Below are 72,089 nucleotides of genomic sequence, written 5' to 3'. Positions count from 1 at the left end.
GTAAAGGTCCAAGTATAAACTGATCAGAAAACTAAAGATTTTTATACACAAGGAAGTTAGTCTGCAGAAAACTAGGTTTCACAGTGTATTAGCTCTTCTGCAGTGACAGCTCAATTTACACTAATTACCTTAGGAACGTATTATAGAAGCCTAATATGTTAGTTTACTCATTACAGTCTGTATTTGTGCCCATTGAAGACAGAAAACTCTGCAGTTACTTGTCAGACCACCTAAACCTTATCTTTCTTAACCGTACAGAGAGAGATACAGAAAATTACTTCACAGAACTATAGAATCATAGAGTGCTTTGGGTTGGAAGGGACTTCAAAGATCATCTAGTTCCACCTCCCCTGCCACGGGCAGGGACACCCTCCACTAGACCACATTGCCCAAAGCCCCATCCAACCTGGCCTTGAACACTTCCAAGGAGGGGGCATCCACAACTATTGAGGGAGGGAATTTAGGGCAAAAAGATCTCCAAACTCAGCCATCAGTTTTACAGTCCAAAGATGGATGCGATGTAGTCATAACCAAGTAGTTAAAAAAAAAAAAAAAAAAAAAAAAGAATTAAAGTTAAGATTACTAATATTGTTGTCAATACACCCGTATATTTTATTTATACCCTTACTCACCTTCTTTCCCCATATAAACATATGCATACATATTTTTCTATGGAGTGTATGGGAAGGTAGAAGATTTAATATCTTACAGATTCACAATTGTTCTCTAAATTACATGTTTCAGCAGAAATGAAATAAAATATCTAGGAACTGTTTGCACGTGGACAAATTCAGTTTTTCTTTTTTTCCATTGTCTTACCAGTTGCATAATACTACACATTTTCATTCTAATATCAGTAGGTTATGAACGAAACTAGAAATTCCCTACATCTAGTCTTTATTTTTAATGTTATCTATGAGACAGTAAATGTGAAAACCCAATGACTTCTGTGAACACCACAATGTTATGAAGAGTAGCACAGTTAACAGCATCATTTGAGAGAGGTGATCCTGCTCTTGTGAGACCCCACCTGGAGTACTGCGTCCAGCTCTGGGGGCCCCAGTACAGGAGAGACATGGAGCTGTTGGAGAGAGTCCAGAGGAGGGCCACGAAGCTGATCAGAGGGCTGGAGCACCTCTCCTATGAGGACAGGCTGAGAGAGTTGGGGTTGTTCAGCCTGGAGAAGAGAAGGCGGCTCCGGGGAGATCTAATTGCAGCTTTCCAGTACCTGAAGGGGCCTACAGGAAAGATGGTGAGGGACTGTTTATGAGGGAGTGTAGTGACAGGACAAGGGGTAATGGGTTTAAGCTGAAGGAGGGTCAATTTAGATTAGATGTTAGAAAGAAATTCTTTACTGTGAGGGTGGTGAGGCACTGGAACAGGTTGCCCAGAGAGGTTGTGGAGGCCCCATCCCTGGAAGTGTTCAAGGCCATGTTGGATGAGGCTTTGGGCAACGTGGTCTAGTGGAGGGTGTCCCTGCCCGCAGCAGGGGGGTTGGAACTAGATGATCTTTAAGGTCCCTTCCAACCCAAACCAGTCTATGATTCTAAGATTCTATGATTTACTGGCAGTTTCACTTGCCACGACACCTCAGCTAATGTATCTTGGTCAGAGATATTTGCAAGCATCTTGCCACAGTCATTTAAAGATTAATATAACGTGATTAAGACAGGGTTCTATAAAAAACTGCTGCCTTTGACATTTAGTATTGCTTCCATAAAATGGACAAACAGTCAAAATGCTTATAGGGTGTGTTCCTATTCAAAATTAAATCAGTGAGAGCAGAAATTAGGCTTCAGAAACTTGCCAAATTAAGTTCTTTTTCCATGTACAATATAACAAGATTACATTACATGCTTAATTACATGTTCATAAAGATGAGGGTTGGGGTTTTTTCCTCCATTTTTAATCGTTAACCCAATGAAAATATTTTGGTCCCTTTACACACACATAAAGAAAGCCAATCTTTTATGTTTGCTAGATTTAGGAAGTACATTTATTTTTATCATACATTATACAGGTAGAAAATCTTATTTAAGACCAAAAATGTTATATAATAGAATCCAGAGATAGGTATTGAATGAAACTTAAATTTAGTATTAGCTTTTTAAATTTGATCCTATTTATAAAAAATGCCAATTTTGAACATGGTACATATACTACAAAAGTCTAAAACAAGAATAAGAATATTTGCATACAGGTTTTCATTATAAACAAGAGTTTTAAGTCTTGCCCTAGAGTGGAATGCTAAACATCTTCACAAAAGGAAGGGCAAAATGTAGTAATTCTACAACTTTAAGCCAGGTAGAGAGAGGAGAAGTAAAAGTGGAGGGGGCACTTTTCAGTGCCAATACCCAATAATTTTTCCTGCACGCTGCAGACAAATACTTTTAGTAGTTTGGGATTTTCTAGGCTAACGATATAAAAGCATATTTTCTGCTCCATTACCCTCCATTAACTAGGTACCATTAACAGCATTACACAATATTTCTGTCATTCAATCAGGCTGATATGAACATAAACCAGTGTATTTTGTTGGTAATAGGAGACATAATAAGGGGGAAAACGGATCACTTTAACTCAACAGGAATCTGCCTGAGGTGAGGGGAGAATCTTAGGGCATTCTCTCAGGCCATATCTTCCTTATGTATTGTACAAAATTGTCAGCCTTTGTTGTTGAAACAAGATTTGAAAACTATTTATCTATTCAAGTGTTTTCCTTTCAATATCCTTGAAATGACGGGTCAGGAAAAAATCAGAAATAGAGCACTATATATACTTTATATACTTTTTTTCAGAGATTACGAAGTGCTTGCAAGTTATTTCACTTCATGAAACATTGACTACTTGGAAAGAATACTGAGGTATTAAAATGCTAATCAAAATCTGGTCATCATAAATTGAATATTGTATGGTATTTTCAGACTGTTTTCAGTTCTACTTTTTCTTCATAGTTGTGTCCAAAAAAGACCTAGCAAACAACTTGTGCCACACCATGAACAAAAAATAATAAATGATAAATAATTTTCAATACACTGAGAAGACCTCTAGTTTACCCAATGCTATTAACTAATCTCTAATTACAACGTAGTATAAAACCTGTATTTCAGAACAAGTATGGGATTGTCAGTAGCAAAATGTAAAAGGGAACACCAATGACTGGTGAAATCAGTTTGATTTAAGATGATGACTGGTACAGAGTTTTGAGATAATTTTACATGACATTTTCATAAGCATTAAGAAATAGGAAGCTAGGAAATTACTGCAGAGATATAAAACTAAACAAAAGGAACAGAAATACTCAGAGTAATTATAAAATTATTTCTTGTCAGTTTGGGAAGACAGAAATAGTCTGGCAACAGTACAGCAAGGCTTCCTTTTGCATTGAGTACTGTTCAATTGCTATATTAATTTTCTGTATAATAAAACAGAGACTATGTTTGTCATATAGGCAGATTACACCAGATTAGGTGAGTTGGAAATATTTTGGGATAGTAGAATCAAAATTGGTTTTATCCCTTTTCTGTCTTAATATTCTTAATCTATTTGTGTTACATAATGAATACCACTGGGGGACAGACTTAGACTTCAAAATAATCAAAATACAAAGAAAAACATCTGAGATCAATAAATTTCAGTATAAAGACAACTGTGCTCTAAGGGGACAAACTTAATGCCAGTATACAAAATAGTAGCTAGATAGAGATCATAATGTAGGATGTTATAGTAGACCGCATGTTAGATATGAATCAGGGATTGATCTATGTCACTGTCACAGAAATAGAAAGGATGTCATTTACCTGAATGTTTGTAACTACATTATAGACACCTACTTCTTCAATTCACCCTAAGTTTTCCTGATAGTGTGATCAGCTCAAATGCAGATAAGGATGGCTAAAATTAGGAAAGATAAACCTTATCATAAACATGACTGTTGTATATAAGCTATGATAGATAAATTATTAGAAAATTCAGAGATTAACTAATAACGATTTGGAATATGTGAAAGAAAGTATGTGAAGATCCATTGGTTTTGGAACATATTGTATCAAAAAATATAGATTAGCTAAATATTGGAAAAATAATCTGGAGTGTCTTTATGTTCATCATCAGAAAAAATTATGGTGTCAGCATATGTGATACAATCTGAGAGAATATGAATCAATCACAATCCAGACCTATGCAATCACAATCCAGACCTACACTGCCATCTTCCAGGAAGATTTACCCTCCTCTAAAATCCATATGATGGCTAAATAATAATGCTCTCAAGACTGAGAATACCAAGATTGTTGTATGAATTTATGTATATTCAGAATTGAGAGCGAACTGAAGATATGTTCCCTTATGATGTTACCTGAAACATTTTTGAAGACTAGTCTGTGTTAAGGGATGTTATAACTGGATGTTCTCAGCTTCCAAATACCCTTACAGTCTATCATTCTTCATGTTGGAGAAGGGAAGATGGTCAGGACTGGACCAAAGCATTTGACTGTTTCTGGACTGGATGGTCATTCCTGAGTCTTTGGGCTATGTATACACTGGTATAACAAACACTTCCAGTCACATGTCTAAGCACTTGACCCTCATCATCTGTACTCTTTCTTTGTCAGATTTGGTCTTCTGCATGCTTTTGCTTGAGCTATCTATCAATATCTCAGAACTGCACTTTGTGACAGCCTCTGATCAGGTTCAACACTATCATAGAAGACCTCACTTTTGTACAAATACACAACTTAGGGACATATGGAATGTAAGAACATCTGATTTATAAGGGTATTTCCTTAAGGATAAGAAAAACAATAAACCAAACACACAAACCCTCATGAACAGGAAAAAACAGAGACAATAAGGACCATAGCTCTCAGGTTGCTGACTGAAGGGCCATTGAAGAAATAACTCATGTGTGACCTTTATCCAGAACTTTGCAACTGATAAGATTATCATGGGTCTCATAGAAAGAAAAAAACCTCTTTATGAGACATTTGAGGGGGCTTGAGAGACTGCATAAAACTTCTTTTGAGATGCTTTAAGATGACTGTGGAGAGATACAAATACTATTATGGGATGTTTATAGGAAGAGTCAAAAGAGGGATCAAGGTAGATCACATAGGAATAAGCATGGCAAATTGGAGAGAATGGAGGATAAAATGGGCCAGTAGTACTTAAGCAAGGAGCTGGCAAGTAAATGTCTGGTTGAGCCCTGTACCTGATCACCACAGCCTGTTCTGTCTTCTCCTTAAACTATCTTCCTAACTAATTTACCACTTCTCTGTGTGAGGTGGTAGTGAATTTTACGCTGAACTTACCAGCAAATAGCATAAAGGGAGGTCAGCTACTGGGGAGACCATAAGACTGAATAAGCTACAAGAGAGACTTGTGTGCGTGTGTGTGTATACGTGTGTTTGATCTGCTAGCAAGCTTTGAGACTGAACAGGTTGTTAGAACAGGATCAGGCCATTTGTGTTGTTCATATGTATGTGAGCACTCTTTGTGTGCATATGGTGCTCATAAAGGCTCAGCTCTCCTGTCTGTCTTTCTTACCCTACTGGTGGTTGGCCAACTTTGTATAGAGAGCATGTAGTGGTTGTGGACTTATGGTCAGTTTCACTGCAGGCTGTACCTGGGGAAGAGGAATAGAAGCCACCTCATATCCAGCAGAATAAGAAGGAGGAACCAGTCCCACCTCTCCTACTTGAGCTCCAGCACTTCCCTCCCAGTACCACACCAGCACAACCTCATACAGGTCAGAGACTCTTTGGAGCTCAGAAATCAGTCCTTTGGTAAATGCTCTTTAAGTCCTTCAGTATTTCCCATGCCAATTATATATTAGATTAGCTAGTAATGTAATATTTTTAAAATGGCAAAATACAAAATGCAAATTAATATTCTAAAAATTAAGCCAAATAATTTCAGTGTAAAAGAAAAATATAAAGCATACTTTTCTTTACAGTCAATACCTAGATTCTCAAGTAGGTTAGTCTCTTTAAATATTCTCATTTATAGACAAGACAAGATAGAAAGAGTGTATATGACTAGAGAAATGCTAGAATACAACAGCAACACGTGTAGCAAGAGTAATTGTGTCCTCTCTGGAAAGTAAAAAGAATCCTTCTTTACAAATTCACAGTAACTGAAACACTTTATTGTTTTCTGAAACAGATGAAAGAACCTTTAAATTATTTACACCAAAATGATTTAGTGTAAATAAACACTATTTACAAATAATTTTTTTTGCAAGCATTGACTTTAAAGAAAATATCTGGTTGACACACTGTTCTTTAAAATTAAAGCAGTATTTTTATTTTTTCGACCATTTATACTAACCAATGAAATTGCAATGAAAGAAAAACATTTCTGAGCACCACTCAGCATTGTAAAACTACATAGTATTATAAGAGCACTCAAGTGAATGCTTAAAGACTGGTTTGTGGAAAGAGACATTACAATACTTGTTTTTATGTGCTTGGTTCTTTTAGAAAGCTAGATACATAACAGTGTATCCTTAACATACATAAGAGTGGCAAGTAAAGCTCTTTAAGATTCTAGTTACCAAAGAAAAAGGAAAGTCAAAACAGAGTCTATGTCCTATCACTGGGCTGAGGAGAAACCCTGGCAAAACTTTAAAAAGAAGTTTTATCAGCCATATTGCTCTTTTGAAAATTATACATTCTTGTCAGCGTAATGCACAAATGGGAAAATTCAGTCTTTTAAATGTTTGCCTTTAAACATCAGCATTCAATAAGTTTTCTGTGCAGAGTCTTCACATCCCTGTAACTTTTCAAGTATCCTTTACATTTTCATTTTCTAAATGAGTACAAAAGTCTACCTCTGGAAACAACCTTACTCAGCTCAGCCCTTAGAATGCACTTCTTGGAAAACAAGTCTATAGCATGTCCCCAGTACAACTGTGCATGGACTTCCGCTATTTTCTTGGAAAACAAGTCTATAGCATGTCCCCAGTACAACTGTGCATGGACTTCCCCTATTGTTTCTCAGTAGGATGCTGTGTATAATCTACCTGAGATTTCCTTCCATGTCTTGCTATCTCCTCCATAGACATGGCAGAACATGAAAATGGGGAAGATTCTATTTCTGATCAATATGAAGAATTAATTTTCCTTCCTTTTAGCCTTTCTTAGTACTCCATTATTTACAGAGAATTTTGTATTTTTGGGTGAGGTTTTTTGGTTGGTTGGTTTGGCTTTTTTTGTTGGGGGGGTTGTTTGTTTTGGTTTGTTTTGTTTTTACTCAAGCATGTACTTACCAATTAATATCTTCAGTAAAATGAAAGTAAAAAATTGAAAGTTTTCTGAATTTCACATGTACTTCTTTACCATACCTAAACTAGATAACTTTGCTTTTCAACTGATCTCCTTATTTTTTTTTCTTTTTTCTTTTTTTCTTTTTTTTTTTTTAATTTCACCATGTTTGGAAAAAAAGTATTTCCAAGGCATTAAGCCTCTCCAGAAAGTGTGAACAGTAGACATACGTGAGATCTTTGATAGCATCAGAATGTAATGATTAGGATCTCTAGGTAAGATTTCTTACTATATGGATCATCTTTTTATCAGCTCCTGGAAGCAGGTACTTTTTTTTTCTCTTTTTCTTTTTCTTTTCTTTTTCTTTTTCTTTTTCTTTTTCTTTTTCTTTTTCTTTTTCTTTTTCTTTTTCTTTTTCTTTTTCTTTTTCTTTTTCTTTTTCTTTTTCTTTTTCTTTTTTTCTTTTTCTTTTTCTTTTTCTTTTTTTTTTCTTTTTCTTTTTTTTTCTTTTTAAAAAAACTTTTTGGATCTTTGGGGGATGCATATCTCACCTTATTAACAGTGCTACTTTTTCAAATCAAATGTGGGACTGCCAAGCTTTGTTTATGTACCTTTGCATTCTTCCTCAGAGTGCTACTTGAGCACTAGCATATTGATTTATGGCTACATACTAGGACTACGTATCAGGCAAAGTAGGGAACATGGACTTTTACAAAGTTTTCAGGCAAAATACTGTGTTACACTTATAGCATACAACAGTCCTTAAGTAAATTAACAAAAATCTATACTATTCATTTATGTACAACTCTGTGAGTTTTAGGCATCTCTTATTTGTTCTTCAAGTGAGACTTTCCATTTGAACTGTGATTCTCTTTCTCTGTTGTGTGAACAACTGTGAGCAGCACAGCTCTGGTCCAAAGGTTAATTGGAAGATTGCATCTCACAGGAACCTGAAACAGAAAAATCAGATTCCTTCAGCCACACTACTTCTTATAGTGCAAATACTTAAAGAAGTAATTTTTTGCTTGTAAAAGAACCAGTACTGATTACTTCTTTGTTACTACTTCAGGAGGTGCCAGACATGATAATATGCTTTTCTCTTATCTGCTGTTCTGCAATACTCAAAGTGTAGCACACACCCTTTAGCTATATCTACAGTGTAAATGAAAGTCCACATGTTTTGGCAGACATATACAAATCTGTCACGATAGTTTCATTTCTTTTTAGATTATAAAAGATATTAGAATAAATATTTTCTCAGGCTAGCAGGTGAGCAGCCTCTATACAACATGTAGACTAAATCATTGTTCACAATCAACTTTTTCTTATTTTCCTCACTATTTGGACTTTTTTAGGATTTCCGTATTTCCCATCTATTTTGTATGTTGTTATATGTGTTGGAGCCACTTAAAGTCTATCTTTTAAACATTATATCCCATCATTAGAATTTAAATAATCACTTACAAGTTTTAGTCTTATAATAGAGTATAACATTTTTTACTGCATTAAAGTTTTTGACATGCAGAAAATAATTTTGACCTTTTAGAATACTCATTTGTAAGTATATCCTCTATAGGATATTCTGGTTTGAAATTCATGTCCTAAATCAGGCACCACAATGTAGCCTAAAATAAAGGTATCTTTAAAAAAGATGTCTTATTTCCTGTTCTAATCAATACGTACAGACATTTGAACTTGGACATCTTAATCTAAAATTAAGCCTACCTCTAAAGTCAGTGGCTTGATTCAGATGCCTAAATATCTGTATTCCATCTGAGATGTCCTTGGGCATTGGTGATAAGCATGTGTGTCAGATGATACAGTACCCGTAAGAGATACATTTCCTTCTCAGCTACCCACTGAATGTCAGAAGGGACATGCAAGATCATCTAAAATGATGCTAGATGTCTACCTAAAACCAAATGACCTAAGCCTGATGTATATGAATCCAGAGAGAAAGTCCACCCCAAAACACACTAAGCTTATCCCTGCAGAACTGCATTAACTGCATTGCTGGATGAGTTATGAGACATTTGTAGTAGGTCAGTATTAAGTCTTAAGAATCTCTTTTCTTTCAAGAGTCACATATAAACACCCAGAATTAACTCCTGATTGTATGTAAATCAGTTACAAGTAGCAATATTATAACAGACATTATCCACAGTCCACTTATTCCTTATGACCAGGAGTAGCGAGGGTGGGCTGCCTCACAAGGAAAGGGGAGCTGGTAGCCAAGAGTGACAGCAAGGCTGGCTAGGTAACAACTCACCAGCAAGTGTCCAGTCTAGTGGCATCTAAACAAGAAGAGCAGTGTAGGATTGTCAAGGGTAACAAGGGCCAGGCACAGACCTGTGATCACCAGGCAGGTCAACAGTGATGTAGCAGGACCACGTTCAGGCCAGGATGTCAGCCTGTGGGTTAGGGTCTGGATCACACAGGATCCAGAGCCAGGTACAGACATGGCTGTGATGCAGCTGCAATGTAGCTCAGGCCTGGGCAAAGGGAAAGAGCCTCAGCTTAAAAATGGCTGCAGAGGGAAAGTGGGGGATGAGAGGGGAACACTACAGAGGTTTCTCAAAGAGCTTTTCTCAAGGCTGGATACCTGCACTATTGCCTAAGTTGTCCCTGAGCACAGCCAAACCATGGCTCTGACAAGTTTACATATAATTAACATAATTAACAGTTATACCACCTATTAGGGAAACATAGCTTGAGAATCTTTTATGCATATATAATACATAAGACAGCTGAACCAGTTATCTATCAAGAAATAACAGTGCAGTCTTGTATTGGGTTTATGTGTCAAGGTTTTGGTAGTGGGGGTCTGCAGGCGTGACTTCTGTGAGAAGACGCAAGAAGCTTCCCTCATGTCCAATACAGCCAATGCCAGCTGGCTCCAAGATGGACCTGCCGTTGGCCAAGGCCAAGCCCATCAGCGACGGTGGTAGCGTCCCTGGGGTAACATGGTTAAGAAGGGAGGAAAAAACTGCTGCTGCGCAACAGCTGGGAGAGATGAATGAGAAAATGTGAGAGAAACAACTCTGCAGACATCAAGGTCAGTGAAGAAGGAGGGGCAGGAGGTGCTCCAGGTGCCGGAGCAGAGAATCCCCTGCAAGCCCCCGGAGAAGACCATGGTGAGGCAGGCTGTCCCCCTGCAGCCCATGGCCTTCCACAGTGAAGGAGATATCTACCTGCAGCTTCCTGGCAGGACCTGTGGACCCGTGGAGAGAGGAGCCCATGTCAGAGCAGGTTTGCTGGCAGGACTTGTGACCCCATGGCGGACCCATGTTGCAGCAGTCTGCTCCTGAAGGACTGCATGCCATGGAAGAGACCCATGCTGGAGCAGTTTGTGAAGAACTGCAGCCTGTGGGAAGGACTCACATTGAAGTTCATGGAGGACTGTCTCCATGGGAGGGACCCCATGCTGGAGCAGGGGAAGAGTGTGAGGATGAAGGAATGGCAGAGAAAAAGTGTTATGAATTAACTGTAACCCGCGTTCCTCATCCCCCTGTGTTGCTTGGAGGGAAGGAGGTAGAGAATTTGGGAGTGAAGTTGAGCCTGGGAAGAAAGGAAGGGCAGGGGGAAAGTGTTTTAAGATTTTTTTTTCTCATTACCCTACTCTGATTTTATGGGTAATATAGTAAATTAACTTCCTCAAGTCGAGTCTGTTTTGCCCATGATGGTAATTGCTGAGTGATCTCCCTGTCCTTACCTTTCATTTAATTTCTCTCCCTGACGTGGTTTAGCCCCAGCCGGCTGCTGAGCGCCACGAGGCCGCTCACTCACCCCTTCCCCAGTGGGACGGGGAGGAGAACAGAAGAACAATGGCAAAGCCTTGAGGGTTGGGATAAGGGCAGTTTACTGGGACAGCAAGGGAGAGGGAAACAATCAACAACAGTACTGATAACAGATATTCACAATGGGTGTGTGTTGGGTTTGCGTGGCAAGGTTTTGGTAGCGGGGGGGGCTACAGGGGTGGCTTCTGTGAGAAGCTGCTAGAAGCTTCCCCTGTGTCTGACAGAGCCAATGCCAGCCGGCTCCAAGATGGACCTGCCCCTGGCCAAGGCCAAGCCAATCAGCGCCTCTGTGATAACATATTTAAGAAGGGGAAAAAAACAGTTAGAGAGAGCTTTTGCAGCCAGAGAGAGGAGTGAGAAGATGTAAGAAACTCTGCAGACACCAAGGTCAGTGAAGAAGGAGGGGCAGGAGGTGCTCCAGGCACCAGAGCAGAGATCCCCCTGCAGCCCGTGGTGAAGGCCATGGTGAAGCAGGCTGTCCCCCTGCAGCCCATGGAGGAAGGATGAGGGGGTGTAGAGATTCCACCTGCAGCCCGTGGAGGACCCCACGCCAGAGCAGGTGGAGGCACCTGAAGGAGGCTGCGGCCCGTGGGAAGCCCACGCTGGAGCAAGTTCCAGGCCGGACCGGTGGACCCATGAAGAGGGGAGCCCATGCCAGGGCAGGTTTGCTGGCAGGACTTGTGACCCCGTGGGGGACCCCACGCTGGAGCAGTTTGCTCCTGAAGGTCTGCACCGTGTGAGAGGGACTCCATGCTGGAGCAGGGGAACGATGAGAGGAGTCCTCCCCCTGAGGATGAAGAAGCGGCAGAAACACCGTGAGATGAACTGACCGTAACCCCCATTCCCCATCCCCCTGTGCCACTGAGGGGGGGAAGGTTGAAGCCGGGAGTGAAGTTGAGCCCGGGAAGATGGGAGGGGTGGGGGGAGGTGTTTTAAGAGTTGATTTTATTTTCTCATTCCTCTACTCTGTTTTGCCTAGTAATAAATTAGATGAATTCCCTCTCTAAGTTTGGTCTGTTTTGCTCGTGATGATAATTAGTGAGTGATCTCTCCCTGTCCTTATCTGGACCTGCAAGCATTTCGTTATGCCTTTTCTCCCCTGTCTAGTGAATAAGGGGAGTGAGAGAGTGGCTCTGGTGGGCACCTGGCCTCCAGCCAGGGTCAACCCACCACAGGGTGATAACAGAGAACAATTTACCCATCCAAGACACACAGCCCCTCCTGGAACCGCGCCCCCACTGCCCGACTAGCCCCCTTTTATGGTGAGCATGATGTCACATGGTATGGAATAGACCCCGGCCAGCTTGGCTCACCTGTCCTGGCTCCTTGTGAAATTAACTCTATCCTCGCCAGAACCAGGACATTATCCACCCCTTATTCCATACCATCTACGTCATGCCCAGATTATTTCACAGACACCATTCTCTTACTCCATGGGCCATCGCTCTAAAGTGTCCATCGAGTTCATTTAGTCCATGGCTTTGGGTTCCATCTGCCATTACAGTCTCTCAGAGCAGGAGCAATGGGGCGTGCTGCTGGATTGTTGCACGCTGCATCCAGAGGGTTTTTTTCAGAGCTGGTATATCTGGTATGGTCCATGCTCACAGTCTGGATGTCAAAGATGTGATTTTCGATGAAGTTCCTGGGCACCAGTTGAAGTCAGTTCTAGTTCCAAAGTCCATCCTTCATTAGTTTTGGGTGATTCTTATGGTCATACCATTGATACAGTATATAGCTATTAACATCATACCATTTAATTTATTGGCTATTTTCACCCAAAATCAAATCCCCTTGGGGTACACACCGGACTTCCCCATCTTTTCTCATCACCCACCAAGTGCACCCTGGTCCCTGAGCAAAAGCAATCCCACAGATGGGCTTGCCTTTGCCTGAAGCGGAGATAACCCAAACTGTTTTACCCAACATATTTTTCATGCGCACTACAGGAACTTTATCCCCTTCTACTGGGCGTGGAAATTTTGATTGGGCAGGGCCAGCTCGATTGGCAGATCCTCTAGTGTTAACTAACCAGGTGGCCTTTGCTAAATGGGTGTCCCAGTGTTTGAGGGTCCCACCACCCATTGCTCTCAGGGTAGTTTTTAGCAGTCCATTGTACCTTTCAATTTTCCCAGAGGCTGGTGCATGATAGGGGATGTGATACACCCACTCAATACCATGCTCTTTGGCGCAGGTGTCTATGAGGTTGTTCCGAAAATGAGTCCCGTTGTCTGACTCAATTCTCTCTGGGGTGCCATGTCACCACAGGACTTGCTTTTCAAGACCCAGGATGGTGTTCCGGGCAGTGGCATGGGGCACAGGATATGTTTCCAGCCATCCAGTGGTTGCTTCCACCATTGTAAGAACATAACGCTTGCCTTGGCGGGTTTGTGGCAGCGTGATGTAGTCGATTTGCCATGCTTCCCCATATTTATATTTCAACCATCAGCCTCCATACCACAGAGGCTTTACCCGCTTGGCTTGCTTGATTACAGTGCATGTTTCACACTGATGGATGACCTGTGAGATGGCATCCATGCTCAAGTCCACCCCTCGATCACGGGCCCATCTATATGTCGCATCTCTTCCTTGATGGCCTGAGGTGTCATGGGCCCACCGAGCTATAAATAATTCACCCTTACGTTGCCAGTCCAAATCCACCTGAGCCACTTCAACCTTTGAAGCCTGATCCACCTGCTGGTTGTTCTGATGTTCCTCAGTGGCCTGACTCTTGGGTACGTGGGCATCTACATGACGTACCTTTACAACTAGCTTCTCTAGCCGGGCAGCAATATCTTGCCACAATGGGGCAGCCCAGATGGCCTCTGCGTTGCCAGTTGCTCCGCTTCCACTGCTGTAACCACCCCCACAGGGCATTGGCCACCATCCATGAGTCAGTATAGAGGTACAGTGTCGGCTACTTCTCTCTTTCAGCAATATCTAAAGCCAGCTGGATGGCTTTCACCTCTGCAAACTGGCTCGATTCACCTTGTCCTTCAGCAGCTTCTGCAACTCGCCGTGTAGGACTCCATACAGCGGCCTTCCACCTTCGATGCTTTCCCACAATGCGACAGGACCCATCAGTGAACAGGGAGTATGGTTTCTCATCTTCTGTTAGTTTATTATATGGTGGGGCTTCTTCAGCACGTGTCACCTCCTCCTCTGGTGACATTCTGAAATCTTTGCCTTCTGGCCAGTCCACGATCACTTCCAGAATTCCTGGATGATTGGGGCTTCCTATTCGAGCCCGCTATGTGATCAGCACAACCCACTTGCTCCACGTAGCATCAGTTGCATGATGTGTAGAAGGGGCCCTCTCTTTGAACATCCACCCCAACAGTGGCAGTCGGGGTGCCAGGAGGAGCTGTGCTTCAGTGCCAATCACCTCTGAAGCAGCTTGAACCCCTTCATAGGCTGCCAATATCTCCTTTTCCGTTGGAGCATAGCGGGCCTCGGATCCTCTGTATCCCCGACTCCAAAACCCCAGGGGTCAACCTCGAGTCTCCCTTGGTGCTTTCTGCCAGAGACTCCAGGTAGGGCCATTCTCCCCGGCTGCAGTGTACAGCACATTTTTTACATCTGGTCCTGCCCAGACTGGCCCAAGAGCTACGGCATGAACTATTTCTTGTTTAATTTGTTCAAAAGCTTGTCGTTGCTCAGGGCCCCATTTGAAATCATTCTTCTTCCGGGTTACATGGTAGAGAGGGCTTACTATCAGACCGTAATTCGGAATGTGCATTCTCCAGAAACCCACAACACCTAAGAAGGCCTGTGTCTCCTTTTTGTTGGTTGGTGGAGACATGGCTGCTATTTTGTTGATAATATCCATTGGGATCTGATGCCGCCCATCATGCCACCTTATTCCTAAAAACTGGATTTCCTGTGCAGGCCCCTTCACCTTACTTCGTTTTATGGCAAAGCCAGCCTGCAGCAGGATTTGGATTATTTTCTTCCCTTTCTCAGAAACTTCCTCTGCTGAGTTGCCCCATACAATGATGTCATCAATGTATTGCAGGTGCTCTGGGGCTTCACCCTTTTCCAGTGCAGTCTGGATCAGTCCGTGGCAAATGGTGGGGCTGTGTTTCCACCCCTGGGGCAGTCGATTCCAGGTGTACTGGACGCCCCTCCAAGTGAAGGCAAACTGTGGCCTGCACTCTGCTGCCAAAGGGATCGAGAAAAAAGCATTAGCTATATCAATTGTGGCATACCATTTGGCTGCCTTTGACTCCAGTTCATATTGAAGCTCCAGCATGTCTGGCACGGCAGCACTCATCGGCGGTGTGACTTCATTCAGGCCACGATAGTCTACCGTCAGCCTCCACTCTCCATTGGACTTCCGCACTGGCCACATGGGACTGTTAAAGGGTGAGCGGGTTCTGCTGATCACTCCCTGACCCTCCAGTTGACGAATTAGCTCGTGGATGGGAACCAGGGAGTCTCTGTTGGTGCGGCATTGCCGCCGGTGCAAAGTTGTGGTAGCAATCAGCACCTGTTGCTCTTCAACCCTCAGCAACCCTACAACAGAAGGTTCCTCCGAGAGACCGGGCAAACTAGACAATGGTTCAATTTCCTCCGCTTCCAAGGCGGCTATTCCAAAAGCCCACCGGTAGCCTTCTGGATCTTTGAAATACCCTTTCCGGAGGTAGTCTATGCCCAGGATGCACAGAGCCTCTGGCCCAGTCACAATGGAGTGCTTTTGCCACTCATTCCCAGTTAGACTTACTTCAGCCTCCAACAGAGTCAACTGTTGGGATCCCCCCGTCACACCAGAAATAGATATCGGTTCCACCCCTTCATAGCTCGATGGCATTAGGGTACACTGTGCACCGGTGTCCACTAGGGCTTTGTACTCCTGTGGGTCCGATGTGCCAGGCCATCGGATCCACACAGTCCAATAAACCCTATTGTCCCTTTCCTCCACCTGGCTGGAGGCAGGGCCCCTCTAATCCTGCTCATCATAGTCACTACTCACCTCTTGCAAAAAGGACTTAGAAGTCCCTTCAAGAGGATCATAAGTACGATCAGGCCTTTCACTTGGTCTGGGGGGCTGCCCGGTGGAAACTGGAGCGGCATTCTTTCTGGAAGAGTCCCTTTTTACAGCTGTCTTGCCTTGTAGCTCATGTACTCGTGCCCGCAGGGTTGAGGTAGGCTTCCCATCCCATTTCCTCATGTCTTCTCCGTGGTCACGCAGATAAAGCCACAGAATACCTCGTGGTGTGTATGCTCTATATCCCCTCTCTGGAGCAAAAAAACGCTTACTCCTAACAGCTGAAATACGGGTCTGTACAGGTGGGGAGTATGATATATCCTCTTTGAGTTGCTGGACATCCTGGGACAGTTTCTCCACAGCCGAGATGAGGGAGGAAGAAAGGCTCTCTTTATATTGCCAGAGTCGGCCAGCCACTTCGTCCACTGTGGGTGCCTCTTCACTTTTCCAGTCGATGACTGCCAGTGAGTTGGCATACGATGATGGTGCACTTCGTACAAATTTTCGCCACATGGGTCGGGTACACTGGACTTCATCAGGGTCTGTGGGCAACTGTGCGTTGTCCAGATCATAATAAACCATCTCCTGCACAGCTAATTCCCTCAGATATTGGATACCTCTCTCCATGGTGGTCCACTAGCCTGGCCGACATACGACATCTTCGCTGAAAGGATACCTTTCCCTCACACTTGACAGGAGTCGCTTCCAGAGGCTGAGGGCCTGTGCCTTCTTCCCAATTGCCTTGTCAATGCCCCCTTCCCTAGACAAGGATCCCAGCTGCTTGGCCTCCCTGCCCTCCAGTTCCAGGCTACTGGCCCTGTTATCCCAGCAGCGGAGCAGCCAGGTAATAATGTGCTCCCCTGGAAGGCAGCTGAAGTCTTTCCGCATATCTCGCAGCTCACTCAGGGACAGGGATCGGGTGATCACTTCTGGTTCTGGCTCTTCTTCTTGTTCTCGTGATGGCCCCGGTTCATCATCATCTCTCACTTAGCGAACTGATTTCCTTGTGTATTTCTTTTTGTGTAGAGGGGCGACTGATACTGGTATGGGTTGATCTTTTGGCTCGGCTACAGTGCCTGTTGCGGGGGTTTGGGCAGCTGCAGGGCCTGTTGCAGGGGCTTGGGCAGCTGCAGAGCCTGTTGTGGGGGCTTGGGCAGCTGCAGGGCCTGTGGGTCCGCTCTCTCCCTCTGGATGGTGCTGTCTACTCTCAAGCAGTGTTTGATAGATTGTGGCCAGGGCCCAGCACAGTGCAGTAAGTTGTGTCTCCTTAGAATCCCCACAGCATTTTCCTTTCAAATATTCTACCATTTTATCAGGGTCTTGCAGTTGTTTGGGAGTGAAGCTCCAAACCATTGGGGACGAGGAGGTCTCTAGATACCTGCCCATACTCTCCCACATGCCGTGCCAGCCCTGACCATTCAGGCTTGGGGAAGATCCCTGGGTGGTATTCTTGAGACAATTTTTCCTAACCCTGAACAGGACTTGGAAAACATTCAGGAGACCTAGCAACAGGAATATACTGGCCTGAACATTCCAAGGGTATTCAAAATTCTCAAAAATTGTTGTAACTAACCAAAAGGGAAAAGGGGAGTTGAAAGAGTGGGAGAAGGTATCCCCCTCTGTCTTTCCCATAGATTGGGTGCAAGTATTAATCAATTTTGAAAGATATTGACCGAGGTACAGGCCTGACCGAAATGCTACATACAAGTACCAGCTCAGACTCATGACCGTCGATGATATCTTATCATAAGTCGATATCACACAATACAACAACATGAGAACAGGAACCCCTCTCCCAGAGGTGATAAACAGCGCCGCAGGGATTACATAGAGTAAACACGGGTTTACAAACCAGAGCCATGTGACCAAACAGAACATCATTATGACCAGCGACTGTTTCAATAACATTATATATGCTTATAATAACTTTGCTTTAACACACTTGGGTCAGACTTCTCCTTATCACAACCCCTCGGGCCCCACGTTGGGTGCCAAAAAGGACTGACTGTGGTCTATCCCCAGCCGGCAGCTGAGCACCATGCAGCCGCTCACTCACCCCTCCCCCGGCGGGATGGGGAGGAGAACGGAAAAACAATGGCAAAGCCTCGAGGGTTGGGATAAGGGCAGTTTACTGGGACAGCAAGGGAGAGGGAAACAATCAACAACAGTACTGATAACAGATATTCACAATGGGTGATAACAGAGAACAATTTACCGATCCCATGACCGGACACTCAACCCGTCCCTGGAAACCGCACCACCCCCCACTGCCCGACTACCCCCTTTTATGGTGAGCATGATGTCACATGGTATGGAATAGCCCCCGGCCAGCTTGGGTCACCTGTCCTGGCTCCTTGTGAAATTAACTCTATCCTTGCCAGAACCAGGACACTCCCCTGCCCAGTTGAGGAGGGGGAGTGATAGAGCAGGTTGGTGGGCACTTGGCATACAGCCAAAGCCAACCCACCACAAGTCTCAAGCATTTGAGTTTGAATTGCCAGTCTTCCTGTAAATACATGACATTCAAATCTAATTCTAGGAATTAGAAATGAAATAACAATATGTTTGGAGAGGACTCTTTTCATGTAATCCCCTTTCACAAGGTGCAAGAACTTAATGTATTGGAATGAAATAAGGCAATAGCCTGTATTCTGTATTTGCATGGGGCAGAGAAGAGTGCGAACCAATAATATAGAGACATTCCTAGGAAGGGTTATCACAAAGGGAATTCAATTCAGCATCCTAGTTTTATACTGAAAAATGTTCAGTAGCTTCTTTTCTATTTTTTCATGTAGTATTCCCAGCATGGTTTCTTCATACTTCAAATACAGAACATACAGTGTCCCAACAGGAAAAATTTGCAGAGAGAATAATAATGGTAGGGAAAATTAGAAATGTGCAGATCTTAGGGCAAAATATAGGAACAGAAAGGTACTCATACTTTTGTGAAGACAGGATGAGAAGGCAGCTTGAGAACTACTTGCAAACACAAAGATGATGATGATGTAGGACTTGATATACAGATATACAAGATTAAAAAGTAGAAGTCATAGGAAAACTTCAAAATAAGATTAAGGGAGAAAAAAATGAAAATATATTTTTAAATTAACAGAGTGACCTCGTAGTTTTAAATTGAAAATTTATTAAAATTACCACTGCAGTTGGGATAGCAAAAAAGTTGGAAAGCAATACAGGTAAGGGAATAGGACTAGAAAAGCTCTTTTTTTTTTTTTTTTAAAAAAAGACATATAGGAGTAAGTAATGTGTTTTTGTCTTTTTGCTGTTAGTTATCATAGATAGCCCAATAGTTTTCCCTGTTTTCCAATATGTTCTTTGCTGAAGATGGTAACAGACGGTAAAGCCAGCTATGCTGAAACAGAATGGGGAGCTGTGTGTGCTGCAAGTTGTGTGGCCAGTGGAAGAACTTATGGCATTGGCATTAGGGGCTGCTCCAGTTTCACTTGTCTTAATGTTAGTCTCTGTGTAGATCTCTGGTCAATTCTTCATGCAGAGGCACAGCTGGGAGAGATTAGGGGAGAATGAACTGAAGAAAGTAACAGGAAACACTGTGGACAACTTTATGCAACTGACATGACACTTTAAATCTCAGTTTCCAAAGAAATAAAATGGGATAACAGTACTTATCTTTGTATAAACATGTTTCACGGTGCACCCTTTTGCTATCAATATAATTCAGTCTTTAAAATATGATTAATTAAATACTTCCATTAAAAAATTTGTGCTTTACCTAGAGTAGCCAAAAATTTGGAATTTCAGTCAGTGAGCATACTTGTCTACTGAATTTTTTGAGGAACTGAAAACAAAAAATTCCTCTTTTAGAAAATGTTTAATTTAACTTTCACTAATGACAATAAAATTAAACAATTCTAGTTTTATGTGACAACAATTTTTTCACACAAATAAAGTATCCTGCCTTTACATTTTAATTTGTCTGAAAAAATGTGTATTTGGCTTGTAAAAGTTTCATCAGCAAAAAAGGAAAAAACCCTTTTCTGACTACAATTATTAACTGTTGTATTGTCTTGTAGAACTGTGAGGTTCATTTTTGTTGAGAGATTCTGACAAATCTCTCAAATCATGAGTTTACACATCATGTTGATAGAGAACAGAAAACTCCTTTTTGACATTTTCATTTTCTATATTTAAAAAAATCTTGAGTTTTGGCTCAGTTTTATGTCTCCATAATGTATTAAAAAATATGGAAAGCAATAATATTTTGACAGATTTTATTAGCAATAAATTTTTTAAAGCTACATATTTCACCAGTCAAAACATGAAATCACATGCTCAATTCCTATACTAGTTTCTGCTGATCGAGGACCACTCTAAGGCAGCTGTGGTAAGGATAATTTATATTCTGTGAGCAATGGCTTCAATGTTTCTGAAAAATCAATTCTTATGTACTGAAGATAATCATCTCCCACAGCTTGTGGTAGTAAGTCTGCTATGAATAAATACTCTTCTTGCTGTCAAATTATCTTCCTTTGTACAATATACACCTGTAGTAAACTAGTGGTGGTGAATGTAGATTCAAAATGTCGTTGGAACAATCTACCATTACTTTGTTCCATACATGAGTAGTTTTCTATTTATTGTGCTCCATGATTCATAAGTTTGAATCACTGGGTAAAATATGCAAAAAATATTCAAGAAAATACACTTTTATTGATGTCTATGGCATCTAGACCACAGACATCCTGTGAGGAAGTTGTTCATAACTTAGTTTTATAAGCTGTGATATTACTTATGATTGACTGTGATGTGCCTAACAGTAGAAGGAAGAAGGACTGTCACGCTAATATACTCCAGTGATTCTTCTCCATTAGTCTTGCTAGGACAGCACTGTTGTCAGGCAGCATCAAAGATACACAGCTGAACATTATGTAGATTATATTGTTTTCCATGTCACTTATGAACTGTAATTAGACATTAAGCAAAACTTACAGTGACAAGAATAATGAAGGCTTTGGATACTGCTTAGAGGAGTTACAGATTTTCCATACAGGAGAAATTTGCAAACAGAATGCATAAATATCTCCTAGTAATTACTCAAGTTAGATTATTTGCAGGGAGAAGCAAATTCATTCAGCTGCAAAAATAGGCAAGCCTTCAAACTGACAATGCTTCTTTATGTCTGAAATAGAATAAATTTCAAACTCAGTAGAATTACAACAATTTACAAATAGTGTAGTTGCTACTGCTTTGGAGTCAAGGAGTATTCTAAATGGTCTCTTGAGACCCCAGTTTTTTATTTTGCAAGTACCTTTAATTTTTGCTCTGGTAATTATGACTACATTAACTTACAAAGGATCTTCTGTACTCTTTGTCTACTGGATTCTTGTCGGGATTTAACTACGTAGCTTCAGAAGATTTTTCATATTTACTCATTTGGCTGATGGAGGAATAACCAGATTCAGTCAGTAGTCCAGATCACCAGAGAAATATGATGTGATGAAGCAGATCTGGGGTCAAGCTGGGAAAATAAGCTGGCAGATCACGGTGAGGATCAGTGGGGTATGTGGCCAGGCACAGGTATTTGCAATGTACCTCAGGCAGGGACCAACGCTACGAACTAGAGCTTAGATGCAGCTCATGAGTGCACGGGAATAGGCCCTTGCTGAGGCTTCTCTCAGCTTCTTTCCCTCTTCTGTTTCCTAGCAGTCAGATCCAAGGTTGACAAGCTGCACTCTATCAATGGATGCAGGCAGCCAAACGCTTCTGGGGGTTTGCCTTGTGGAGGCAAGAGGTTGCATTCATGAATTCTTGCTGCCAAACAGTTCGAGAGAGGCCCTTGATGCCATACACTACGTATGCAATATAATCAAATACCAAAAAAAGCTATTCAATTTTCCATATGCATTTACAAAAAAACTCCCCTATAATTATTGCAGAATTCTCCTTCCAGAGTAATTTTATTCTCTGGTTTAGTAAAACTCTGTTCTGAATGTGAAGATATCCATAAGAAATTTATATACACTTTCTGAATCTCTTTCCCTCTATAGTATTCAGTTGCTCAGAAAAAACTTCTTCTTGGGTCAGAGATATACATGGAGTCAAAGGAATTATCTGCAAACTCTCTCATACCAATGGCCATAACTTAGATGTTTGTAGTGCTCAGTTGTGGATCTGCTGTAGTGTTTGGGATACTTTACAAATGCCTGCCTACACCTCAGTTAATATTCGTCCAGTGTGAAATGCTGGGATCTCTGGCAAAAAACCTCTTAGCAGTGGAATGAACTAAATGTGGCTGATCCATTATTTGCAGGACTTATTTAAGTCAACATAACTTTATTTTGTTTTTATTAAATGGGTAACAAATTTACTAAGTGTTCTGTGATAAATTTTATCTATCATTCTTGAAGTTCAAATAATTTTAGGCTGCTGTTCTTAGCCCTCGGATTGTTTAGTTCACGCCCTGTAGATGACCACCCACAGCGTTTGGGAGACCGCCCAGCCCAGCATTTCCCTGACTCCACAGGGCAACCAGGTATAAGTTTTGGTGGAGAAGAACCCCCAAACCAGGTTTATTTTCTAACTCCTGTCTGACATGATCAGGCACAGAGCTGCTCCACAGATGTCCTGAAAAGCCCCAATCATTGATTTCCTTCACCTTGTATTTCCCTTTCCCTTTCTCAAGTTCTTCTCCTTTACTACCTCCATTCACTTTCAAATATAAAGCTCACTTCTGTTTACACTTTTCCTACTGGCCATGGTTTAGCAGACTTTATAACCTTATTTGGCATTTAGTATTTGATTGCCCTGGTAATTTCTACCTTGTTCAGCAATTCTGCCAAGCTGTGACCTTCTTTTGTTATCTATAGTTTCCTGCTGTGTTGTCCTGTTAATGGTGCTCTGGGTCACAGCTAGCCATCTGTGTATATGTCACTCCTACCTCATTATCTGTAGCGGACTGTTATTCCTCATATTGCTATTTTTTAGAGGTGCCACATGTCAGGATTCACCATAACATCCTATCTCATAGTTTGTATGTCTATATAATTCTGTGGCACTTTTATTTCATTATCTAGTTATACAGATGTGCAATGGTAGGAAAATAGTAAGTAAACAAAATTTTCTTTTTTCCATCAGTTTTCACAACTCCCATTTCAGAAGTAGTGGTCAGTGAACACGTTGAGTAACAGGATTGTAAACATTGTCTGGCACATGATGTGGCACCCTGTCCACTTAAATGAAGTATTTTCTTTGTGTAGCTCTTTCACAGGGAAGACAAAAACTAAGTGCATCTTAGGTAATGAAATTGGACAGGCTGGATACTATCCACAGACCTTAAAAAGGAATAATGAAGCTCAGCAATAAAGTTCTGGAGCTAATGATTTAAATGGTTAAGGTTATTTTATTTCTAGTTATCTCATGTCGTAAAAAGATCCATTTCTTTGCATTTGTCAATGATAATTTTGTGCTGATGTATAACAACTGATTAAGCATATATAATAATTGAACTACAAGTCTTTCAATTAAAAATAAAAGAGTTGTCCATTTAATTATTTAATTAATTTGAAGTTCATTTTGTAAAATAAGCACAATGACTCATAAAGGAAGAAGTTGGGGCCAGCTAAAAGATATGGATCAGATATAGGGCAAAACTGTAATGAATACCAAAACTGAAAAAGGCCCATTTAACAGACTGCTGATAAATTAAAGATATCTTTTTTTTTTTCCTTAATATTTAGGGCATTTGTGTAGTGAGCTTTAAAAAGTAAAAGTGATTTCTCCGAGAGCTAATGCAGTACTTGAGATGTAGCTCATAACAGAACTGAAATTCATAAAGTATGACTGAAATCCTTCTATTACTCTTCCATCAGTAACAAATCCTGTTTTACAAGGTCAAGCAGAAAAGGTTTGATGATTGAGTAATCCTTAAACAGTTTGTGCTCATCCATTGTGTCCTGCAAGGAAAGGTCTTCAACAGTAACCAAAAGACCACTGCCAATTAATGTTTCACTGAAAAGGAAACGAAAGGATATGGTTTTTTAGGTAGTTACCCTTGACGAAGTCATACTCGTATATATTTTTCCAGTGCTTTACCATAGTTATAGGACGGGATAAAATCTTTCTTCAGTTGTCACAGTGAATTGACCAAATCTGAAGTTGATACAGGACTTGATCCTACAGGCTTTTCTTATCTGAATTGTAAAGATGATTTGTTAACTAAATCTTGTCCCATCAGTTCTTACTAATTTCTTCCTCAGAAAAAACATCTTTTGGCTTCACTTGGCTTCACTGACATTTAGTGAACAGTAAATAACAATTCTGGGCATTGGGGTCTTGTTTTCCACAATTTCTGAGCACTGAAACATGTTGGAGTACAGCACCATTCAGGCTGAATGATACTGGTGGTCTACGATTGTAATCACAAGTGCAATGGTAAGCAGTTATTCATACAAATTGTCTTGCCTAACTAAGCCTGTATAGCAAAAATAAAGAGCATGGGATTAAGGTGAAGCACTGGACCCTTGAATGTCCTCACTGCTTAATGGTTAATTTATACCATGGTTTTATCTGAGTCTGTCTCAGCTAGCTCTCTTGTGTGGCCTTAGCTAGGTAAGCACAAATGATATAAAACTGTCAGTATAAAACTGTCTGCACAGATCAGTCAGTCAAACAGCACAGAAAGGAACTTAAGGCTGAATCACTAGTATTAATAAGACATTCTTGTTCAATGTTTAGAGCATTAACAGTGAACTGATTGTCATCTTGTTCAATGGGAATATCCTACATAAACCTTGAAAGCGCACTTCACATCTTCAGAGTTATTTTTTGTCCTGTTGTCTTGTTGAAACTGATCCTTAAATTCCAGCAGCACTAGAACTGACTAGCAATAGCTAAAAACATTGCTTCCCTTCTGTGTTCTAGTTAGCACCTTTTTCAGTTGCATTTTTCATGTGTAGGAGAAAGCTAATTTGAAAAAGAATCTGTGAGAAAGGACCACATATTTGGTGCCTCAGATTTTTATTTCCCCTAACTCCAGCTCTGTATGTATTTGCCAAAAATGTCAAGTTCTTTTCTATGTTGATTTTGTTTGTGCTGTGCTTTCAGCTGTTCTTTTTGTTTTGTTTTGAATAAAGGGGATTATATTACTTGTTTTCCTCTACTAAAAAGGGTAAGGAGTTTTAAAGACTCTCTTTGTGTCTAACAGTTGTGTACACTTATCTTACAAATATTAGCCTCATTTTCAGGTAAGTTAAGTTGCTATTTTTTAATTTGTCTCAAATACCTATGGAAGTAAAAATCCAATTTAAGTCAGATGTTCCAGCATCCAGTATTAAATGTCTATTCTTAGCAAGACAATTGCCTGTCAACTGCCTCTATCTAGTAACTGTGAAAGCCAATTCTTTTTAAAAAATAACAATCTGAGTTAGAAGCATTTACCTTCTATAGAAGAGCTTGTAGAATGCTGGAAACAAACTTCTAATAGTCTGTCTTCTAAGAGATGTACAGTAATAGGATGAGAGGCAACAGACACAGGGTGCAATATTGAAAATTCCCACTAGATATTAGGAAAAAAATACCACAAGGGTGGTCAAACACTGGAAAAGATTGTCTTGTGGAGTTGAAGAATCTCCATCCTCAAGGTGTTCAAGACTCAACTTTTGAGCAGGGGTTTGGACTAGATGATCTTCAGAGGTCCCTTCAACCTAAATTATTCTATGACTCTAAGAATCTATGAAAAATAAATTAATTCATAATTTTATTTCTCCCAGTACCAGTTATTGCATAATTAGGATACTGTGCATATAGGTTTGTTATTGTTTGGGAATTTTGAGCATTGTTTCATACTTTGCTTTCTCACATCTTATGTACAGCACAGGGTTCTTGGACTAAAATTAAGAAAAATTGGACTACACAGTGCAGCAGCTCTCAGAGGCAAAATGTAAGTGATTTAGAGAAAGGAGCAACTTATCTCCTGTCACTGCTCTACTTTCACTTTTAATAAACAATTCAGAGAGCTGAAGCTTCAAGGTACTCATTACAGATGTTATTTTATTGGTGCCTCAATCAGCTAACCACAAAATGATCAGTTTAAATATTTATGTTGATTTTTTTCTTCTCTGACAGCCAATTCTCTTCCATCTATTGCCTTCCATACCAAGGGAGAAAAATCCAGTTAAACTCTTCTTGAAAAAAACCAAATAAACAACCCAAACACGAAAGGCCCTACTGACCTGTAGTACACTGCTGCCTTCTACTGCTGTATTATTTTATCTCGAGGAAATCCAGCTGTAACTATAATGATAAAAGCATATATTGCTCAGTAGCCCAGGAAGCAAAAAGTTAGTCATCCTTTTTGCAGTTGTCAAAATCTTCCATCTCACTTCCCCATTAGAACATTAGAGGCAGGAGAGCAGCAGTCACAATTGCAACATCCAGCTGCTTCACATTTTTTTCCTGGCTGCTGTCATCAATTAACAGATTCCCTTGCTCAGCCTCAGGTGCCAGGAAAGGCAACTTGCCCAGATGCCTTAACTCATGTAGATAGAAAGCCGATACAACTGTCATAGTTATTGACTCCTTTAGTGATCAGAATACTGGATGCATGGAAGAGCATGTGGGAGAAATCTAGTTTGCAAATGAAAATTTGTGCAGAGTGAAACAGTCACTTGATTCAATAATGAGAGACTTGGCACAGTAGAGAATGCCCTTATGACACATACATAGAGGCTGAAGCTTTCGACTTTCAAACAAGCAAATGCTATACCAGATCAAAATTTTCTTCCTGACTGAAGGGTATTCTCCTATACATTTCCAATGATTGTGATTCCTAAGATCAGTTTGGCAAACTGCACTAGGGCCCGACCCATAGCATATTCAAGCAAAGCTAATCACAGTTCCTGTAATGAAGATAATGCAACCATCAACAATACAATAAAGACCACCATGAAACATTCTAGAGGAAAGATTTGCCTGTTCATGACAGAGAAGTCCTGGAGATATTTATCGTGATGTGTAGTGCTCCAAAAGTGTATGCTTGTGCACTCACTCTACTCTCAAAGGAAGAGCAGCCAGTCTTTCCACCCAGGAAACAAAGGAGGCATTACTAAATAAAGACTATTTTTGCATTAGTTAGTTGTTTTCAGTTTGCTTTTCATTCAGCCTGTTATAAACTTCCATGGTATCACAACTTTTTTGTACCCTTCTTTATTAAAACGTTTATAAAGAAAAATTATTCACTTAAATCATTAACATTTTTTGTGACAGACTTCGGAAAATTTCCCACATATTTACAGTGTGCATGCAACAAATGTTACTAAAAATTTGTGTTTCATATACAATCAGAATCTGTAACATTCTTGCTTATCTTTATTTAAATTTCTGTTAGTATTAATCTTATGAATCTATTAAAGCAATTATTAATTGAATGTTTTTGAAGATATTCTGTTTACAGCATAATACTGCTTGGTCTTTAGAAACTCATAATAAAATAAAGAAAGCAGTCATGCTAATTAAGAAACGTTGAAGTTAAGGAAAATAACTTAATAACTTGTTGATTATGTGATATCTCTGTAAACACAGTACAAGGGGGTTTTTTTAAGGGGTTTTTTTTAAGGGGGCTTAGACAGAAAGCAAGTGAATTCAGAGGCTGTCTTCAGAACTCTTTGTTCTTTCCAAAGGAGAAGGACAGGCAACAACAAACTTTGATCTTCTTACTGGGTGGAATCTTATTACAGTAAGACTAAATACATATTTTTCATATTTGAGGCTACCTCCTTCTCTCACTCACTGATTCTGTGACCCATTGACAAAATACTTTATTGGAATGAGAAGGTGCAGAAACTTGGCCTTACCTGCCTAACACTATCCCACTTCAAGAAGCTCAAAACTACCACAACTTTTCCTTAGTGGGCTCCAGAAAATGAGCAAATCTGCTGAACAGTGTAATTGGATAGAAAAGAACCCTATATTTCAGTCCTTGCACAGATTTAATTTCTCATTTTAATCAACAACCATTTACATTAGATGAATGGATTTCCATCAGAGTATTCTAGCCACTAGGAGGCAGGATTAAGATTTTCTTGCTTGCTTGTTTTCACTGATCATAATGGTGTGAACACTGATATGAGAGTGGAGACTCTTTTCTTCTTGAGGTTGGTACCTAGGATATATGCAAACCATTCCAGTGTGAATCCCTCAAGGTGAGCAGCCTTGATTTAGATATCCCACTTCCTCAGTGCAGCTCTAACCACATAGTCATGCTATTTGAGGTAACTCCTTTAAATATAAAAGCAAGTCACCTCCTGATAAATTAATGAAACAATTCTGGATGTTTGCCTTGAGGAGTGGACTCTGAGCAGAAAGAGGCACCTGCCTGTAGCATCAAATTCAGCACCAATAGTTGGGAAAGGGTGGAGCTGAAGACAAACTCCTGTTAAGAGCCCTGGGCTAGATGCCTGTTGGTTACTACTAGTCCCACTAAGTCTACCCTTTGACCCACTATGTGTTTTGACATCCATTTCTGAAGTGTCTAACTGCCCCATTGTCTTCATAACAACGTAGTTTCACAATACAGTTCTTTATTCCAACCCTAGAAAGCAGGAAAAGAGGATGTATCCACATCCTTAATTATCAACTTTGGGGACTGCAGATACTTTTGTCCTTTGAATTGTTTTCCACTAATATGGAAGGAGGATGTAGAAGTGAAAATGAGAGCAAGAGAAAACAATAACCAAAACCAACTTCTGTGGATCATGGAATACTCACTGGATGGGTAAAATGTGTGCACTTGTGACAAAAGAAATTTAGACTACAGTACCAAAGTCGTTGCAGAATAATCATCTTCAACAAGGCAGAAACTTCAATAGAAGCCAGAAACAGTAATCTGAAAACTAATCTCACATAAACCTTTGGCTGTATCGCAAATTGCATGTAGAAAATTTACTATATTGTTTTAAAATTAATTTATCTGTCCATTAGGTGTGAAATCCAAAGTTCCGACTTTGTAACCTACGATTTGAAATAGGAAAGGTGTAAAATTCTTAGTACAAAAAAGTTAATCAGAAAGTCTATTTGGCATTAGCACTAAACACTGCAGAAACTTTTATAATTGTTAGACAACTGCATTCAGCTGCTGAAAGTTCCTCAGCATACACACCTGCATCGAAACATACTGAAAGTTATTACAATCTAAAGATAAGACAGTTTTGTGAATTCCACTTAACTGCTTGGATAAATCTTGACTAATTTTCTCCAAGAATTTCTAATACAAATAGGTTTTTGTAATATGCTAGTCGTGGGGATGCTTGCCAAGAAAATTAAGTTGGGTACCCAACTTTATGTAAGCCACAGGAAAATGAAACCATGCCATTCACAGGAGAGTGTACTAACTAATGGACTACAAAACATTATTATGTGTAGTGGAGTAATCCGTTAGTCGGTGGTACCCTTTGTAACTTTTGATGAAATTTTATCAATATAAATCCAAGAATGCAAACTTCCTAAAGCGAAAAGCAAATTTATTCAGTTGTCTATTTTTTTTTCATGTGCATAGAGTGTTCCCTGAAATTAGGTTGCCTAGTAGAAGAGTATATGCATCTTTCACTAAACACTCATTTAAAATAACAAACACCTGAAAAAAAAAAAAAAAATTGTTTGGCCTGAACAGAATACCATCTTTTCAGGTAAGGGTGAAATTGAACTTGCAGCTCACATTCTCAGAATGAGATCATTAATTTCTGGTAACCATTATCTCTTCCTGTACTTTCTTTTAAAAGTGACATAAAAAAGAGATCTTATGCCAACTTTTGCATTTCAGTGGAGAACTATGCTGAAGTATCCTCCAAAATACTGTTCCTAGCATTTGTTACTAGCTACCTATGAGATGCAGTTTTAGATCCAGTTCTACCCTTTGGAATCTCTTGACACGGTCTACAGACTGCTTCAGAAGTAAAGATAAGCACTTAAGTCAGTCATTTTGAATGATGGGCTGGGCTCAAGTACTTAATTTTTAAATAATTACATTCAGGGTACCTAATTTTGGGGTGAGTGCTGCAGTCTTGCTACCCTTCCTTTTCCATTCAGCAAAGCCGTATGTGTGCAGCTAGCCGAGGCAGCTGACATATGCAGCAGTTTGTGCAGAAAGGCACAAAGGAGGCAGCAGCTCTGTGCCACCAGCACACACGTCCTCAGCTATGGTGGTGATATGCTATAGGTAACAGGGCACGATTCCCAACAGCTGTTAAAGCTACTGTCCCTGAGATATCCGAGGCTTGACCCAGACAAATCTTCAGAAGGAGGACTCAGGTCTACAAATCTCAAGCTGCAGGGAGTACCTGGGACATCTCACTGAGGTTAGGCCAGATGGTATAACAGCTTGTTGCAGCTGTACAGTTGTTGAGGAGCTGTGCCACCAAATGAAAGAGCTGTGGGAAGAGGTCAGCAGACTGAGCAGCATCAGAGATTAAAAGAAAGCAGTTGAATGGCTCTTCTCCGAGAGACTGCACCTTCAATAGCTCAAACCTCCAACTGTAGCAGAGGGGCAGGCAGACTCTGTGCCTGTCAGGGTGGCAAGTGATGGCAAAGGCTGGCAGCTGGCACCAGGAGGATGGCTTCTGCTAGACCTGACAACTTGCACCTACAGAATATTTTCACTGCCCTCATAGTTGATGAGGTACTGGAAGCACTGTTAAAAGAAGCATCTGAGCCACACAGGAGCACCAGGAGGAAACAGAGAATGTTAGTAGTAGAAGATACCCTGCTGCAGGCAACAGGGTTTCCCATTTGCCAAACTGACCTGTCATCTAGGGAGGTTTTCTGGTTGCTGGAGGTTCACTCTTGAGTTGCTGTGGAGAGGATGACAAGGCTCATTCAGTCTTCAAACTATTACCTGCTACGGCTTTTCCACACAGGCATGAATTAGATTGCCAGGAATGACCTGGAAAGTATCAAGTGTGGCTCTGAGCGTGATGATCAAAGGTGTTGGGGCCCAGGTGGTTTTCTCCTCCAACCTGCCAGTGAGTGAAGAGCTTGAGAAGGAGTCGGTGGATCCTGTGGGACAGGAATTGTTTGTGCAGCTGGTGTCAAAAACAGGGTTTTGGTTTCTATAACAACTGCATGGAAGAAACATGATCCAACTGATGAAGCAAGGCAAAAGTATCTTTGCCAACAGGCTGTCCAGAAGACCTTTAAACTAGGAACAACAGGGAAGGGAGACAATGACCAAAAATTATGTGAGAAAGTGGTGGACAGAGTTGGCGAGCAGAGGACATGGGTCACATGAAAAAGAGGAATCTCATAATCAAAAGAACAGGGCTGAAGTGGTGTCACTCCAAGTGTATGCGTGTAAATAAGGAATTGCCTATGAGACAACATTATGGGCAATAGGCCCCAATACCAGAAAGATATAAACATACTGGAGCAAATACAGTAAAGAGCTATGAAGATGATTAAGGGACTGGAGCATCTGATATATGAAGAGAGGCTACGAGAACTGGGATTGGTTTGCCTGGAAAAGAAAAGGCTCAGGCAGTATCTTGTGTATAAAACAGATGGATAAATATTATATACTTATATATGTATTTTATTAATATATTTATAAATATTTATAAATATTTTAATATAAATTGAGAGTGGAGTAAAGAAGCCAGTGACAGATTCTTCTCAGTGGTGTCCAGTGAAAGGACAAGAGGCAATAGGCACAAACTGAAATAAAGAAAATTTTATTTAAATATAAGGGAAAAAAATCACTGTGAGGGTGGTCAAATACTGGAACAAATTAGCCAGAGAAGTTGCACAGTCTCTGTCCTTGGAGATTTTCAAAATCTAAGTGGACATGGTCCTGAGCAAACTGGTTTAGTTCTTCTCTTCTCTAAGCAGAGGCTTGGACTTGACCAACTCCAGAGGAACTTTTTTCTGCCCTTTTAGGTGCTCTGCAAGGTACACAATGAAAAGGCTTCAGCACGATAGCAGCAGCAAAGTGCACCCTCCTTGAATGCCCTTCAGGTTGACAGGTGAAATATTTTCTTAGAGTGTATTATTGGGCAGGGGAATGTCTACATATCCCACCTCCTAAGTGACTAATTAACTGCTAACCCATTAAGCTAAAATGGCATGCTTCTATCAAAGATCACTGAGTATTTCTTATTCTTAAAAGAACACAGAATTGGAGACGGAGAGGAACATCAGCTAGGATTCACCTGAAAAGATGCAAATGTAGGAAAGATGCCTACATCAGAGCTTGTCATCCTAGGCTTCTTGTATAGCTGATGAAGATAATTCAAAATATTAAGTAGACATCTGAAATATGTAAGATGAATCCTTACCCTACTGACTAGCTTTGATTTAAAGAAAGTAAGAATTCAGAATTATCTGTGTGTCCAGCATTTCTTAGTACTCGTCTCAATTAACACAGCAGCTCTGACTTCTCTTCAGACTCAAGGGCAAGTCCTTTGTGCTCTGTAGAATCACAGAATCATAGAATGGTTTGGGTTTGAAGGGACCTCAAAGATCATCGAGTTCCAACCCCCCGTGCTATGTGCAGGGACACCCTCCACTAGACCATGTTGCCCAAAGCCCCATCCAACCTGGCCTTGAACACGTCCAGGGAGGGGGCATCCAAAACCTCTCTGGGCAATCTGTTCCAGTGCCTCATTACCCTCACAGTGAAGAATTTTTTCATAATACCTATTCTAAATCTACTCTCTTTTAGCTTAAACCCATTACCCCTTGTCCTGTCACTGCTTGCCCTTGTAAACAGTCCCTTTCCATTTTTCCTGTAGGCCCTCTTCAGGTATTGGAAGGCTACTATAAGGTCTCCCCAGAGCCTTCTCTTCTGCAGGCTGAACAAGCCCAACTCTCTCAGCCTGTCCTCATAGGAGAGGTGCTCCAGACCTCCTATCATCTTTGTGGTCCTCCTCTGGACTCGCTCCAACAGCTCCATGTCTCTCCTGTACTGGGGCCCCCAGAGCTGGATGCAGTACTCCAGGTGGGGTCTCACAAGAGCAGAGTAGAGGGGCAGGATCACCTCCACTGACCTGCTGGTCACACCTCTTTTGATGCAGCCCAGGACACGGTTGGCTTTCTGGGCTGCAAGCGCACACTGCTGGCTCATGGTGAGCTTCTCATCAACCAACATCCACAACTCCTTCTCCCGAGGGCTGCTCTCAATCCATTCCCCGCCCAGCCTGTAGTTGTGCTTGGGATTGCCCCAACCCACGTGCAGGACCTTGCACTTGGCCTTGTTGAACTTCATGTGGTTCACATGGGCCCACCTCTCCAGCCTGTCAAGTTCTCTCTGGATGGCATCCCTTCCCTCCAGTGTGTCGACCACACCACACAGTTTGGTGTCGTCAGCAAACTTGTCCATGTTATCAACAAAGATGTTAAACAGCGCTGGTCCCAGTACCAACTCCTAAGGAATGCCACTCGTCACTGGTGTCCACTTGGATATCGAGCTGTGGACTGCAACTCTTTGAGTGTGACCATCCAGCCAATTCCTTATCCAGCGAGTGGTCCATCCATCAAATCCATGTCTCTCCAATTTAGAGACAGGGATGTCATGCGGGACAGTGTCGAATGCTTTGCACAAGTCCAGGTAGATGACATCGGTCACTCTTCCCTCGTCCACCAGTGCTGTAACTCCATCATAGAAGGCCAGCAGATTTGTCAGGCACAATTCGCCCTTAGTGAAGCCATGTTGGCTGTCACCAATCACCTCCTTATTTTCCATGTGCCTGAGCATAGCCTCCGGAAGTATCTATTCCATGATCTTTCCAGACACAGAGGTGAGACTGACCGGCCTGTAGCTGCCTGGGTCTTCCTTTTTACCCTTCTTAAAAATGGGCATTATGTTTCTCCTTTTCCAGTCAGTGGGAACTGCACCAGACTGACATGACTTCTCAAATATGATGGAGAGTGACTTAGCAACTTCATCTGCCAGTTCCCTCAGGACCCACGGATGCATCTCATCAGGTCCCATGGACTTGTGTGACTTCAGGTTCCTTAGAGGATCTCAAACCTGACCTTCTACAGTGGCCAGTTCTTCATTCTCTCAGTCTCTGCTTTTGCTTTCTGCAGCTTGGGTCATGTGGCTAGAGCTCTTGCTGGTGAAGACTGAGGCAAAAAAGTCATTGAGTACATCAGCCTTCTCCATATCCCAAGTAACTAGGCCTCCTGTTCCCTTCTGGAGAGGGCCCACATTTTCCCTAGCTTTCCTTTTATCACTGACGTACCTAAAGAAGCTTTTCTTGTTGCCCTTTATGTCCCTGGCCAGACTACTTTCTATCAGGGCTTTAGCTTTCCTAACGTGATACCTGGCTGTTCAGACAGTTTCTCTGTATTCCTCCCAGGCTATCTGCCCTTGCTTCCACCCTCTGTAGGCCTCCTTTTTTTGGTTTGTCCAGCAGCTCTTTGTTCATCCATGCAGGCCTGAGCTTGGAGGAGGTGATCCTTGAATACTAACAAGCTATCTTGGGCCCCTCTTCCCTCCAGGGCTTTGTCCGCTATCCTGAAGGCATGTCTGCTCTCCTGAAGTGCAGGATAGCGAGCTTGCTGTGCACCCTCCTTGCTGCCCTGAGGATCTTGAACTCCACCATTTCATGGTCACTGCAGCCAAGACTGCCCTTGAGCTTCACATTCCCCACCAGCCCCTCCTTGTTGGTGGGAACAAGGTCCAGCATGGCACCTCTTCTGGTTGGCTCCTCTATCGCTTGGAGGAGAAGGTTATCATCAATGCATTCCAGGAACCTCCTGGATTGCTTATGCCCTGCTGTGTTGTCCTTCCAACAGTCATAAAGGTGATTGAAGTCCCCCGTGAGGACCGAGGCTTGTGAACATGAGGCTGCTCCTATCTGCCTATAGAGGGCCTCATCCGATCAGTCCTCCTGGTTGGGTGGCCTGTAGCAGACCCCCACTATAATGTCTCCTGTCCCTTCCCTCCTTTCAGTCCTCACCCAGAAGCTCTCAGTCAGCTCCTCATCCATCCCCAGGCAGAGCTCCATGCACTCCAGCTGGTCATTGACATAGAGGGCCACACCCCCTCCTTGTCTTCCCTGCCTGTCCTTCCTAAAGAGCCTCTCTCCTTCCATTCCAACACTCCAGTCATAGGAGCTATCCCACCACATCTCTGGGATGCCAGTGAGACCAAGGCCCTGTAGGCATGTACACATCTCTGACTCCTCTTATTTATTCCCCACACTACCTGTGTTTGCATAGAGGGATTTAACTTGGTGCCCCGATGAAGCTGACTGACTGGCTGGAGTGGCTGGAATTCCTTTGTGCTGCACTTCAGGTGCTCTCCTGCTGACCTGTGATCCTTCTTATTCAACATATTCATAAATGACCTGGACGAGGGGACAGAATGTACCATCAGCAAATTCACTGATGATACTAAACTGGGAGGAGTGGCCAACACACCAGAATGCTGTGCTGCCATTCAGCGAGAACTGGACAGGCTACAGAGTTGGGCAGAGAGGAACCAAATGAAATTCAACAAGGCCAAATGTAGGGTCCTGCACCTAGGGAAGAACAACCCCATGCACCAGTACAGGTTAGGGGTTGACCTGCTGGGAAGCATCTCTGAGGAGTCCTGGTTGACAACAAGTCATCCATAAGCCAGCAATGTGCCCTTGTGGGCAAGAAGGCCAGTGGTATTCTGGGGTGCCTTAAGAAGAGTGTGGCCAGCAGGTCGAGGGAGGTTATCCTCCCACTCTACTCTGCCCTGGTGATGCCACATCTGGAGTTCTGTGTCCAGTTCTGGGCAGCCCAAATCAAGAAAGACAGGGAACTACTGGAGAGAGTCCAGCGGAGGGCTACAAGGATGATTAGGGAACTGGAGCATCTCTGTTATGAGGAAAGGCTGAGAGAGCTGGGTCTGTTTAGCCTGGAGAAGAGAAGACCGAGAGGGGATCTTATCAATGCTTATAAATATCTAAAGGGTGAATGTCAAGAGGATGGGGCCAGACTCTTTTCAGTGGTGCCCAGTGACAGGACAAGGGACAACGGGCACAAACTGGAACACAGGAAGTTCCATCTCAACATGAGAAAAAACTTCTTTACTGTGAGGGTGACCGAGCACTGGAACAGGCTGCCCAGACTGTGGAGTCTCCTTCTCTGGAGATATTCAAAACCCGTCTGGATGTGATCCTGTGCAACCTGCTCTAGGCGATCCTGCTTTAGCAGGGGGGTTGGACTAGATGACCTCCAGAGGTCCCTTCCAACTCCTACTCTTCTGTGATTCTGTTATTCTCCCGGCTCTGGGCATCTATTGCTGTCACTGGAATCAAACTGGTGGGAGTGAGATGGATTGAGGTTCCCCTTCCATGGCTCTCTTTACTAGCTTGGCAAACCTATGCCCTTCCCCTTCTCAAGTCATTCATGTCTAGTTAAGTTAAAATGAACAAAATCCAGATTAGACTACACAGTTACAACTGTTATTAGACATATTGAAGTAACAAAAAAGAAAACATACTTAATCTACTTCCATTAAAATTTAATCAATTTGCATTAAGATTTAATCAGAAAGGTTTCTTACTCTTTCTCCAGCTGAATTGCTATAGATTTTTCCTATGCCCCATCTGCCAGGAAGTCTTTCTGTATAAAATCTACTTGAGGTTGCATTTATTAAAAATAACCCCTTATTTATATATTATGTCAGCTGTCATCATTAACTGAGTTTCTGAAGTTGTTCAGGAGATGTAAAAACATTTAATGTCTGAAAGCTATTTCCTTTTTTTTTTCTTAAGGGATAGTGAGTCAAATTAAGTTGTCTAAACATAGTTGCCTAATGACTATTTAGGCAAGTACCTAAGCTATCTATATGGGGGTGGCAGTTATGACACACAGCATATGTGAGATCATTTCCTCCAGCAGTGGCAGTATCAAGACAGGAAGGATGTGCCAATGCAGCTCAAATGGCTTTAAAAGGTGCCTAATTATAAACAGGTGATACCACCAGCTTCTCTATTTTTACTAGTCTGTTACTTTTGCTTTACTTTTTTATGACATAAATATCATTTTTTTTTAGGCCAAGTATGATCACCTGTTGTAAAGGATTATCAGCTCCCGGCATATGTAGATAACTGCTGCATCTTGCTGTTTTTACCGTTGTGTGTAGGCAGATCAGCAGTAGCGGATATTTCAGAATGGCAGTATATCCTTTCAGAATGCAAGCAATGTGAGATGTTACTGCAGACACAGCTGCTGGTTTTGAACTATATTACACGGCATTTGTGTCACAGTGGTAATGTTCTCTAAAACATTTCCTCCATCTTTTGAGCTCACTAGAACGCTACCTAACCAGCCTCCAAATATTCCCATCATATCTTTTTCCACACATGTGCAGCATATTTTCATCCATAGGCACTCACAATACAGGACACAGAGTGTGCAATTCGCAGCTCATTGCTTGGAACTGAATTAAAAGAAAGAAATTAAGTAGCTGGCCATTCCACTACACATAAGAAGCACCTGGCACCAGAAAATGTCATCAGGGCTCAACTAGCATCATTGCATTGTCTCTCAGACAACCAAAACATTTATCTTACTATTTCATGATTGGTCACTGTCTGTATGACATAAATAGCTATTCCAGATAGTATTCAGTCTGATCTCTAGACCCTGCATTTTCGTCCAGGTTTCTGGCATTTTCTTCCAGGTTTGTGAACAATTAAGTATTTAGTTCTTCTGATCTGAACGCTGTGCCAAATGCTACTTCTGGCCTATTTACTATGAAGCAACTAGTTCAGAATTCATGAATCAAATACAAAATTAAAAAGTTTGATCCTGGTGCACAAAGTGTCAATAGAATGAATCTGACTAACAAGATGTTGCTGATCATGTGTCCAGACCTTGCAGAAATATTAACAGCGTTGGGGAAAGTACTCATTTCATTTTCAATTTTTCATTATAGATTCATGTGAAGCTGAATCCTCAGTTTGATTACTTTTCAGACTGTCTGTATTGGGTCCACGGGGCAAGGTTTTGGTAGCGGGAGGGGCTACAGGGGTGGCTTCTGTGAGAAGCTGCTAGAAGCTTCCCCTGTGTCTGACAGAGCCAATGCCAGCCGGCTCCAAGATGGACCTGCCCCTGGCCAAGGCCAAGCCAATCAGCACCTCTGTGATAACATATTTAAGAAGGGAAAAAAACAGTTAGGGAGAGCTATTGGAGCCGGAGAGAGGAGTGAGAAGATGTAAGAAACTCTGCAGACACCAAGGTCAGTGCAGAAGGAGGGGCAGGAGGTGCTCCAGGCGCCGGAGCAGAGATCCCCCTGCAGCCCGTGGTGAAGACCATGGTGAAGCAGGCTGTCCCCCTGCAGCCCATGGAGGAAGGATGAGGGGGTGTAGAGATTCCATCTGCAGCCCGTGGAGGACCCCACGCCGGAGCAGGTGGAGGCACCTGAAGGAGGCTGTGGCCCATGGGAAGCCCATGCTGGAGCAAGTTCCTGGCAGGACCTGTGGCCCCATGGAGAGAGGAGCCCATGCCGGAGCAGGTTTGCTGGCAGGACTTGTGACCCCGTGGGGGACCCCATGCTGGAGCAGTTTGGTCCTGAAGGTCTGCACCCTGTGAGAGGGACTCCATGCTGGAGCAGGGGAACGATGAGAGGAGTCCTCCCCCTGAGGATGAAGAAGCGGCAGAAACACCGTGAGATGAACTGACCGTAACCCCCATTACCCGTCCCCCTGTGCCGCTGAGGGGGGGAAGGTTGAAGCCGGGAGTGAAGTTGAGCCCAGGAAGATGGGAGGGGTGGGGGGAAGTGTTTTAAGAGTTGATTTCATTTCTCATTCCTCTACTCTGTTTTGCCTAGTAATAAATTAGATGAATTCCCTCTCTAAGTTTGGTCTGTTTTGCTCGTGACGATAATTAGTGAGTGATCTCTCCCTGTCCTTATCTGGACCTGCAAGCATTTCGTTATGCCTTTTCTCCCCTGTCTAGTGAATGAGGGGAGTGAGAGAGTGGCTCTGGTGGGCACCTGGCCTCCAGCCAGGGTCAACCCACCACACTGTCTCAAATGCATAGAACAAGAAATATTTTATTTTTTGGTGAAAAGGAAAAAGTACGAGACAAAATCTTTGCTGAGCTGGACGACAGAGGAGAATGTCACTAGGGAGGTGAGAGCACAGCCAGAACTGCAGCTATCTGGGAGCCAAAAACGGCATCTTTTCATTCAGTTCATAAGAGGATGAACTGGTTGCATAGCTGTATGCCAACCTGAAAAGGCCTTTCTGATTCTTCCATTAAAGCACAGGCAGGTAAGTCTGTGCCTCTGTGTAGCACCTATTGGCTACCTATAGGCGGTTTCTCACTCAGTTGTCATTCCAGATTGAGTTCAGAGGCATATAACTGATCATGAATTGTAAAGGGTTTATGCATCTCACATAGGCTTTCAGATTACACTGTAGGGGGTTGGTTACACTTAAAAGTAAAACCTAAAAAAGTTAACATTTTCAGACACATAAGTCATTCATTAAATCTTATTATCTACACAGCTTAGGGACCTGAAAGCTCGTCCATTGGCCCAATTCATTACTGTTTGCAAACCTCTCATCACAGCCTAAAATAGCTATAGAAGTTAAAAAAAAGTCTTTAGTGTGGTAGATTTTGCATGTGATTTCATAATATATGTTATCACTAATTACCTTAAGAAATACATTGAAACATATAAACACCCTTATTTTATATGTCATTAAATTTTCTTTTAGAAATCAGCACTGTTAGAAAGATTTTTAGGATATAGATTTATATTTCAATCACAGCAGGACAAACTAACGGTTAGAAAATGAATCCACTAACTAGGGCAAATGATGGGGAGAGAATTTTGAGAAACCAGCAGAAACATTTGATACAGAAAATGGTGATTAAACAATTCTTGAAAATGAACTTTTTAATGTCCTTTTCATTAAAAAGAACTTCTGAAACTGTCCATTTCCATTCATTGTTAGTTCTCTGAAATATTACACAACTTGGTACCAGAAGAAGAAATCACAATGTGTAATGGAGGCATATACAGCTGTAAGCCAGTTGCAGGAGCAACACAATACATTTTAAAATCTGTTTACCCAAAAGCATCTGTTAGATGTTATCATGCAAGATTAAAAGTAGAATCTACACAACACATTTCTCATTCCCAGTGGAAGCCCTATCCCGCATTTCCAGGCACCTGACCCACTGGGCTTGGAAGTCACTCCCTTTTGCCATCACATGACAGGCTTACCTGCCTCTCTTCGCCCCATCTGATCCCTGGATGCCCAAGGATTGAATGGTAACTGAAGCCACATGTTCATCATTACTGCAGAAGTACATCAAGGCAGCTGCTCCCATAGACCAGCAGTGTGTTGCTGTTTTGTCACATCTATATCCTACGTCATCTAAGAATGCCCTGTGGTTGCTTCATGAAGGCCCAGGAAGCCCTCATAAATATATATGTGTCTATATAACCATATATAGACACATATAGAAAAAGAGATGCATCATATATATTTAATTATATAGAATCATTTATACTGGGTATATACAAACATAAATCTATAAATGTACATAAGTGTATACAGAAAAAGGGGTATACACTGTGTATACATACATTTATTTTTAAATGTAAACTTTTAATAAATATTTCCATAAATAGTAATACAAAATAATAATATAAATTAATATACATATTCAAGTTTGAATATATTACATATAAAAATATTATTTAATCTGAAATAATTAAATAACTTTAAATGTGAATGGAAAGAAAGTAAAATGAAAAGACAGCTTGGGTTTACTACTTCAGAAGACTTGAATAACTCCTAACACTTTCTGGTGGGGAGGTGTAGAGCTTAAGGGAGGCAGTGTGCCCTGAAGAGGGTGGAGGGACATGAGCGAAGCTGAGCATGTCTGTGGGTCAAGGGATCGCTCTTGTGAGGCCAACCAAGAAACAACCACCGAACCCCTGTGCTATGCAAAGAAGAGACCACTCCTGGAAGTCTGATCAAGAGGCCTTTGTCACCCAGTCCCAAACCTCCAGGGTGACCATACAGCATTATTGGGGCAACCTTTGGGCTTTGTACTGTGCCACAGGGTACAGACATCATTGTCTACTATCGTGGAAAGCCAGAACAAAAGGACAACATGTGAGCTTCTACAGGAAAATCCCCAGGGCTATCCTGAAAACAATTATATTCTTCAGAAGAAATTATGGATGGGCCAGGGATTTGGGAAGAGAAGACTGAGGTAAGTGCCACATAGAGATGGTGGGTGGTGGCAGGAACACCATTTGACCACAGTTGTGAGTGAACTTACTGCCTGTAGTACCATTATATGGTGCAGACTTTTGCTGTACTCAGGACTTACCAAATACCTAGCTTTACCCTCACCATCAAATGCTGCAGGGAAGGTGGAGGTTGAGGCAGTCCAATACACGGCTTAGAGAATGTGCAGCAGTAGGACTGGCCAAACTGGAAGTTCAAAGCAAGGCAATATGCAGAAGGATGCTGATTTGTTAATTTGGACTGGGTATTTTTATATGAAGCTTCTGAATTGTTTGTATATAGACCAGATCAATTTATTTTTTTTTAAGATTTACACCAGCTGTTTGAACCTTGTGATTATGTTGAGCTCTATCTTGAAGCCATCAGCACGCGTGACTGTCTACATTCTTTCCATGAATTTAAGCAGTGTGAACACAGAGAAATTTTTATACTGGATCAGTGATCTTCTACAGAGTAAAAAAATAGATCGTTTCAATCAAACCTTCCACCTGGCTGCCTGTAAAAGCAGTTGGAGGTTGGATATACGGAACGCTAGATCCATTCCCTATTCTGAAATTTTGGAAGTGGGGATATTTAACTGATCTAAATAACAAGGCCAATAAACTCTGCTTTGCTGGAAGTCTTAGAGCGCTGATGTATCTGACAGACACAGAACTAATAAGCAGTGCAAAAGAGCTGCATGAAAACTAGGGTGGTCAGTGCACACTATGACTCCATTTTCTGAGGATTACTTTATATTAATATATGTGCTGTCATCTTTGCTGAGCTTAAATAAAGACTGGGGGATGATTTAGCCAAATGATAGGGTTTTGCCTGATGAACTTTATTGTATTGTTAAGGCTATTTGGGGCAAGAAATTTTCATGAGCTTTGTCAGACATTGTAAAATTAATTTCACAAACATAAATACTACTGCTGTGCCTGCCTGTTGCCAGACTGTGCAGACTACAGTCTGCCATGCAGGTCTGAGGAATGTGTAGAGTGGGAGAAGGCCCTGGCAATTAAAAAACAAATAGATTGTCTAAGGTTTTATGTGTGACTTGCAAAGGCTGTGACTATAAAGGCTGGCAAAGTGGTATGTGCTATGAATAGATCTTAAATATAGAATCATAGAATCATAGGATCATAGAATGGTTTGGTTTGGAAGGGACCTCAAAGATCATCTAGTTCCAAACCCCCTGCTGCAGGCAGGGACACCCTCCATTAGACCAGGTTGCCCAAAGCCTCATCCAACCTGGCCTTGAACACTTCCAGGGATGGGACATCCACAACCTCTCTGAGCAACCTGTTCCAGTGCCTCACCACCCTCACAGGAAAGAATTTCTTTCTAACATCTAGTCTAAATCGACCCTCCTTCAGCTTAAACCCCTTACTCCTTGTCCTGTCACTACACTCCCTGATAAGCAGTCCCTCTCCATCTTTCCTGTAGGCCCCTTCAGGTACTGGTAAGCCGCAATTAGATCTCCCTGGAGCCTTCTCTTCTCCAGATTCAACAACCCCAGCTCTCTCAGCCTGTCTGCATAGGAGAGGTGCTCCAGCCCTCTGATCAGCTTCGTGGCCCTCCTCTGGACTCTCTCCAACAGCTCCATGTCTCTCCTGTACTGGGGCCCCCAGAGCTGGATGCAGTACTCCAGGTGGGGTCTCACAAGAGTGGAGTAGAGGGGAAGGATCACCTCCCTGGACTTGTTGTTCACACCTCTTTTGATGCAGCCCAGGACACAGTTGGCTTTCTGGGCTGCAAGAGCACACTGCCGGCTCATGTGGAGCTTCTCATCAATCAATACCCCCAAGTCCTTCTCCTCAGGGCTGCTCCCAATCCATTCCTCGCCCAGCCTGTAGTCGTGCTTGGGATTGCGCCGACCCACGTGCAGGACCTTGCACTTGGCCTTGTTGAACTTCATGTGGTTCGCACGGGCCCACCTCTCCAGCCTGTCAAGTTCTCTCTGGATGGCATCCCTTCCCTCCAGTGTGTCAACCCCACCACACAGCTTGGTGTCGTCGGCAAACTTGCTATATAAAATATATAAAAATATAAGAAATGAAATATAAAAAATATAAAATTTTATATATTATGTATAAAATATATAAAATATAAACAAGCCTATGTGGTTCATGCCCATCATCAAAAATTCACAATCAGAGAAAGTCCATACTTTCTGTGACATGGAACATATGTTTGAAGGGAACACATCTTGTGGACTTTATTGGGCTGTTTATGGACACAAAGTTTTGGGGATACACTTTCATAAGCATGTAACACCAAGAGCTATTCTGACTGTTTTTTGGTTAGCTGGCTTTTGAAATAAAAAAATCAATATGCAACTAAGGATGCAAGATAATGAATTCGTGTGTGTGGAATTCCCCATCTCTGACTGTACATTTCATAGGCTCTAAATTTTTTACCTATGAAACTAAGCAGCTTTTCCCAAGCACTGAGATTTGAGGTCTGAAAAGATTATTTCCCCATTTTTTTCAATACTGCTGAAAATGAAAACTATGCTGGACCTCATCAAGAACCAGAATGTTGTGGAGCATTATGCTTGGGGAAGGAAAGCAATGTTTTGCATTTCTCCATCTAATAAGGAGAAGGTTTTTGACCTGGAAAAAGAACAAAGTTAGTGCTGCTAACAGGAAGTGAAAACTTTGAGGGAGACCTGTAGACTATATGGGAATGAGATTATGTTGATGATTTGCAATATACTCTATGAGAAAGAAGGTGATGAAAACATGCAGCTAGATCAGTCTATAGATCCCTTTTAGTATCCTACGCTGGTCTCTGCTTGTATGGTCGTGTAACATTTTATGTTCTGTAAACACTGTAGCACTCCTGCCCCTCCAGATGGCTATCACTGAGGAGGATAAAGAGATGTCTGATCTCTTCTGCTCAGTAGCTGTACTGGGTAGAGGTGCCCAGTTGTTGGTAGCAAGAAGGCTGCAAGGGCAGCCTCTGTGATGAGAGGCCAGGGCTGCTCTGTGCTGGACACAGATGGTTCCAGCCGGCTCCAATGGACCCACTGCAGGGAACGGCTGAGCCCCACAGACAAGATGGTGTCACCTTGGGGAAAGCAAATTCAAGAAAAGGCAAAAAATGCTACACAGGCAGAGAGAGAGGAGAAAAGAGTGAGAAACAGTAGGGGAAAACATACTTAAGAAAGGTTAAATTGTGCCCAAGAGAGAAGAGGGGAGGAAAAAAATGTGAGAAACAGCCCTGCAGACACCAAGGTCAGTGATGAAGGAGGTGGAGGAGGTGCTGCAGGCACAAGAGCAGAGATTCTCCTACAGCCTGTGGAGAGACCATGGTGGAGCAGTTCTTGAAGGACTGTCTCCCTGTCGCATGAAAGGGTACAAATCTGATGTGTGGCTGAGGGAGGCCCTCCTGTTGAGTCACGAGGTTCAGAAAGGACCCCCTTGCTTTCTAAACTCCTTCTCAAAGAGGAGCCTAGGTGCGGCTAGGTCCAGTCTTAGTCCCAGACTTGGTCAACGGTTTATGTCTAAAGGATTATATGTGTAGCCACATATCAGAGTCAATGTTTGCCTGTCAGAGCCCCACTAAGGACTTTCACTGAAACAGTTTCGCAAAGTTGAAAAGAAAAATAAGTAATTTATTGAGGCGACAGATATAAAAGTTCAGAATTGCCGTTGATAAATGCACTTACTGCAACAATTTTGAGCTCAAGTTAATAGTTCAGCGCTTTTGTTAATGATAGTTTTCCCGGGGTAACATCCGACATAATCGGAGGCGCAAATCTTACCAAAGAGGCGTCCCTGCTTGGGGAGGAGAGAGGTCCAGGCCCGTCGACCTGTCCGGATAGTTGGAGTTCTCGTCCTCAAAAAAGAGGATTCTAAATGCCAGATTTATACTTTTGGCGAGGTGGGACTAAGTCAGGTATTGTGTGCCGATTGGCCCTTAACAAGGCTTGTCGTGCAGTTGATCGGGGCTGGGGGGGGAAGTGGCAGCGAACAAAGGCGTTCAGTACAGAGGAGCGGTGGTCTGTTTAGTTTTATCAAAGTAACGTCAAGCTGTGAAGGCTCCCCCTCACCCCAGGTGTCACTTAGTTGATTAAGGAGTAGACCCGTCAGATGCCGCATCTTGTTAAGATGAACAAATTGCTCATCTCCTGCCCCTGTTCAGGTCCGGTGCTTATCAGTGCAAGATAAGCAAGTTGCTCAATCCCTGCTCTCACCCAAGCTGGACTCCCCCAGGGCCCCTTCTGCTGGGTCATAATGGCCCTGTATTAGGCACCAACAAGCCTGGACTAGCCCGGCATCCCACACTCCCATGGGAGGGACCCCACGCTGGAGCAAGGGAAAAATGTGAGGAGGAAGATGCAACAGAAACAAACCATTATAAACTGACCACAACTCCCCATTCTCCATCCCCTTGCGCTGTTCAGCAGGGAGGATGTAGACAGGTGCCAAAAGTTTTCAATAGCTTGAAAGGTGTTTTTGTCACAGCTGTACCAAATGTTACCGTGGACCACATTAGAGTATGTAAAAAGTGTGAGCTTTAACATCACATCTATGCAGGAGCATGAATGGAGCACTATAACAAAATCAGATGGGGAGCTTGAAGGGTTTTAGAAACAAAATGCCTATGCTGCTAAACCCCAGAGATGCTCTGTTTAGTGGCAAAGCAAAAGTAGTCTGCTTACGTTAAAAAACACCCCCGATGAAAAGATCATTCGTACAATTTTACTAGCTTCTAGTCCTTCAGCAGCAAAATAAAACAATACCCTCCTGGGCACCCTGAAGTTATTACTGACAATTTGACACGTCGACAGCCTATTTTTGTACCCTAAAAGTAAATGTGTATCCACTTTATGGGCTTTTCCCCATGGTTTCTGTCAGGGTAGATGGCAAGCTATTCTTCTTGTACTGCACCTGTGCTGAAACGCTTCAGAGATTCTGTATCTACAGACATGATACATGGAAACCTGTAATACTGTTGAACTAAACAAGGCTCTGAAGGAGGCATACAGGGTTTGTGAAATCTATAAAGTTTTGCATTTTAATAGAGTGAAAACACTTTGGGTTTTGGGCTTGGTTTGTGTGGTTTTTTTAAGAAACAGAAAGTTTCAAAAAAGCCTAATACATCAATGATCACAGCTTTGATCAGGCTTTGCTTTGCAGCCTGAATGTATAAAGAAAAACACCATAAACCACAAAATTGTCAAAGTGTTTTAAAATTCTCTGTGGGATTTTTTTTGGGGATTCAATATTCCCAACAGCACCATCATAATAAAAACAGACAATCTGTATGGTTACCTCTTTTGTTTGGTTTATGGTTCAACCTCCTGTGAACTTGTTGCTGAGAATGTGGTCTTGAGGAAGCATGACAAAGGATGCATGATCCTGGAATGCAAAAGTAATGTTTATATAGCATGTTTCACTATTGCTTGTGCATTCCTACAGTTTTCTGATTTCATAGATGCCCTTAGAGACTGCTGCCTTTATCCCAACATGTGATATTAAAGAGTTGTCAAAATGACTGGAACTCTCTGCTCAGCATCTATTTAGGCAAACTGATAAGCTAGTTGCCACTGGATGAGAACATTACTGAGTTTGTGTCATCAAGTCCCAAATCCTACAGCTAACCAGAAGCCCAGGAGCAAGTGTTGTGTAAAACTTAAATGAATCTCTGTAAATGAACAGAGAAAAGATCACTTTTGAGGTATTGAGGGACCTTATGTTGAATGGAAATGTTAATAGCCTCCCCTATAACTTTTGATAATGGGCACGCATCGCCCATGGTTGTAGACACAACTGGAGAACACCAAACTCTTTTGTTTTACTTGACGAGGTTATGTGGTGTGAAAAGTGTTGCTGACAGCTGCTTGAACCTTGTCTTCTAAGGGGTTCAGATTGGCTTTCCCTCTAGGAGTACGATATGTGTCTCTCTCTTTTAAATCTCTTCTTTTTTCAAAAAGGTTTTGGGGACTTTTCCGCATCCCTAGATACACCTGATCCTGTGACATTGCATTGAATATTTTCTACATACCATAGATATTAATAAATATATATGTGTGTAATTTATCTATATATGTATAATTATGCATAATTGCACAGCCATTTTTATATAGAGAAATGTTTACATATGGCTATATATAAATGGATGGATGGATGGATGAGGGCTTCCTGTGCCTATAGAAATGGCCAAGGAATCACTGGGCATTCTTACATCAAATTGATTACAAATATGACAGAATAGCAACTGTGACAAAATGGCTAACCTTATTGGGATATAGGAAGGGCTTATTTCTGTGGTAAAATATGTGGCTGCAGCTGCCATCCAATCACTGGGCACTCTGGGATCACATGGTATATAGCTGTGTCAAAAATGGTAGCCAGCAGGAGCAAAGGAGGACAGGGTAAGCCTGTCATGCGACTGGAAAAGGTGAGGGACTTCTAGGCCCAAGGGGTCATGTGACCATAAAAGTGAGGGTGATGGCATAATTGTTGTCTTATCCTGCGTGAAGGCTGTCCTTTAACTACTGAATGGGTATATTGGATGTCCTGTAATTCCTCACTCTCTAGTGTGCATAAACACTAGACTCAATCTTTCTCAGTGTTACTTCTGACAGATTAAATGCTTTTCATTCTCAATAAAAACTAAAATACAGACTGTAAGGGTAAATAAATAAATAACCCCCAAAAACTAAACCTCTGCAATTTTATGTAATATTTAGTAGTGCAAGAAATAAATTAATTGCATCAGAAAAAGTAACAATCTTAGATAAAATTTTATCAATGTCATTCTGCTTTTTTTTCTTTACCAAACAGTTCACAATATTTTGTTTTGTTGCACTGTAAAACAGTTTTTATGTGAAAAAAATGAGCACTGATTTCTAATTTCCATCCTACTAAATTAAGTTCCCCCAGATTATTGAACGTATTTGTGATATTTTGCTTCCTTTCAGGTATTTACTAAGTTAATACAAAACACCATATGGAAGCATTGAAGTACACTTTGAATTCTGGTCACTCCAGATCTCCAGTCTTCTTTACCAATCCAAAATATCATATGAATATATTTTCAGAAGTACTTATCAAATATCTAGTAAGAACTAATTAAAATTTAGTTATATAAAAATGCAATTACACTCTTTTTTAATTAATTAAGCAGCTATTACTAATGTTTATAAGCAGAACTGATAGCACAATTATAACTCTTCTGACATTATTAGTATTCACAAGGTATTACAATCAAGTTTGTAATGTTGACAATTGGCATATTTACACAACTTTAATTTATGAAATGACACTTTAAATCTTATAAATTAGAAGCACTTGTACATACATATAAAAATAATAAAACTCTAATTGACCTGAGTCCAAAATCTTTGTAATATAAAATAAACCCCCCAAACCAGTGTTATATTAATGGCACACATATCTATTCTGGTTAGTGACATTTTAAATTATTATTTTATTGCTTATAATACAAGTGAAATTAAGCAGTACTCAAGTTAGACCCAGCTATTTGAGTTATAAAGCAAATATCATGAATATGTCATATATTCCTGTTTAATTGTTTTCATTTCCCAGTCATTGTTGACATTTTAAATTCATGATGAAACAATAAAATGTAATAAACTAGAACTGTGTGATCCTGTGGTCTGCTTCCCAGTGGCTTAGGAAAAACAAGCAAAGTCACTGGCCTGAGATTATAGACATTAGCTCAAATTCTTTTACTGAAGGATGCTACATACTCAGCTCCATTCCTACTGCTGTTTCAGTTTTCCATACAGAAAGAACTCCACTGTTCTTCCATAGTTACTTACAAAAATAGTCATCATCCTCCCCCCAAAACAATATCCTTTCCAGAATTTCTTGAGTGTAGCACAGCCACCATTATAATTCTATGATGATACCCCTTTTTTTGATAGACACAAACATTTCTAACTATATACACATTACATAATCAAGACACTGTTTTCTTAAAGCTAGATGTAAATTTTGTAGAATCATAGAATCATTTAGGTTGGAAGAGACCTTTAAAATCATCAAGTTAACCCCCAGTGCCAAGTCCAACCACTAAACCATGTCCCTAAGCACCACATCTACACGTCTTTTAAATACCTCCAGGTGTGGTGACTCAACCACTTCCCTGCGCAGCCTGTTCCAATGATTGACAGCCCTTCCGGTGAAGAAATTTTTCCCAATATCCAATCTAAACCTGCCCTAGGGCAACTTGGTAGAAAGCAAAGGCATAACATTGATTGTTAGATTTCTCATTTCACAAATAATGTTTATATCTTTTTTCAGTTTAGTCACCAGCTTCTATCAGTCATGTTATATTTTCAGCCATCATTTATGCCTTCCTATGTAGGTTCTGTTTGGAGCTATTGTCCTATAAATGTCTAAAAAGCTGTTGTATTATCTTTATATTTTTTTCCTAAATTATTCTTGTCCATGATGATTTAAAAAACCCTAACAATGGCAGACATGCAAATTCAGTCATGTTGTCTCTTTGTTTTCTTGGTTTTGCACATCTGCCTGTCTGTGACCATCTGTTATCTCATGTCTTACACTTAGATTTTAAATTCTCTCAGGCCAGGAAAATCTTTTTTTTCTACGTGTCTATGTCACCTAGTGTATCAAATTATTTTTCATCATTTCAAGAATCTATTATTAGTCTAAATCATATCTTAACAGTGTAATTAAAACTTCACTTATAAACTGAGCTAAATTCATCTGAGTCTAAAGGAACTCCAGAAAAGTCCAGAGACCCTGTTCTGTCAAGTCAATAAGAAGTCTAAGTCCTTTTATCAGTAACATGAAAAATACTAATTGCTGGGCTACACTCTGAGTATGTCAAAATAATTTTGGCATTTAGTCATTACCCCATGACCAATGTGCTAAAATGGTAGATAGTCTATGTCTTGAGCTCTTTCGGAAAAGCTTTAATTGCCTAGATTGATTCCTAACTTTTAGCATGCAGCTGAGGTATTTTCAGCAGTGCAGTTTTTCTTGATTATAATTTCAGTAGACCAGTATAGGTGTGACTATGGCTAATATTGATACACAATTCTAGACTAAACTATGCCTGACTGGTAAGAAGTCTGAAAAGTGTTGGTCTATGTGTAATGGTGTAGTTATGAACATAATCATTTACTTGACATGTTAGGATGGTATTAATCTAAGGAAAAGTAAAAGTCTACATCTGAACCAATCACTTAAGCTTCACTTACAATCATATTTACAATCATCATGTTTACACTTAAGCTTCACTTACAATGGCATATTTATTCAGCTTACAAAATAAGGACATCTGTTTTAGGACAAGCTAAAGTGTGCTTTTGGAATGCCCATTTCTTTGAATTGGCTATAAGAATGTCTTGGGATGACAACCTCACAGAAGTGCCTACGTTGCAGATACCTCAGAGCAACTACACCATAAAACCTTTTGACAGCCCCAAGGTTAGATACTGTCACCCAAACACCAGACAGCTATGTTAAATTCTTTGATTAAATCTGTCTGCCTCATACTTGTGTGTGTGAGAGTGCTCACCTCTTAACTGCTGGTACCATATGGTAGGGCACACAGTCCTTTTTTGTTGAAGAGACCTACATGACACAAGTATATATCTGTAGCTGGAAGGAATATTTTGCTGTTAGTTTTATTAATATTTAGGTATGTTATTGTAAGCATTTACTAGATGAAGAACTAGATGAAGATTTTCTACTTTCCAAGCCAGGAGGCTCAAGAGCCTAGTTTTCTTAGCTTCCTCTCTTGCTTTCTGGCTCAGTGATAATGTAATGACTTCACTCAAAATGAACCAGTATCCCACTATCCTTCTTCCAGTCATACATTTTTTGCTCCCAGTTCGATAAAAAGTCCTCTGACCATATCCCATATATTAGAAAGATAAATGTAATTTTTGTCCCTCGTAGGATATTGATTGAAGTAGGCTTCTACCTTCTGTTAACTGTCAAGACTGAAAGTCTCCTGGATGTGTTAAGAAACAGATATTTAGGTGTTTCGCTCACAACCTCACTGAAATTTATCAGCCTAAAAGTTAAGACTAGCAGCAGTACAAGCTAAGCACCCAACTTTCCTATAGGGTAACAGAGAGAAACACTTAAAAGTACTTGCAGAACAAGTACCACTGTAAAGTATTAGGAATTTAAGTTGTCTGGATTGCTTTCTGCACTTTTATATATATAATAAATAGACAGTTTATAGTCCTAATTTACAACAGCATTTTCCTAAATGTTAGGCATCTAAAGCTGGATAGGAAGAGTATGTAGGAATATCATAGTGAGTAACGGTTAGCATATCTGTCTCTTGTTCCATGTACTAGATGATTACCTCCCACACATCACTAGAATGATAAACAGAATAAGCAGCAAGTAACCTAGTGATATTTGGGAGTTATAATTCATTTTAATTCTTGTTATTGGGGGGGAGGGGTTAACTAAATTGTTCTATCATACTGAAAATTTTGTACTTATTTTTTTCAGGTTTTCCAGCAAAATATGCATAATTTTCCCTGTTTAAAAAAAAAAAGTTTCTGCATTTTTCATAGTAGCAGCATCAATTTTTGTAACTACAGATCATATTTATTTCAATTCTCATTTCCTTTTCTTCCTTGATTTAATTTTCTTAAAACACACCCAGTTCAAACACTGTTACTGAAATCTTTGTTGACCATTTGTGTTGGTTTTGAATATCTCAACTTCCTGTTGTGTTACCTTTGTTTTTCATCTAAAGACACTATTAACCTTAACAGTACTACAAAAATTAATGCAAAAAATTTAAGATAAATGAAGTATGAAACATTGCTGAAACTTTAGAATGTGCTACAGGTTTTAACAGCAGTGAATAGGCCTCTACTTTGTTGAAAAGGTTATATTTACATTTTTCTAATGTGTTTGGATATATGCATTATAAACTGCCTGCAGTCAGATATTGAATCCCATTCTAAAGCTTGATTCAGTTTTCTAAACATAGACAATTATTATCCTAGAGCATCTTGCTTGGCCTTTGGATGCACTGGAATGGCAAAACTCTCTGTCAGGAACCATATATCTGTCATATATACCAGTTCTATACAGATGTCTAATATAACTTGCAGCATCTAAGATGGCTCTTGGGGACTATGTTCAAGTATTTGAATTGAGCCTCCACTGTATCACAAAACATGTGCATTCAAATACCAGCTTTTGTTGTCTTTTATGTACTGGGATCATACTTAAACATCATTCATATATTTTTCATGAAGTATCACTTCTTGATAATTCTTTTGACAGTAAAGCAGGATTGCACATACATTCTTCCGACTTGTCTTAACACTATTTAAAAAAAAAATCAAAACCACTTGCAAGTCATTAGATAGTATCTATAGGACCTGAAGGGTTCTTTTTCCTGGATTCTAGATATGTTATCCTTCTGCTCCTTGCTGTAAAGTGGAGTTTAGCTTTTGGTTTTATTTGCCATCAGGGACAAAGCCTAGTAGGAGATGACTCTACCGCAAACAAGGAAGTAAAACTAAACCAGTTAAAAAGTACTCTCAGATTTTGAAAAAGCGAATTGCTTTATAATTTTATTGAAAATTGTGGAAAACTTAAGTGATGTTCATCTCTGTTCATTACATTTGGGATTTGTAAAATATAAAGCAGGAAAACATAGGGGAATGAAAACAAAACCAAAGTATATGCATGTGAACTGAATTTCATGCAGCTCTAGTTGTAATATTCAACTGAACGCAAGATCTGAAGATTTAAAACAGAACAATATGAAAGCAACAAGCTGTAACATGGACACACACTCTAAGTAGATGAAAGAAATTAGTCTGAAGATGAAAAATAGAATTTAATCTTTGAAATAGAACAAGGACAAGACTTAAGTGAGGAAAAGTATTTTAGAGAAACTAGCAGAAAGGCAATTTGTAAAAAAAAAATAAAATGACCTAAAGGTAAAATACTTGGATATAGTGAGCTGTTTGAGACAATAAGAGAAAAGATAACAGAAAACAGCTAAATAAATATATATATATGTGGTATAATAACATGAAGTATTTAAAGAAACCCAGGAGCAAGTATTGCTAAAAGTGAGAAAATAACTGCTAGAGGGAGACAAAAATGGTTTTCCTCACAGGAGGTGAAAAATAAAAGTTTTTTCTACAGTCTAAGAAAGAGAAAAATTGGATTTTAGTTTAGTTTGGGTTTTGGGGTTGGGTTTTTTTGATACAATCTACTATTCGATAGAATCTGTTTGAAAGAAGTACTCAAGAGACTGACAAAACTCAGTTGCCTTGAGAAACAGTATTTAATTAAAGGTCAAACAGATTTCTAGAAAGCTGCACAAGAGGGAGCTTTAGAGTGATTAGGATGCAATCTATAGAAACTCGATGGGTCAAACATGACACAGCACAGGTTTACTTATTTGAATCTGGTGTGCAATTGAAAATGTCTACACAAGAAAATGTAAAGAACTGGAGAATATAGCAGTTTTACCTTAATATTTTAAGCGTAAGTAGACAATGAAACCAATCCATTAAACACTCACTGTGGTGTTCTACATGTTTCATCACATCCTTTTTTTTCCAGATATGTTCCTCTTCTTCCTTTACATTAATTTTGTGTCCTAACCTACTGATTCTGTCTTCTATTAGTTCTTTACTCTTTGTTCCCTTGTTACCCATTCTTGATATATTCCTTCAATTCTCATGAGCTCACTGTTTCTTATTTTCATTTCTGGAGTTCAGTTCACCTGTCTCCTGCAATGCTTTCCATATGGTCTGAGGTATCAGCCCATTTAGGACAATTGTTCTCTTCCTCCTCGTTTAGAACAATTGATATAGACTTCATCCCAGTTCCTTCTTGTCCCTCTCTGGAGAAGCTGAGAGAGAGAAACAACTCTCACAGTGCAGAAATAATTATACACTTTAGTGACTGGTATGAATTTTCTAGCAGCTTTCCAAACACAGTCATGTGGTAGGAATTATATTATCTAAATTTAGCCTTAGAAAATGCTGGTGTCTAATTTAGGTTATTCAATACAGGCTGTTAGAACTAACTACCTGATGGTAATTTGATTCAGTCCTGACATAACTCCAGAGGTAATTTTCCTTTGAAATATATCTACCTCTTTCCATTGGCTGTAGAAACCGAGATGGCTAGCTTTGACAAAACCAGAAGCATCGAACAAACCTTAACCAGCTTCAGGCATTTGTATAGACTTTTACATCAGAAATGGTAATTTTAAATCTGCATATAATGACTAGAAAGAGACAGGGACTAATACCCAAATTTATGCAAGACAAATTATTCTGTGGACCTATGGGTTCTTTCTCTGCAGGGTTAACAGGGACCCACAGCAGAAGAGAATACCAAAGAGAAATGACTCAAGTCTGTGTCTGCATGGCTGGTGCAGGAGGAAACGTGATGCAGGTACCATAGAAAGGCTGTGCCGAAGGGGCACAGCAGCAGCCTCAGACTCTTGTTGTTGGAGAAAGGGAGACAGACACATATGGAGCTGTGGGTTTGCTGTTAGCCCAGTTAATTTTTTAACTGTCTAATAGTCTAAACTGTCAGTATAGAAAAAAAATCACTAATGATGCAGATAAAATACTCAAACGGGCCTCAAAAATGGTCCACAAAATACTCCTTCTGGGCCTGAAGGTCACCAGTGTCATTGTCCTCAAGGACTCTTGGCTTAGGGGTGTGACCGTAACTCCCCTACCAGGGCCTCACAGACCCCACCAAGAGGAGTGGGGTGCCCACAGTGGGTGCAGCCCCCTTGGCCAGGGGTCCCACTTGGACTCTGGGGGTGCATTTCTCCATCACCAGCTCCTTCAAGGGGGCCCACAGAGGAGGTGGAAGGTACCCTCCTTGCCCCATGACACAAAGGGTTATTGTTGCTCCAGCTGACTCCAACCAACCAAGGCCACCCCAGCCCTCTGAGAGAGACGAGCCCTGCCCCGGCCGGGGTCCTGCCACCATAGGGCGGGGCAGAACAGAACTTCATTTCTTCTCAGCATGGTCTCTGGTGCTGGATTTCACCCTTAGTCCTTAGCAAATACTTGGGCAATGAATGTAAATAGAAAATGTAATCTTTATTTTGTATCTTGTGTTTTTCTAGGGGCTATGAATGAATACATGGAGATATATACTTACGTGTGTATTTTTCCATCAGGTCATTAATATAATACAGGTACTTGAATTTGAAGCAATTTGAACAGTGTCTTTTTGGGAGGGGAGCACAGGAACTGAATCTGGCATTAGTGAGCCATTTCTTTACACACCTTCAGTGATGTGATGTAATGTAACTGGTCCAGATTTGTATGGCAAACGTCAAATAATAAATCAAATGTTTCTGCACCTATTAAAGTGACAGAAATCTTAATCCATGGATAATGAGGTCTTGATCTTGTTTTGCCTTCCTAGCTAAAGCTTCCATTGCATTCAACAGAAAATTTACCAAAGTAAATGAGGGATCAGTCCTTCAATTTTTACTCTGTTTTTAAAACCTGTTAATGAAATAGCTACTAAAAAAAAAAAAGTGTAAAAAAAAATACTAAGGTGTTGGAAGCATCTGAATTTGAGAAAGCCAAGGTAATTCTTTTTTCTTATGAGCTGCATATTAATTATTCTACTAATAATTCTTGTATTACTGCACAATCTTTATTTATTTTGAGTAATCCTGTCATTAAGTAGCGGGGGGGGGGGGGGAAGATAAATTTGGCTTTTCATTACGTTTCCTAGTGGTAAAATAAAATGTATGATATAATACACTTTAAATATAATTTATATTATAAAATTTATCTATAGTCACTAAGCTGGGTTTCATGTCATAAAAGTAGCCATCTATTCTAAAGGTGCAGGAATCTTTTAAATATGTCATAGGGAACCATGTGCCCCATTTTACTAGAACAGCTCTTTGATGTCCTAATGCCCCAAGAACTTTTCTTGGATTACTGTAAGATTCTGGTTTTCATCCATCAAAATATATAGGTACATTTTAAATATTTATTTGCTTGTTTGATTGCTTATTTTACTTACAAGTTGCACAGAAAAAGCTCATCTAAATTTAGACATCTGTGATGAAAACATCTGTGTAAGCTGGATAGGTCTTTATTGACAGTGGATGGATGGACACTTTATGACATAGTTCATGATGTTTTCAGATGTCTACTTTGGATTAGATGAACTATGTCTTAAAACTACACATTTCTCTCCATCTCTCTGTAAAGGATATTTAGGGTGGTTGTCTCAGAACAAGGTATCTACTCTATAAATACTTTCATATCAGCCACCTTCCCCTGAGACATAGTAAATGTATGCAAACTCAGAAGCTGCTCAATAGCAAACAAGAAAGGATTTATATTTTTTTTAATAGTGGGCAAGCACTGTTAGAGGATCACAATACTGTTTTCTTAATGCTAGAAATCTCACACTCTTAGAGAAGTCTTAGAAGAGGAATCTTTGCTGAAGCTGTGAAAGTCAACAATATAATTGAGACAATTCTTAAGAGGCTGGACCTCAGCCATGGAACAGTGCTGAAATCAAGTTATCGTGGTAAAAAGATAGATCTTCAGAAGAGCACTAGTGTCCGTAAGTACATTCAAGGAATTTGGGCTACATTTCTTACATCAAACTATGCAATGCCTTTAAAAGATGTGTGCAAAAATTCCCTAAGGCTACTAAAAGAAGCTTACCAATCAGATCACATGGATGAATGAGTAATTAATGGATTATTGCTACATTTATTGTAATCATGGATGAGATTGACCTTCCCTAATGCAAGTGCCTAAGATGTGGCATATAAATCTAAAATAAGCGTGTGCTGTCAATGTGGATGGTAGGTATGGTAATTTCTTGTCCTCGTCTGTTTTCATACACAGGGTGTTTTTTGGTTTTTGATTTTGTTGGGTTTTTTTCCCCCCTGCTGACCTTTTCAGAGGAAGACTGAATATCAAACATATCCACCTCGCTGATTTCAATTTGATGATTTCGCTGTCCTCATAGTTCCACACAATGGAGGGAAACATATCATATGTAGGATACATTTTGTTTTATCCCAGCTTAAGCACTGTGGAAAGATCAGGTGACTGATACTTCTTCCCCCCACCTCCCAAATATTTTTCTCCACTGACTATAAAAGAAGACTAGTGTGACCAGCTACACTGAAAATGTCAATGTTTGGTTATTCGAATATCACCCTCAGTATTGGAAAAGCATTAGAGTCCTAAAATTAAGTAAAATAAATCCAAGTCCTTGTTTTGGAAAAAAGTAAATTTGTTTTCATCAGCTGGCCCCACAGTTGCAGTTTCTGGAACTTTTTAAAACCTCACCTGTTTTCTTAGCATTTTTTTCAAATATTTATAGCACTGGTTAAGACTCCCCCAAAAATAGCTAAAATTTTTGAGGGAAAGAACTATATTTGCACATGTGTATCTGTGCATGTAATATGGTTATGTAATATAAATGTATTTATAAGTATATATTAAATATAGACTTAGAGTATTAAAATTAAAGTGCCATTTCTGAGAGAGAAATATTAATTTTATTTATGTCTTTCTGTTTGTCTTAAGAAACAAAAATATTTTTAGAAATCTTCAAAATTCAGCCAGTTTAAAATGAAAGTTAATAGAATACAATGATTAAGTTTGACACAAGTATAAAGCCTGAGCTAGTGGGTTTTAGTTTATACTTGCAGCAATATGGATACTTTGTTTTCTCCTATAATCCTACATAATTTTTTTTGGTGTATTCTACATAAAGCTTTTATGTCTATGTTAAAGCATGCCTGTCTGGTATTATGAAGGGAAAATCCTGCTTCCACCTACCAGAACTCTTAAAGTATTTTTAACATTTGTATATTCTGGAGTTCAGCTGTCTCTATTTCCTCTTGCACAGAAGTAATTTGAGTATAGCAGCAGACTGCTAATTGGCTGGAACCTGCAAGCTGTCATTCCCTCAGGAGCACCGACACTGGGATCAACAGGAGCTTTGCACTTCCTTAGCAGGGAATATGTTTTTCTCACAAGAAGTCATCATTGGCCAAGTCAGTCAGAGAGGCCCAACTCCACTTGGGGACCTGATGCTGCAGCAGCCAACAGTGCCAAAAATTTACTCAGAGAGCTCTCAGAGTCTAGTTCACAATGCTGACATAAGCATCGAGCATTCAGAACAGCTAATGCTTGGGGCATAGTGATGTTTAACCCAGACAACAGGAGATGTCATGAACAGCTGTTTTCTTGCATTGCTCTCTAGACTTTTATCTCCTCTTGCAACTAAATGATACTTTAAGCTCCTAAGTGCTTTGTTAGACCTAGACCGCAGTACAAAACAATAAAAAAATATGCTTTAGGTTAAAATGAGTAAGCCATTTTAATTTAAAAGCATATAAAAACAGGATGCATTTATTAAACAAGGAGGGTTCATTGTCCGTAACTAAAGAGCAAAGTTGGTACAGAAATATCAAATAGAAATCTCTTTCTTATATGTTATAATTCAGTTTTTTGTATTTTTCCAACATTTTGGTTTATTTGTAGACAGAAGTATAGAACAGGTTAAATCAGTATTTTTAATATACCGTTATTATTCAGAATTAATTTCCAGTAAATTATCTTTCAGAAAACAAAAAAGACCCAGATTTTTTTTTAAATATTTATTTTCTTTATAATGTTCTTTTTACAGATCTACAACAAAAGAGGAACCAGGCTTAGGAAAAAGGAGGAGAACCAGACCTGTGAACAGACAATTTTAACTGTACTGAATAACAAATTCTGTCATACATTAAATCTGTAATTATGTGTTCACTTGCAGTAATTTCTAGATTTAGGACCTTGTAAAATGGGCTGAAAGGCAAAAGACAAAATAAATTAAAAAAAGAAGTAGTCCTGAGTAGGTAAATGCTTTGGAAATACATTAATTTCTCCAGAAATCACTGCAATTATTCTACTAAGGTAAGATAAGAAAATGCTCAAATTTTATCAGAATTCTAACTTTTTTCTTGAAATCTTTGTTAGAGTTTCTGTGTCGTATGCCTACATTCCTAAATATATAGAGACAGTAATTTTCTAGCAGTTAGCTAATGCTTTCTTCTGACTGGAGAAAATTATAATGGAAATATCTACCCAAAGTAGATAACTTCTTAACATGGAAAAAAAAAAATCCTGTAAAAAAGCCTCTTTCCTTCCAATTACTTCAACTATCCTCTACTGAAGTATGTCTCAGAACCCAATCAGTTAAGTCACAGCACTTTTAAACAATGTGATCCAGGATTGTGAAAGAAATAAACAAATCGGAGAAAAAACGAAGTGAATTTGAGTAGAAAATTGTAAGAATTTCCATCTCATCTTCTGTGAATGTTTCATATTTAAGGTATTCTGCAAACAAAATGTAGAAGTATAATTTCGCTGTTGAGTAATCTCATCCATACAATTTTCTATTTTGACTTGACATATCCTTTAATGATATTTAAGTTAGAAAATAAACTCTCTTCATCCAAATGCTTTCATCAATAATTACAACCGTATTATGCTATGAAGTCTGTTCTTTACTATGATGTACAATATGTGTTTCTAGGACTTAGTATGTCACTCTAAGTGAAAAGCATGTATTGTATATTACAGACAGAAGACTGTTCTTAAGCTTAAATTTGTTTTTCTTATGTTGCTCTTATTTTCTCTGCATTAACTATGCAAGCTAAGTATTTATGTAAAGCTGTTGAGTTCCTCTGAATCAGTACATTCTGTATTCTATGTACATATTTGAAAGGACAACAGATGTTGAAGAATGATAAAGGTAATACCACAACATAAATTATAAATTGGCATTTCTCCTGGTGGTAAATGGTCCCTTTGAGCTTTTACTGGGTTTCCATACATCCTTGACCAATGACCTTAACGCCAGTTCATCAGTGTTCATTAACACATATAATTTAGGTCCCAGCTATATATAGCAAAACAATAAATTAGACCACGTTCTGGAAAAAAGTCTGTTAGAAATATCACGGCATCAAAATTACTTGGGAGATACATGAATGCCATGTCTGTACAGTGAGGGAAGGATGGACAATTGCCCCAGCTTTGGACTGAACAACTTCTGATGTGTTCAGTGCTGCTCGTTTTACACTCTTCTGTTCCTACCCTTCAATCTCTGTTGACCTTACCTCTGTCTTAGAAAGAGGGCAACTCTACTTCTAAACTTTCACCTGTCAGGTGTGACAAACTACATAGGTGCAATAAAGAACTTAGTCCTCTGAGTTTACCGATCCTCTAGTTTAAATGTAACAAATTATAATAAATTACCCTTCTCTCAAAATGTGTCCTTAATAACATTTTCAAGATAGAAAATGTTTTAAAACCTTGAAAATGACATCTTCTAATGTCAAATTTAATAATGCTGGTATGACTACCTTATAATCATAGAAGATAATTAAGTTAATTGTAGTACCTGAACTAATTAGTTCCAAGTTCCCTCTCTTATTATGTATAAAACTTTCAGGACATGCTTTTAAATGAAATAAAATAGACAGTGCTCAGCCTAATTTCCTATATTATATACTGTGTTTTGTTGTTGTTTTAATCATAAATACGTATATAGCCATTTAATTAAATAATGTAGTTTCCTTCCAAGGTTAGATGTGTGAACTCAATAGTCTCTGAGTCTCCTTCCTGCTCTGTGTCCTGTATTTCTAAAATATCTCTGGATAAATAAACAAAAGACTTCTTCTTAAAAGCAAACAAACAAAACACTAAAGGTCTGAATATTTCTGAATACATTCCATGTAAAAATAACTCTCTTAAAATATGTGCATGAGAAGAATTTTCGTGCATCATAATTTTGCCCAAATGTGGGGGAGTTTGCATTTGTTGCTCTACACTGTTACATGTTTGAGAAGTCCTGGTAGTCTGGCAAAGTTCCCGCCAATTGAAAGAGGGGAAACATAACCCCCATTTTTAAGAAGGGTAAAAAGGAAGACCCAGGGAACTACAGGTCGGTCAGTCTCACCTCCGTGCCTGGAAACATCATGGAGCAGATCCTCCTGGAGACTATGCTCAGGCACATGGAAAACAAGGAGGTGATTGGTGACAGCCAAAACGGCTTCACTAGGGGCAAATCGTGCCTGACAAACTTGGTGGCCTTTTATGATGGGGTTACAGTGTCCGTGGATAAGGGAAGGGCAACTGACATCATCTACCTGGATTTGTGCAAGGCATTTGACACTGTCCTGCACGACATCCTTGTCTCTAAATTGGAGAGACATGGATTCGATGGATGGACCACTCAGTGGATAAGAAATTGGCTGGATGGTCACACTCAAAGAGTTGTGGTCAACGGCTCAATGTCCAAGTGGAGAACAGTGATGACTGGTGTTCCTCAGGGGTCGGTACTGGGACTGGCACTGTTCAACATCTTTGCCAGCGACATGCACAGTGGGATTGAGTGCACCCTCAGCAAGTTTGCCGATGACACCAAGCTGTGTGGTGGGGTCGACAGGCTGGAGGGAAGGGATGCCATCCAGAGAGAACTTGACAGGCTGGAGAGGTGGGCCCGTGCGAACCACATGAAGTTCAACAAGGCCAAGTGCAAGGTCCTGCACGTGGGTCGGCGCAATCCCAAGCACGACTATCAGCTGGGCGAGGAATGGATTGAAAGCAGCCCTGAGGAGAAAGACTTGGGGGTATTGATTGATGAGAAGCTCAACATGAGCCAGCAGTGTGCTCTTGCAGCCCAGAAAGCCAACCATGTCCTGGGCTGCATCAAAAGAGGTGTGACCAGCAGGTCAGTGGAGGTGATCCTGCCCCTCTACTCCACTCTTGTGAGACCCCACCTGGAGTACTGCATCCAGCTCTGGGGGCCCCAGTACAGGAGAGACATGGAGCTGTTGGAGAGAGTCCAGAGGAGGGCCACGAAGCTGATCAGAGGGCTGGAGCACCTCTCCTATGAGGACAGGCTGAGAGAGTTGGGATTGTTCAGCCTGGAGAAGAGAAGGCTCCAGGGAGATCTAATTGCGGCCTTCCAGTACCTGAAGGGGCCTACAGGAAAGATGGTGAGGGACTGTTTACAAGGGCAAGTAGTGACAGGACAAGGGGTCATGGGTTTAAGCTGAAGGAGGGTCGATTTAGACTAGATGTTAGAAAGAAGTTCTTTCCTGTGAGGGTGGTGAGGCACTGGAACAGGTTGCCCAGAGAGGTTGTGGATGTCCCATCCCTGGAAGTGTTTAAGGCCAGGTTGGATGGGGCTTTGGGCAACGTGGTCTAGTGGAGGGTGTCCCTGCCCGCAGCAGGGGGGGTTGGAACTAGATGATCTTTGAGGTCCCTTCAAACCCAAACCATTCTATGATTCTATGATTCTATGTTTAGTGTGCTAGCCATATAATAAGTGGATGCCAGCAACATAGAATTAGCAAAGAAACCTCAAACAGTCTCAAGCCTTGATATTATTATTCAGCTTACTGTTTTTCAGTCTATCTTCTGTGAATTTACAAGGGTCTAATGTACTAGGAGAAAAAGATACAGTGGTATGGATAAGGCAGTAGGAGACTATTTAAAGATACTATATTCCAAACTGAAATTAGGGATTCTGTGATCAAGAAGCCTCTTAAGGATGAGAACAATCAAATAATCAACCAAAGAACAATGTGTTTAAATGCTGGAACAGAGAACATGATTAAAAATAAATCAATATTAGTAGGTGAGCTCTTGAATACTTATTAAAACTTTTTTGTCTAGCCTGATAGTGTGATGGGAAATTCTAGATGAATCTAAAGTATAAAAAAAATCTGTACCTCAAATATCACTTCTTAATGATATGCTTGTGGGTGTTGTCACTGCAAAAATAAGACAGAAACTTTTTTTCCCTATACACAATGTATATACAGGATTGGTAAATATTTTATTTCTCTAATGAAAGAACTTTAATGTTATACTTCAGTCAACTCTTCTCTGTGTCTGTTTACAGTTGCTCAGAAATTAGTGTTTCAAAAATAGAATATATCAATTCTCTGAATGTAGTTTAAGCATCAAGTTGTTTTGATAAAAAAAAAGTTGTATCCCAGTTTTCACTTCTATCAAGACTCCCACATATTTGCTGGAAAAAAATTAATCATCATGTTGTAAATGGGTTATTATAAGTAAAACATTATCGGTAAATTACCAAAAAGTACCATTTTTGAAGAAAGAGGAAATTTTTCAAAATCACCGGCATTGTTGAGGAGTGTAATTGGATGAAAAAATACTGCAAAGTTTATTTTCCCATTTTGCACCAAGAAAATGTTTTTCTTCCTCACAAAATGCTATAGTTTGTTAGAGGAGGAGTTTGTAGCCTCTTAGTTACAACATTTATATGGAACATCCAGACTGAAGTCACAATGCTGGAAAAAAACAGCAAAGCAATGATGATGCTCTCAGTACAAGATTAAGCAGGAATATAACTACCAACACCCCCCCAAAAAAACCCCCAACTTCCCACAACAACAACAACAACAACAAAACAACAACAACAACAAACAAATAAATAAATAATAAATAAGCTTAACACAGAATAAAATACAAATCTAGGAAACAAGAAGATATGTGTAACTACCTACATTTCTTCCCCACTCATCTTCCACATACTGGTTGGACTGCAAATTTTGGGCCTTAGAGGCCAGAAGGAATGCCCATGCTACACACAGCGGTACAAAGTGATAGAGATTGCCCTCATCCTATTGAGGTAATACCTCTGCAGGGTTCTGATGAAAAACTTTGACGAAGAGAAGTTCTGGCACGGAACTGCAGACCTAGTTTTGTTTTTTGGCTTAGCTAACTGGCTCAGACCAAATAACATATACTTGGTCAGTATGATGTAAAGATATCACAGTTTTTGTTTATTTTGGTCCTGTAGTTAAATTATTTCAGAAACAACTGAGCCTTTTTGTGTAGCACTATACTGGCATCAACATATAGTAAGTTATAAGGCAAAAATGCAGTTGCCCCTAGGAGTACAATAGACCTGATTCATATGCTAGACCCATGTGGTGGAGAAAGTAAAAGAAAACCTGTATAGACTCTAATAAATTGAAGACTGAGAGGCAGTTCCCAGGCATTAGAAGGCTATATTTGTCTGGTTATATTGCTGGGAAAGATCCCTAGAATATATTTAGCTTATGCCAACAAACATTCTCCCAAACATCTGTCTCGGAACAGTTCAGATTTAACAGGAAGGGGACTACTGTTAAAAGGGTTGTTGCCATGTGGCTATCTTCTTTTGCAGAGTAAGAGAGTTTAATAATGGGCTGTTCAGATAATTTGACCTCAGGGCTAGGAAGTGGCAGTAAGCAGCTGCCTCTAGCAAGTATTGTTGATGATGCTTTTGCTGCCTCTTTACCCCATGCAGCTCTGCTTTTCCCCCTCCTGTTTGCCTCATCTCTAAAGTTAAGTGTTGTTACTTTGTCATTATTCATCTGATAAGGCTCTCCCTTTTGATGGTTGAAGGGAAAACAAATGGGAACACATAGGTGATGGAGTGGAGCACCACTGTGCTCCATGATAGCTCAAAACCTTATAGGGACAATGATGTGGTGCAAAAAAGGGGCACCTTTCCCACTGTTTATTTCAATCTGAATTTCCCTCATAGGATGTGAAAGGGTCATATGGTTCACTTCATCCAGTTTCAGTGGAAAGGAGATAATACAGGAGTTCATAAAGGCCTTATAATTAACAGTAAAAATCACATCAAATATGTACACTTAAAATGTCAGAGTGGCCCTGGCCGAGTGTACTATCTGGATTTCAGTACACGATTGCTCTCCCACTTACAATACTGAATCTCCAAGGTGACAGTGTATGTGCATATGCTTGTGGGTGTATTACATTTTCCTTGCATCTAGTATGATGAAAAGCAAACAATCTGTAAAGACAAACACTTCCTTATTTTTTCATATGTGGGAAGTGAGCAAACTGGAACATCATGTTCTCTTGCTCAGATCTATGTAAATGGAAGCTAAATGCCTTTGGAACAGCTAAGAAAATAAATTAGAAAAAGGGAAAAGAAGGAACAAGAAGCAGAAACCACTTCTTTGGCTCTGTTTTGAATCAGTCTTGGCATTCAGAGAAGATGCTGGGGCAGCTGCTACAGGAAACCAGGCAGGAACAGTTAAACTATTGTATAAAAAGAAGAAAATGACTGCTAGCTAAAAAATGCAAAGCCGTAGCCATTGGTAATATACATGGAAATGTGCTTGGCAGTAACTGCAGAATCAGGGGCAGAATGCAGATGGCTAAATGGCAGTGTCAGAGGCATCTTCTCCCACTATGCTCTCTAGGGCAAAACACATTTTTGAGATTCATGCCTTCTACCCATATTGTCCAGGGGATTTATGTTGTGAGATTTCCACTGTAGCTTCAACTGGACAGTAATGCTACCATTTATGATAAAATGTATGTAAATTACATATATAACACACAACAATAATATGTATTTATTAAATGGATATGAAATAACTATTTTTTAGTAACTATTGAGAAGAGCTAAAGGTAACAAATTCAGACACAGACATCTGCAATTTATGTAGATGACTCTCAAGCGAAATGTTGTGAAGTCATTAACTAAACAAACTTTACTACATCCCCTTTTTAGATTTATCCACACTGGAGGATATGTTGCAAATAGTAAGCGCTTACTGAAAAAGTGACCAGTTCTTAGACTCTTCTGGAAAAGACTGAAATCGCACAAGTTGGTGCTTTAACGCAAAGTTTAAAATTGAAGTGGGGATAAGCCCTAAATAACTCCACAGGGTATGTGAAATTCTTTCAAACAAAAAGCAAATTTGTTGTCAAACAGATCCCAATTTATACAAATTAATGTATCAATTGAAACCAATTTATTATGAGAGGCAGGAAGGAAACGTCTTTGCCACAATCTTACAGTAAGAAAACAGACACAATGCAAACTGCTCTACCATGCTGTGTAACTGAACAGTGCAACAGTCAGAAAAATGTAAAAGGCCGAAGACTGTAAAAATCCACATTTCTTACATCACAGAAAAAGAGTAACACAACATACAAAAAGAATTATTAGATACACTGTGGGATTTAGGCTGAAATCAGGCATCTAAAATTCCTCGAAATCTTCAACTTTCATCTCTCTTGGGAGTGCATCACAGTAGACACTTCTGAAGGCTTATCACTGTTGTGCCTTAAAATTACCTCGAGTGCTTAGGGTAGGATTCATACCGCTTGACTTTAGCTATCTGAAAATTAAGCATGTAGATTAAGTAAAACTGTTTCCTCACGTAACCAATAAAGGCCCATAGGTACCTTCAGAGCGTGATTCATTCCATCCAATAATTAGAATCTGTGTTAGCCAGCAAGTACTACGCGTGGCTTCACAGGGAAGCCTTTTTTTATCATGTGTCTGTAGTGGGTCAAAACACCATTGCCCACTTGGTTATGCAAGGCCTACCTGTGTGTATCATCTCTTTCATGTGATCAAGTTTATTTGTTGCAAAAATTAAAATACTATGATGTCTTGCAACAAGACGTAACCCAGCAACAAAATTTTCAGCAGTCTTTCCGTTCCGTTTATCAATATAAACACACACAGGCAAAACCACACATAACCATTCACATACAAGTAATTCATTCCTAGTCAGAGAGCTGCAGCAGTAATTGGGAGTCCAGTCCCAATTACATGATTAGAAGAGGAAGTTGTATGGGCACATCGGTTGCTTCTAAGTGCTGAAAAAGCCCTCTCATAAGGTTTTGTTATTGTTCACCTTGAATCCAGTTCTGAAGCCTTTGTTCACTCAAATGAGCAGCTTCCTCCCGCTTCCCTGCCCTTTAGGTATGATCTGAGTTACAGGACCCTTGATATATTACACCTTTTTGCTTCTCCTTTTATCCTGATTTGTGGATCTTCTCATGGAAAGGAGAATATTCACAAAAAATATCTAATTATTCTATTCCGTATCCCATATCCAAATATGCCATATTTGTAGGAATTTGGGGGTTGGATTTTCATAAGGATATAAGGTTTTGAACCTTAGTCTTTCTTTTGTTGAGGAAAGGAACAAATGAGAGAGGATAAACAAATGAGAGAATATTCTGGTGATCTTTTGATTAAAGCACCATCCTTTGGAGAAAAAGCATGTTTTAATTTCTTTTTTCAGAAGACAGAGCATAGTCTGAAAACAGAAATTTATCACCGCACAGGTACAGAAGAACTAATGAGAAGGAAAGAACAAAAATTACTTGACCTTAGACAATAGAACTATTTTCTCACTTTTTCTATCACCTTTTCTAATGATTTTCCAACAGTTCTTACATTATTTTCTCCCATGAGAATGATTGTAAGAAAGTGTTTTGACACACTGTGAGCTCTATGCTTTTACCCCTTTCTATTACCCATTTTTAGTTTTGTATCTTTGGTGTCATACTACTGTATACCTATCCATACAAACTTATGTAAGATTGTCTTAACATGCTGAAAAAGTGCCTTTCTTACATTTCTTCCAATCTGAAAGAAGAAGATGTTCAAATGGGCTTCATTTATTTTGCTTGTCTATTATAATTTAGCAAGGAGTGTGAAGCAGACACAGTATATGTTTTGCTCTGGCTGGGCCCAGAGGATGGTGATCAGGGGCACAAAGTCCATTTGTAGGCTACTAACTAGTGATGTATTCCAGGGGTCAATACTGGATCCGGTCCTGTTCAACATCTTTCTTAATGATCTGGCCCTAGCATGTTTGCTGATGACACAAAACTGGGAGGAGTGGCTGACACACCAGAAGTTTGTGCTGTTATTCAGAGGAATCTCAACAGGCTGGAGAAATGGGCTCACAGGAACCTTATCAAGTTCAGCAAAAGGAATTGCAAAGTCCTGCACCTGGAGGAGAATGACTCCATGCACTAGTACATGCTGGGGACCACCCGGCTGGAAAGCAGCTTTGAAGAAAAGGTCCTGGGGGTCCTGGTGGACACCAAGTTGAGAGGGAGCCAAGGTCTTTTCAGTGGTGCCCAATGACAGAACCAGCAGCAATGGGCACAAGCTGAAACACAGGAGGGTCCCTCTGATCATCAGAAAACACTTTTTTACTGTGAGGGTGCCCGAGGAGGTTGTGGAGTCTCCCTCCTCAGAGATATTCAAAAGCTGACTGGACATGGTCCTGGGCAACTGCATCTAAGTGACCCTACTTGAGAAAGAGATTGGACCAGATGATCTCCAGAGGTCCCTTTCAACCTCAACCATACAGTGATTCTGCAATGTTGTGAACACATAGTATAAATGTACATGAATATGCAGTGAGTACTAGGCCTAGAAGATATATAAATATCCAATCATGTATACACACACATACGAATAAAGAGAAACACAGATGTCTGCTTGTGTTACTGAGCTGTTCTTATCTGCATTTCATGAAGACATTTAGCTCAGCGAGTGTCTATATTAAGCATGTGAATAATGTTAAAGACTACCTCTAGAAATCTACACCCATGTTCAATAAAAGTTTTTGAATTTTCAACAAATATTTATATACTCAAGTTTTCAATGAAAACTTTTAGGAACCTAAAAATTAATCTGAAGCTTAAATATCTTTTTGGATTTTGATAGGTATGATGCAAACTATTTGTTTAAATACATTGCTGAATCTAGGCCTTAGTTACGCTACATAGGCAATATGATAGCAAAATTTTTAAAAGCTGTTCATGTGATTAATGAGATGGATTAGTCACTTCTGTTTTGTTTTTACTTGTTTACCTGCGTGTTTCTATTATAACTGTTTGCTCGCTTGTTCTATTGGGGTGCTATGGAGAAGTACTGTGAAAATAACTTTGTTGTAGCTAGTCTCTAATAAATAGACATTGTTCCTTCAAGAATAAGATTACGTTATATGAAAAATGCTTGTTAATTTAGACTGCAGAGATCTGGAATTGTAATTCATGTATTTCATCTAGCCATTGGAGCCATTTGGCTTTGCAAATTTAATAGAATTCACAATGTGCACTTTAACATGCCTTATGCCTTAAAATATCAGGCATGAAAAAATCTCACATAAATACTGGTTGAACTGTATCTTGTAAACCAACAGTGTGCCTCAATGGACTGTCAGATTGTACCCCAAAATTTTACATCTTTGCAGTTGTTTGTGGCTGTAAGAGGGGTGTCAGAGCACACTCATCAAAAACAACTAATAAAAGTTTCCTTCAATACAGTTTCAGCAAAGTAATCATGTTGAATAAAATAGATTTATAAAGAATTCTAAATGTTACAAATAAGTAAAACAGTAGCTGCAATATTCAATTTCTTTCTTTTAATGGTATATAAGTTAATTCGTAATATCTCTGTTTAACAGCTTGAAGTGCTAAGGAGGAATATGTGATTTTGCCTTTGGTACTTTACTGTATCTACAGGTGGCCAGTGTCCGTACTAGTCAAGAGATGCTCCTGTAGAAGTAAGAGGCAGGGAAGGGATTAAGTTAGATAAAAGATATACTTTAAATTGAAGAAGAAAATGAATGCTGGTAAAACATCAGTTCAGGGAATGGGAAAGCCCTACAGGGACATCCTACAGCTGGGAATTCAGGACTGTTGGAAGGAAAGATAATTAACATAAATATGACACTTATTTGGACTGCAATTCATAAAAAAACAACAGACTCTTTAAGCTAGTCATTAATTAAAATTACACAAAAATAGAACTTGAAATTTTTCTTACTTTTTACATTATTTTAGCATTATGTTCTTGAGAAATTGTCCAGCAAAGGTGCTGTCTCTTTACTACCTTCCTTTCAAGCTCATTGACTGACGGGAATAATTTGGGGAAAAAAAAAAAAAAAAAGAAAAAGAGAATCTGACTGTAACTTCCATATTGAGTTATAAAAATTTAACTTTGGGATAGAGTATTCTGAACATCAGCAAGATAACTGATGTCATCAAGATTTTATTTTATGTAAAGATCTTTGCAGCTCACAGAAATCTATGTTAAAAAATGGCTGAAAAAATTCACTTAGGAATAAAAGTTATAGATATATGCATACATACATATATGCACTTACATATGCATGCACACATGCATACCTATATATAAAAACACAAAAGATGTGGAACTTTGACAAAAAAGTCAAATGTGAACCATACCTGTGGCCAGCAGATGAGTACACACTGTATAATTTACAAAATGTTAACATTGTAAAAAAAATTAAAAAATTGCCAGCATGAGCTTTTGACACATACCTACTCTTTAATAAACAGTCTGTCCTTGCCACATAGACTTAAACAGATGAATATCTAAAAGCTTATCATTCAAAGTTTCTGTGTCCCTAAAGTTAAACCCCATCTATTAAAAGACCTGGGAAGATAATACACCACCTAGATGACATCTGATTTGTGTCCCTCCTAGCAAAATCATTTGTATAAGTACTGTGAAGAAATAGGAGTTTAGGAGAGGTGGATTGCACAGTTACTGACACCTTCAAAAGAGCAACACTGAGGCAATCTGCAAAATGGCTAAAAAACCAGCAATCAACACCTCAGTAGTACTTGGTATGTGCAGCTTTACACACACTGCACAAATTGAGAATGGCTGATATGTCATGAACTATGTAGAAGTTATGATTCAAACTGGAATGGATCTTGGGAATGATATATTTGACAGATCAAATAATCCTTTTGCTCAGTTGGCTAAATAATATCCTATTTGATTACTTCTGATTTAAGCAAATGATCCATTTTCTTTAGAAATGCACAATATATATGCTATATAAGGTACTAATTGTATGAATAATGTTTATTCTTCTTTGAAATACTCTAAACTACTTGAGAGATTAAAGGAGGGCTGGTGAACATGAAACTCTTTAGGACAGGCAGGTAGGAAACTGGCTATTTGACATCTCAAATGGCACCAGAAACTTATGCTTAATCAGTTGAATTAAGCCATGGCAATTTTCTTGACTACCTTTTCATTGACCATAACATCAATGAATATCATGTTAGGCATTTGGCATTAGGTATTTGGCTCACATGTGGATGCCTTCATGTGTTCATGTTTGGCTGTGGAAAACTTTGCCGAAGTGTCTGTGAGTAAACAATCAGAAGTCTGATTAACTTCTTCAATAACTACATTGTGAATCACAAGTTAAAACTGCTTTGGAAAAAGAAGCAGTACTCATGGACACAGTGGAAAAGGGAAAATACATTTTCTTATGTATGGCTGTGAAGAGTGATTTTAGATTTTGTAGTCAGTGAAACAACCTTGGAAACTTTCAGGCAAATTTACCCTCACAGACTGATATGCATTCAAGCTTTGCTCCTGATGTGTTCTTTACTTCCCTTAAAGGTCAACAGTAGTCATTAAAAGTCTTCATATAGATATCTGCTCATTTGGACTTCACCATATAATGCATGCATTCCATGCAGTACATCCCAGGATGTACTTCTCAATTCAATATTAGGAAGGGAGAGATTAAGATGAATCATATCAGACCCTTATTACCATGGATACCTGCAACATCAGCTTTTGCATTAGTCTTAAAGCAGAAAGAAGTGTCTTGGAAAATAATGCTCTCAAGCTCAATGACTTGGCTGAGTTTTAATTGCCAGGACATGTCTTAGGAAAGTATTCCAGTTTATCATCTGCAGCTGCCTCATATACATGGGATTCAGCCCCAGAGCAGCATATGTATGCATACTAGCCCCACTTACGACATCTGTTGTATGTGGTAGGGCATTCATCGCCTGGTTGCCTGTAGTTCTGTCTGTACCAGATATATGCAAGGATTTCTGTGTGCAATTTCACCCCAAGGAATATGGCTTATATCAAGCTGTTTGGAAATTCTGTTTTAAATTTGTGATGTTGGTTTCTGTTTCTTTAACAGATGGTACTAGGCTGTT

The sequence above is a fragment of the Grus americana genome, chromosome 1, assembly GCF_028858705.1.
Source record: "Grus americana isolate bGruAme1 chromosome 1, bGruAme1.mat, whole genome shotgun sequence".
Lineage (NCBI taxonomy): Eukaryota > Metazoa > Chordata > Aves > Gruiformes > Gruidae > Grus > Grus americana.
Note: the sequence above shows the minus strand (reverse complement) of the source record.